The sequence below is a fragment of the Silene latifolia genome, chromosome 3, assembly GCF_048544455.1.
Source record: "Silene latifolia isolate original U9 population chromosome 3, ASM4854445v1, whole genome shotgun sequence".
In the NCBI taxonomy this organism is placed as follows: domain Eukaryota; kingdom Viridiplantae; phylum Streptophyta; class Magnoliopsida; order Caryophyllales; family Caryophyllaceae; genus Silene; species Silene latifolia.
In genome coordinates, this window is record NC_133528.1 from 26,851,059 (window position 1) to 26,923,147 (window position 72,089).

The 72,089-nt window shown below is 36.8% G+C and overlaps 3 protein-coding genes across 3 annotated transcripts; 2 read left to right on the forward strand and 1 right to left on the reverse strand.

Moving 5' to 3' along the window:
• Window positions 1-9,023: 9,023 nt before the first annotated feature.
• LOC141648871 (leucine-rich repeat protein 1-like) lies at window positions 9,024-12,393 on the reverse strand. Its single transcript, XM_074457580.1, has 6 exons — window positions 12,173-12,393; window positions 10,022-10,093; window positions 9,782-9,925; window positions 9,547-9,618; window positions 9,388-9,459; window positions 9,024-9,078 (listed from the first exon to the last, which is right to left on the reverse strand). Exons 1-6 carry the CDS (start codon window positions 12,391-12,393, stop codon window positions 9,024-9,026), a joined length of 636 nt encoding a protein of 211 aa, XP_074313681.1.
• Window positions 12,394-17,284: 4,891 nt separating this feature from the next.
• Window positions 17,285-17,980, forward strand: LOC141648872 (uncharacterized). The gene is made up of 4 exons (XM_074457581.1): window positions 17,285-17,353; window positions 17,443-17,713; window positions 17,792-17,888; window positions 17,950-17,980. The coding sequence occupies exons 1-4, from the start codon at window positions 17,285-17,287 to the stop codon at window positions 17,978-17,980; spliced, it is 468 nt and encodes a 155-aa protein (XP_074313682.1).
• Window positions 17,981-21,270: 3,290 nt separating this feature from the next.
• LOC141648873 (uncharacterized) lies at window positions 21,271-27,152 on the forward strand. The gene is made up of 5 exons (XM_074457582.1): window positions 21,271-21,303; window positions 21,345-22,382; window positions 22,760-24,071; window positions 24,174-25,926; window positions 26,021-27,152. The coding sequence occupies exons 1-5, from the start codon at window positions 21,271-21,273 to the stop codon at window positions 27,150-27,152; spliced, it is 5,268 nt and encodes a 1,755-aa protein (XP_074313683.1).
• The last annotated feature ends 44,937 nt before the right edge of the window (window positions 27,153-72,089 follow it).

Here is a 72,089-nt window from a genome sequence, read left to right on the forward strand (position 1 = left end):
GGAGTCGTGGAAGATGGTGGGATCACCATGGGTCAAGGGTGACCACGGTGGTGGCCTTGGTTGTCGAGAGGAGGTGCAAGGTGGTGAATGGGGTTAGGAGTTTAGTTGTGTCGTGTTCCGTGGGGATGTTTAGGGCGTGTTGTTTAGGGTTGTAGGAGGTGGATTAGGAGGTGGCTACTGGTGGTTGAGTTGCGTCGTGGTGTAGGGTAGTGGTTTCTAGGATTGGGTGGTGTTGGAGGTGGTTGATGGAGTCGGGTTTGGTGGTTCAAGGGAGGTGTGTATACGGTTGTAAAACCGTGTATATGGGGGTGTTGATGAGTGTTGTTTTGTGTCGGGTTTTTAGTTGGGTGACTTGGGTTTTTGTTATAATTGGGTTTTAATATCGTAATCCTTTAAAAATAATAAATAATTAAATAATAAAGAATAATAGAATGTAATAATTAACAATTAATGAAGTAGTTAAAATATGTGTGTTAGGTGACGATTTGTGAAGGAAGTATAATTGGATTCGGTTGATTAATTATTTGCATCGCTTTAAGCTGCTTAATTATTTGGATCGCTTTAAGCTGCTTAATTAGATTTGCTTGCCATGTAGGTTAACTACGTAACTATACTATATTGGTAATTGGAGAATTGTTGAAAGATGGTGTATTGCTGTGATTGTTATCCTGAGCATGTCGTCGTAATTGTTGTCTTGAGCATATTGATATCATTGTTGTCTTATGATCATATTATTATCTTGTTGGTTGGTTCTTTGTTGTTGGTTGGTTTTGTGAAAGAGATTGGCATTTCTACTGAGATTAATTGGTCAGTTAGGTACGGGGATGTGGAAGTGCCGTGGTCCTGTACGAATTGTAGTTGGCGAGGCACGGTGGTGTTGGGAGTGGTCGTGGACCTGAGTAGAGCATCGTGTGGTGTCAATTGAGTCGCGTTGGTTGTGACAAGTGGGTGGCATACGATTGAGCCATGTGAAGCGTGACGGATTTGATCATGTTCTTTTGTTATAACTTGTTACTGTTGTTTAGTTATCCTACTCAACCTCGCGGTTGACAGTGTATTCGTGAACACCTGTGATGAACCATAAATGGGGAGCAGATTTTGCAGGTCTTAAAGATTAGCTGACTTAGGGAGCTCGTAGGAATGCGTGAGGAATGGCCAGCCTACCTAGAAGTCTAAATTACTTAGATTGTCTAATCACTTTATTTTACTTCTGTTGCGAGATGTATTAAATTTATATTGAGTTTCTAGTTGGTTAATTTGTAATAACTATGTAATGGCTAAAGTTTTATTTTAAAGTACCTTGGTTTGTCGAACTTTGTTATTCACTACCTCGGAAAACCGACATGGTAATAGTCCTATTTGTCTAGGAATATCTAGCTAAAGGCTCTTAGATAAATGGGGGTGTTACACTTGATGTGAAGAACGGCCTGTTTCGACCTCGTGAAGAAAATGAGAAAATCCTTGGTCATGAAGTAACATACTTGAGTGCTATTGGAGCTTTGATGTATCTTGCTAGTCATACTCGACCCGACATATCATTTTCAGTAAATCTCTTAGCAAGATATAATTCTTCTCCAACCCAAAGGTATTGAAGTGGAGTCAAAAATTTACTTCGTTATCTTCGAGGTACGTCTGATATGGGTTTATATTATTCTAATAAATGCAAAACAGAGTTAATTGGTTTTGCAGATGCAGGTTATATTTCTGACTCACATAATGGTTGCTCGCAAACTGGTTATGTGTTTACATGTGGTAATACTCCTATCTCATGGCATTCTGTTAAGCAAACTATAGCCGCCACTTCAAATCATGTCGAGTTGTTAGCAATTCTTGAAGCTAGTCGAGAATGTGTATGGTTGAGATCAGTTATTCATCATATTGAAGGATCATGCGATCTATGTTCAAGAAATAAGTCACCAACTATTTTACATGAAGATAATACTGTGTGCATCGCTCAACTCAAGGCAGGATTCATAAAGGGTGATAGAACGAAGCACATTTTGCCGAAATTGTTTTTTACTCATGATCTTCAAAAAGATGGTGTCATTAGTGTTCAATAAATCCGCTCTAGTGAAAATCTCGCAGATGTTTTTACCATGGCACTTCTGAGCAAGACAATTTAGAAGCTAATCAATCAACTTGGGCTACGTCGTCTCTGATAGGTCCATTTTATATACATTTTAACCTCCTATTTTAGCTCTATTTTACATGTCATTTGCACTAATGTTAGTGTTTGTGAACTAATTCCGTGTTCTAGTTGTGTTTGCTTGTTTTGCATTGTGTTTTGTAGGAAATTAAGCTTTTAGTAGCTTTTTCCCGTCAAAGTAGCAAGTACAAGAGTTCACGAGGCTAATGAGAGCAAGTCTTGATCATGCAAAGGTGTTTTGGGAAGAATAGAGGCATTTTGGGAAGAAATTTGGAAACCTGAGGAAGAAGAAACCAATCTTAGTTGGTGGATATGTAAAGAAATGAAATACAAGTAAAAGCCCAAGCCATATGCAAGCATTGGATGCCAAATGATGCTTAGGATGCCTTAGACGGACGCATTAAGAAACAAGCATCGGATTCCGCATCAACAATAAGTACAAAGTTAAGACGAATTTAAGAGAAAAATGAGAAAAGTCACGGCCCCGATAGAGGTTGGTGGCCCCGATCGGGGTTACCCCCCTGTAGCTTATTTTCGTTACTCCCTTCACTCCTATAAATAGAAGCTTTGGTCGACACTTCTTACATACTTTCTACACCACTTTTATACTCTCATTTTAGTTCTTAGTTTAGGTTAGATTAGATTTCCTTTTAGCATTTCCATTTTGTTATAAACAATTTTAATTCAAGTTATATACAATTTACATATCAAGTTATTTATATTTGCATTGTTCTTCAATTCCATTTTCATTTCCATTTCATTTCAAGGTAATTCTATTCTTATTTTCATTATGTTTATCATTTCAATTGTCATTAGTTTAGTTTACATTTACATTATGCTAGAGTAGTCTACCTTGTCTAGGGAATGAAGGGAGCCATGCATAAAAAGTATTTGTAACATGATAAACTAGGATGTTATAATATTGTTTCAATGTTTCTATCACATATTTGTATCGTCATGTTTAATCTTTATTTAAAGGCCTTATTCATTGATTAAGTTTGTTAATTCATTCTATAAGCCGAGAGGCATGAAATCGGATTAGACTAAGCATGGGTAGTAGAACGACCTAGTCATAAACGAGAGTTTCTCTAGGACCCAGTCTATGGTTGACACTAATATCGTGAGGTGGGTGTCTCTAAGCCTAAACAATGATTCATCAACTCTTATGTTCAATTTAAGCATTTACATAATTTGCATGTGTAACCCGACTTTCCTAGACTCTTTTTATCATATAGTTTACATCCTAATATTTGCTAATCATCAAACCAACCAACAAACCAATTCAAACGTAATCGACCTTGATAAAATTCACCCCATAACAACTAATTTATAACTCCCGTCTCTTTGTGGATTCGACCCCTACGTACTACATTAATTTGTGTCTAGGGTATTTATTTGTGTATAGGTGTGCGATAGCCTATCAAATTTTGGCGCCGTTGCCGGGAATCACGGTTTTGTTTGCTAATTAGTTCTTGAATTTTTTATTGTTTTATTTTGTCTCGGGGAACACTTGTTCCTTGAGATCTTCTCACAGTTTCTTTGTAGTTTTAGTGCCTATTTTGTAGGTGATAAAGCTTGGCCTTTCATAATGAGTTACGAATTCGTCCCACAACTCCAAGATGAGCCTTTTCCTAACTATCTTGACCGATTCTACTACTTTTGCGATAGTCTCATCTCCCTTGGACATGTCCTTGATGGGGATTACTTGGATCATTTCGTGCTTGGTGGCATGGATTCTGAGACCCGTGGATTGACTCTAAAGTTGAGTAATGGGAATCTCTACAACATGATTGGCCCGGAACTTTGGAATTTCTTAGATTTCATGGCTTCCGAATGTCGGGAATTAGCACGCCAATTCCATTATTGGCGCATCGAAGAGGAGCTCAAAGTGCTTCAAGCTCGTTTGGAACAATCTTCTCAAAAGGAAGAAAGCCAATATGAGATTATTTCCTCTCCTCATGCTCTCTCAACCTCCCAATGTGAGTCTTTTGACCCTAACCATTTTTATTTATTGGATGACGATGACGATGAACCAACTTTCATTATTGAAATGCCCCATATTGTCTTTCCAATTTACCATTTCGTGGAGGAGGTAGTTGAAACACATACCACGGATAAGCTTGAGCCCGACCATAGTGAAATAGATGAGGTTTTACCCGAGACATGTGAAACCTTTAAAAATCCTTCCACATGGAATGTAGTTGACCAATTCGAAATTGAAGGAGGACTTAGTGATGCTAACATAGAAGTTAATTGGGATGAACCCCCCATTTTTTATGAGTCCTACCACTTAGAGTTTTCATACCACCAATTTGAGACCGTTCATGATTATAATTTGTGCACTAACGGTTATTTTTATGGTCTTAATTAAGCATGGTGCTCCTTCTCTTGCTGGCGAGGGGAGTATGGTGGTTCTATTTGAAATCTCTCATGGGCAATTTGATAAAATTAATCCATTTTTGCCTTTGATCTTTTATGCTTATATCTTATCAATTGCTTACATATGCTTGTGTATTGCTCATGCGCAGAAATATGATCAACTTCTAAGAGCGTTGACATGCTTTTTAAAGGACGATGGATGTTCATTTAAGAAAAATTGTTTTACTTATGCTTTTTATGACAATCATTTGTAATTTCATTTTGGTTTTGATGTAATAATTAAGACAATAAGAAATTTAGCTTGCTTTCGTATGTAGTAGCTTGTCTTTCGCAGGTACGTTGCTACTTAGATTGGACTTTACCCCGTTTTCAAGCTAGCTTGGGGGAGCTTCTACGCGGTTGTATGTTTTCTTTCCTTTCTTTATTTCCGCATGTGTCGTCTCATCTCCCCTTGTTGGTTGTCCTTCTTTATTTTACACATTGAGGACAATGTGTTGTTCTAGCTTGGGGGAGGGATTTAGTGAGTCTAGTTATGGGAAATCCACTAAACTAAAAATTTGAAAAAAATTGAAAAAAGTTGGTTGTTGTGTCCACCCTTTTCTCTTACGCGTAATGTCTTTCCTCTTTGCATTTTCCATATTGTAGCTTTTTAAAGCTAATGAGTTGTGCTTTTGACGGGCTTTTCATAGATGGGGATGTCTTGACATAGTAGGTGGAAGATGAAATTTTAGCCGAATATGCTTGATCTTGACTTTTGGCAACCCACAAGATGGTAAGGTAGAGCCTCCTTGGACCGGTTCATCCATTTTCGGTCTCACTTAGGTGAGTGTAGGTATCCTTATGGTGTGTGTTATATCAATAACGCATAAGTATGGTTTTTATTTCATCTTTTATGAGCATTACTTTCATTACATGCTTGCATTTGAAGCCATTCACATAGACATTATTGCCCATTTCTAGCCCCTTCTTACACATGTTTTACATCTTATTTAGCTACATCATACTTGCCTACCTTGTTAAGCTAGTAGCTATGTCATTGGTGTTAGGGTGCTTATTAGGGATTTGCTTAATTTTTGGTCTTTGTGAGCTTGGTTATGCCGGATTTGCTAGTTTCCGGAATTGGTTAATTAAAGAAAAAAAAAGTGAAAAAAGAGGTGTGAAAAAGAAAAGAAGAGAAAAATGAAGAAAGAAAAAAAATGAAAAAATCACATGAATGAAAAAGAAGAAAAAGAAGCATAAATTGAATTGAAAAAGAAGAAGAAGTGGAAATTAAGAAAATTCTCATGTTTTATTATCATCTTTTGGAGAATGTTCTTATGACTTGTATTGAAATACTGAGTTTAGTTTTGGGATTGAGCATCCTTTCACTTGGTTGTTGCTAGCTTGACTTAGCTCCACAAACCATAATTTATATGTTCCCCTTTCTTACCCATTACATATTGCCTTCTTCTACCCAATGGCTTCTTTTATATGCTTGCCTTTTGATTGTTTTTGACTTGTAATTTGAAATGACTACCATATTAGATAGCGGGCACACTCTCATGAGTCGAGGATAGGTGAGTGTTACTCATATAAATATCCTTTCACTTATAAAAGAGCTTGAGTGTACCGTGAGAGTCCAAAGTCAAAAGATCATGCAAGGGCCGAAAAGTTCATTTGAAGTCGTTCATGCTACGCCGTCATATAAATCTCATTCATGTTATTGCATTTTCCCTATGCCCATGCTGTTTTGGGATTTGATTCATTGTGCTCTAAAGTTACTTGACAGGAATTGCATTTGGAAGAGATGATTGTTGCTCGTACCCTTGTTCTTATCATATATTGTATTGTGTGCTTGCTTGAGGACAAGCAAGGGTTTAGCTTGGGGGAGTTTGATAGGTCCATTTTATATACATTTTAACTCTCTATTTTAGCTCTATTTTACATGTCATTTGCACTAATGTTAGTGTTTGTGAGCTAATTCCGTGTTCTAGTTGTGTTTGCTTGTTTTGCATTGTGTTTTGTAGGAAATTAAGCTTTTAGTAACTTTTTCCCGTCAAAGTAGCAAGTACAAGAGTTCACGAGGCTAATGAGAGCAAGTCTTGATCATGCAAAGGAGTTTCGGGAAGCATAGGGGTATTTTGGGAAGAAATTTGGAAACCCGAGCAAGAAGAAACCAATCTTAGTTGGTGGATATGTAAAGAAATGAAATACAAGTAAAAGCCCAAGCCATATGCAAGCATTGGATGCCAAATGATGCTTAGGATGCCTTAGACGGACGCATTAAGAAACAAGCATCGGATTCCGCATCAACAATAAGTACAAAGTTAAAACGAATCTAAGAGAAAAATGAGAAAATTCACGGCCCCGATCGGGGTTACCCCCCTGTAGCTTATTTTCGTTACTCCCTTCACTCCTATAAATAGAAGCTTTGGTCGACACTTCTTAAATACTTTCTACACCACTTTTATACTCTCATTTTAGTTCTTTGTTTAGGTTAGATTAGATTTCCTTTTAGCATTTCCATTTTGTTATAAACAATTTTAATTCAAGTTATATACAATTTACATATCAAGTTATTTATATTTACATTATTCTTCAAATCCATTTCCATTTCCATTTCCATTTCCATTTCAAGGTAATTCTATTCTTATTTTCATTATGTTCATCATTTCAATTGTCATTAGTTTAGTTTATATTTACATTATGTTAGAGTAGTCTACCTTATCTAGGGAATGAAGGGAGCCATGCATAAAAAGTATTTGTAACATGATAAACTAGGATGTTATAGTATGGTTTCATTGTTTCTATCACATGTTTGTATCATCACGTTTAATCTTTGTTTAAAGGCCTTACTCATTGATTAAGTTTTTTAATTCGTTCTATAAGTCGAGAGGCACAGAATCGGATTAGACTAAGCATGTGTAATAGGACGACCTAGTCATAAATGAGAGTTTCTCTAGGACCCGGTCTATTGTTGACACTAATATCGTGAGGTGGATGTCTCTAAGCCTAAACAACGATTCATCAACTCCTATGTTCAATTTAAGCATTTACATAATTTGCATGTGTGACCCGACTTCCCTAGACTCCTTTTATCATATAGTTTACATCTTAATATTTGACCAACCAACAAACCAATTCAAACGTAATCGACCTTGATAAAATTCACCCCATAACAACTAATTTATAACTCCCGTCTCTCTGTGGATTCGACCCCTACGTACTACATTAATTTGTGTCTAGGGTATTTATTTTTGCATAGGTATGCGATAGCTTATCAGTCTCAAGGATGTCAAGCAATGTTTTAACGAGGGGAAGTAAATACGCGTTGCACTCTTTTTCCCATAGCCATGGTTTTTTCCCACCGGGTTTTCCAGGGAAGGTTTTTAATGAGGCAATACCTAGTGCGTATTACGGAGATTGTTGTACTCTTTTCCTTTATTAGATTTTTTTTTTGTCCCGTAGGGTTTTTTCTAGTAGAGGTTTTTAACGAGGCATTATCTCCGATGATGGACATCCAAGGGGGAGTGTTACGAAATATCTTTTGATATTATATGGATGTCCATATATACCATATATTTAGGAGTTATTCTATTACCATATTACGATGTAATCTTTTACTATATATACCCCTTCATATGAATAAAGCTGACAACTCTTCTTGGTCTCTATATTCTCTCTATAACTCTCGATTATTTATAACAAAATGATCATTTTAGTTGTGATAATTATTATCTCAATTTGACCTTTTGAATTTGAATTTAATATTAAAATGTGTACTAATTAATTAACTTATGGGAATAAATAATTTGGCCAATATAATACGATGTTACCTAATTAAAGGCGTCCTACTCTAGCTAATACATTGTTGTGATTGCGACGTCATATGTACTTGTAATATGAACTGCCATATCATCGGTTGCTTAGAGGATTAATATATAGTCTGATACCATATTTGAATTCATATACCATATCAAAATATTTCTCAAATAAAAAAACATAAACAAAAAATCTTATACGTATGTATGAATTCTAAATAAGTTGGCATAAATAGCAATTCGATGTTTCTAATGAAAAACACTGCCTGCCAACATGAATGTTGTATAATCATTTCCATCATGCCCCATCGAATATATGGTCATTATCCAGATTATGAGGTCGGTTGGAGCATGGTCGGCTGGAGCACAGGTTGACCTGTGTAACGTCGGATGGAGTGGTTGTCGGAGGGAGGTGAAGGGAAGGGAGATGAAAAGAAATCAATTGGGTGAGGGAGGAAAAATGACAAGGATAAAATTGTAAAACACGTATGTGAATGAGTAAAATGTGTATCCGAAAAAGCACATTCCAATATATTATTATTATTTGTGTTTGAACTAGAATGCAGTTGGAATACTTTTGGTCGAATTTCATTTACAGTACATAACTCACTCTTGTATAACCTTAATGTACTCCTCAATCACCACAACTATCCTGGTGTCAGCCAGTGTTCAGAAGTTTGTATCATACGCAACAAGCCCTACACAGCAAGCCCAAGCAACTGTGGACCTTCGAGCCCTGGGTTATTTTTAAAGCTGCCCATCGAAAAGATATTAGCTCTAGTGAATATATACAACAATGACAGGGTCCCCAAATGAATTGATGTTGGCTAACAAAAAACACTTATTTGAGAAAGAAAGAAAAAGGAAAATGCAGGCAATAAAACCGAAACGGTAAAAATAATCAACCAAAATGATTGTCAAATCGATTTATTAAATAGGTCGTTCATTGTGAAACTCTCAATCACGCAAGTGGATCTTCGGAAATGGAGGTCTATTTATCTGATGATCCACACAAATTTTCAGAAAAAAGAACAACGAATGAAGTGTATAATAATAACTTACTTCTCCCGAGGAATATGCACGAAGGGACCCGTCGTTGGAATAATTCCACTCAAATTGTTATTAGAAACATTCCTAGAAACATAATTATAAAGAATTAATAAGCAGGACAAACGAAAAAAAAAATGAAATCAGCAAAGAATGTTCCCCCCTGAAACTTACAAAACTTTCAAGTTAGAGAGATTAGCCAGTTCCCTCGGAATGGGACCGCTTAGGTGGTTGTCATTCAATCGCCTACCAAAGTGTGTAATACAAGCAGGTTAATGTATTTGAAGAATTAAAACATTGAATTTGGAATTGAAGGAGTGCAGTAATGTTTGTACATGAAAAAATTTCCAGACTCACTAAAATGATAATGGTCTCCTATAGGCTACAGAGTAATATATCACACACTTACAGAAAGAGCAGAGACTTTAACTTTCCGAGCTCCGGAGGAATGATTCCTGATATGTTGTTCTTATATAAATCCAAGCTAATGAGGTTCTCCAGATTACCAAGCTCAGGTGGGATGGACCCCTGAATATTGTTGCCGTACAACTCTCTATATCGACAATTAGAAAAGCCTACATTATTAGAAGTTCTCATATCATGATGCACCACAATCGGCAAACCAAAAAAATTGGAAAGTAACACTTACAAATATTGTAGATGTTCAAGGTTTCCAAGATCAGGTATCAAATGTCCAGACAAGTTCGAGCGGAACAGATCTCTGCACCAATAAACCACAGTGGGGTTAACTAAAACATACACTAATAGTCTTGTTATGTTTTACCAGATATTAAAAAAAACAACCCACAGTCATACAATAGGCTAAACGTTAAGGAATAAATATCGTAACACTGGACATAAGGTTCTAATAAAATATATTTGCATGCAAGAAACTACCAGATCAAATTTCTACTCTATAGGAGGACAAAGCATAACATGCTATATTACTGCGAGTCCACCACAAGTGTACCGCGTAATATGGTGTTGGAGTGTCAGACAATATCTTTTGTTAAATGTTTCTTGTTTTTAGCATAAAATTAAGTGTTATGTCAGAATGTGAAAATGTTAGACACGTGAAAAAAGGCCGTGTTCGACACATGATACAAAGCCGGAGTGAAGTGTCTAAGACCCTGAATAACATTTACTTAAGGGTTTGAATTAGAGCGCATAAGCAAAGAGAAATTACTTAAATATCAAACATGCAAGCATGCATATTGGTGAATGTTCACAAAGTGTCTTTACAAAAGATTATTAGTTATGCAAAATTGGCAGAAATTTGTTGCCAAAATCTTCCTAGGGTTAAATTAAATGTGACATTTTTCAAATCAAAATGTTTCCTCCCATTTGTAAATTTGTCAGAAACTCTTAAGTACAAATGAACAATACCAAAATCAAGTCGTTGAAGCCATGAAAGAGAACCAAATAACCTAAAATATAGACTATTCTACCATCCAACAAATTGACATCAAAATCAAAGCCCTGAATCTGAGTCGCGGCAAGCATACTGCGAACTAGTCTGCGACCACTCTAAAAAGATCTAAAGCGTAACAATCACAGTTTGAGGTGGCATCGATCTATTAAAGCTAGGTTACAACAACCTATTTTCGGATAATGTCTTAAGCAGATTCTAAGACCATGCTTACCAGGGACCACAAAATATACTTAAGAAAATTATGAAGAATCTCAAAGACCAGAGTTCAATGGATCAACTAAACAATCTTATATTTGTAATTTAAAATAATATTTGAACGTTTTACGTAAAAATAAAGCTAATGCAAGGAGGACACTATAGTATGCAATAAACATAAAATTGCTCATCTAAAACAGCAACAAATCATGCAGTGAACACAAACAACTACATGCAAATAGCAAATAGGATCTACTTAAAACTCAAATTTCCTGATCAAGTAGTCAAACTAAATTTTACATAATCGCTCATCTAATGAATTCCCCACTCAAACCTTTACAACTTGCTATGTGGAAGTATAATAAGATTAATCAAGTTGGCTAAAATTGGCGCAAAATATTCATACACCATAAAATAATCAACCTAAACATAATACTCAAAATGACTAGATTTAATCCACAATAAGTCTAGCAAGAAAACAAAACAATTCCTAAGCATAAATATGCTCAAACTGGTTATTACAACAACAAATTATTTCAAATTTTATCAATTATACCTGAAGCATACTCCCTTCATCCCGGTCATTTTTTTACCTTGCTTTTGGCACAATGATTAAGGGAAGGGGATGAGACCATTTGAGGGTAGTGTTATTAAATGACAAGTGGACAATAATGAAAGTGGATCATACAATAACTCGCATGCCTATTATAGAAAAGTAAACAAATGAATGAGACACCCTAAAATCGAAATGGGTAAACAAATGATTTCCAGCCTTTTCAGTAACTAGGGTAGTTATTTATGCAAAATACTTGAAAACAATAGTAATTCTAAACAAACATTACCAAATCAGCAAGTTAAAAAAATTAACTCTCAAAATCCATGAAAATATAAATTAGTCTGATTAAAAAATACGAGAGTAATAACTTGGCATAATTTGAGGATAATTTTCCAAATTAGCACTTGAAACTCCATAAGAGCGCCAACAAAATTTAAAATAGCACCTAACAATTCGCTTTATTTCTTAATCTCAATCGTTTGTTTAAGGGGTATTTTAACAAAAAGTAAACAAATGACGGAGACCGAGCGTGTATTTTTTTTATTGGCATTGAACTCCTAAAATAGTTCTAGCATTCATTAGAACTTTATAAAAAAAGAGAGAGAATGAGTAATTACAGTTTAATGACATGATTATCAGAATCACAGGTAACATGAAAGTAAGTGCAAGGATCAAGAAGATTAGGATCCCAACTGTCTAAAACTTGACTAGGATCTGTTAAGTTGTTCTTAAGAGCAATTAGTACATCTCCTTCAGAATTAGCAGATGCCCAATTCACTAAAACCAACATTATACAAACCCATTTCACCATCATCATCATCATCATCTTATTCCACATTTCTTCTCTTCTGTTTTGTTTTGAACTTGTAACGTAGTACTTATTCTTGTTGTTGGAACTTGGAATTTTGTTTTATATGGGTGGAATATGAGGAGAGTTTTTAGAAATATATACAGTATTATAATACGTCGTGATACTGATAGATTACGAGAATCAACATCATCATACATACCATATTTGAAATAATTATATACCATCTCAAAAGATTTCTCAAATTAAAAATATAAATTAAAAATCTTATGATATTTGTACTTATTTAGAAAAAGTAGGTTAATTTGATTCGATTTTGTTCATGTTAATAAAGTTTTGGCTATTATGGACAGATTCTGATAAAATAATACCTTATATGGAATATAATATTTTTTTTATTTGAGTCTATTTCACCTATACATGTTACTCATAATATAGAAACTAGTTTGGATTAGAGCCGGCAAATAGTAACCCGACCTGATAACACGACACGAACCCGACACGAAGTTAGCGGGTTCGAGTTGAGACATTATGACCCATTTAAGTAATTGGGTCGACACGAACACAACACGAAAGTTAAATGGGTCGGGTTAGGGTTGGGGTCTTATGACACAAACCCGACACGAATAACCTATTTAATCTAAATGAGTTAAAATGAAAGACTAAACCACCGCATCAAATTTAAAAAAAAGAAAGTAGTAGTTTTGTTTTCACACTTTGATTAAGTCATCTTAAATGTGAAAGGTTTGAACATGTCATTTAGGTTAACTAGGTCGTTTTGGGTTGAACGCGTAATATGGGTTAAATGGGTTGAGTAAGATAGATCTGAGCTGTTTAAAGATAAATGGGTTAAACAAGTTGGGTTGGGTTAGAAGAAAGTTAAATGGGTTGGGTTAGGGTTGAGGTGTATGACCCATTTAAGTAAATGGGTTGGGTTAGGGTTTAGTGGTAGATGACCCATTTATATGTGACATGAACATGAACTTGACAAGACACGACCTTTTTGTCAGGTCTAGTTTGGATGCCCGTGCGTTGCAACGGGGTAATTAACTTAGCAAAAAAAAAAATATCTAATCATTTATTTAGGGGTGATGATTTTCGCAGTTAGGTTGATAACTAAGTTCCAAGGACGCCTCATATTTATAATCATAAGACCACTATATCTTATGTTAATCTTTCGATGTGGGACAATTCTATTATTTTTATATAATCCTACATTATTTTTCAATATGGCACATATAACAACATACTAAGAAGTACACAATTTTATATATGTACAAATTATATGAAATCTACACGCTAATGATATCATTTTTACCACGAATCAAATTATATTATTTTCATAATTTTCTTAATGATATTTTTTTCCAAATGAAATGTAAAATTTTTTTATATAAAAATTAGAAACGTCACTTGAATATAAGGAAATTAATATTATAATAATTAAAAGATTCTCAATTTAATTTTTACATCAAAAATATTATTTATGATACTTTCCTAAATTAATTTTTAACATCACCCACCTTATGATAATTTTCTGATGCGGGACAATTCAACTATTTATATGTAGTATATTTACCACACCTACGTTATTTTTCAATGTGGGACAAATAACACACGAAAAAGTACACCATCTTTTTTTCACATATTTCGATATCCACCCCGATTTAATAATAAGAAAATATTATACTATCTATTTATATTCGTACGTTTTTTTCCATTTTTTGTCATATTAAAATATGTACAAATGATATGATTTAAATTAATTTTTTTTTTCTAACACGACTTTTAAGGTGTAATTGAGGGAGCAATCAAATGTATAAACAAATGCAAAATATTTTCTTTTTCTGGTGCGATTTTGATTATTGGTTAAAGATTATGATGTGTTTTAGTTACTCAAATGTAATGAGGCATAATAATTACCTATATTTGTAAGTTAAAAATATTTAATTCTACTATTTATCAAAGTAAAAAAGCTTGTTATTGATTTGTTTGTTGATTCAAGATCTTTTTATGCAACACTTGATTGTATTATAATTCATAAATTTTCTATTTTATTGCCGAGATTATTATTATATGACACATTAATAACCAATTTATGTATATTTAACATCCATTTTATTTTTTAATTATGAGTTTGTCTTAAATAAAGTTATTATACTATCGATTGTCTTAAAATAAACATTATAATATCACTAATATAGTAATATATAATCGCTTTTATAAATATCTACGTGATTAATATCTGTATAGTATTGTTGTACCTAAGGTTTGCCGATAATACAAACTCTTATAAGAAATCTCTAATATAATTTTCAAGCGATTCAAAAGATTTTTGGTTGATACTCCTAAGTTTTAAATATGACTCATATTTATAATCATGTGATACGTCACCTCATGATAATCTTCTTATGTAGGTCAATTCAACTATTTATATGTAGTATATTTACCACACTTACATTATTTTTCAATGTAGGATAAACAATATACTTAGAAATACACTATCTTTTTCGCACTTAATTCGACATCTAACCCAGTTTAATAATAATAATAAGAAGAAGAAAATACTATACTATTTATTAATATTCGTATAGTACATTTTTTTAACTTCCTATCGTAATTAAAATATGTGCAAATAATATGATACTATATTATAATGCTAGCATTTATTTAACACGAATCTAATTATATAATTTTTCAAAAAAAAAATTATGTTACTTTAATTTGTTAAATGAGATGTATAAGTTTTTATACAAAAATTGTAAACATTACTTGGACATAATATAAAAAAAATATATATATCATATCGTGGAGATAATAATATAAACTCTTAAGAACTCTCCAAGACAATGCTTAAGATACTCAGAAGGTTCTAGGTTGGTATTTAGGTTCTAAGGATTTCTTCTATTTATAATCATATGATCACCCACCTTATGCTAAACTTTCGATGTGGGACAATTCTATTATTTATACGTAATATATTCACCGCACCAACATATTTTTCAATGTGGGACAAATAACATACTTAGAAATACACCATCTTTTTCACACATAATTCGACATCTAATTTGGGTTAATAATAATGAGCAAATACTATACTCCCTCGATTCAAGACCAAATACAACATTCCTTTTTTTACACTAACGAATAAAGTCTTTATGACTCCTTGCAATACGTAAGACAAAATATGGTCATGTGGGATCTTATTTGCTTCACCTATAAAGTACAATGAGAATATCAAATTTTAAAATTTTTTATAATGTAAACTTAAAGATATTTACGTTGTAATTTGTGTCTTGGCAAGTGTGTAAATGAAAATGTTGTATTTGTGTCTTGGCAAGTTTTTGTATAAAGATTATAAACATCATTTGAATATAATACATAATATAGAAAAATATTAATATATCATACTGTGAAGATAATGATATAAACTCTTAAGAGCTCTCCAAAACAATACTGAAGAGACTAAAAAGGTTTTTGGTTGTTATATAAGTTCCAATGATGACTCCTATTTATAATCATAGGATCGCACAACTTATGTTAATCTTTCGATGTGGGACAATTCTATAGTTTATACGTATTATAATCACCACACTAACATTGTTTTTCAATGTGGGACATATAACATATTAAAAGAAATACACCATCTTTAATACCCGTATGTGCAAATCATATGAAATTTATAGTCTAATGAAAGCATTTTTTACCACGAATCTAATTATATTATCTTCATAATTTTTATAACATTTTTTTGCCAAATGAAAGGTCAAAGTTTTTATATAAAAATTAAAAACTTCTCATGAATATAAAATAGGAAATATAGATATTATGATAATTAAAAGATTCTTTACTTTATTTTTATGTGGAAAATATTATTTATAAAACTTTCCTAAATTAATTTTTGATGATGTGGACGCTCTAGAATCGCTCGAAAAAACTCTCTTATATATATATATATATATATATATATATATATATATATATATATATATTTATATATATATATATTTGTATATCAATACTATATATTAATTCCAGAAACCAAGGGACTTCCATGTAATTAAAGACAGTTATACAAATTAATTATACTATATAGTTTTAAATCACTAGCACCGTGTGATGGACCCGATTAAGGGACTTCAATGTAAATATTATATTATTTTGGTTTAAAGATTAATAATATAAGTGTGCTTTGATACATATTTAAGGAAACCCCACATAGAAATCATTAAAGTATATAATACAATATAAAATTAATTTACAATTCTTGGTAATTTTCCTAAATATTTAGAGAAGAAGAGAATACGGTTAATTACCATAAAATAAATTAATACAATATAAAATTAATTTACAATTCTTGGTAGTTTCCTAAATATTTAGAGAAGAAGAGAATATGGTTAATTATCATAAAATAAATTAATACATTGTAGAACCATAGAGAACTACTATACGTTTAATTATAATTGAAATCTCTCCTCAAGTAAACTTTCCTAAAAAGTTCTGTTATAGAATTAGAAAATAGGAAATCTAATAACACTATATAAGAAACTAAACATCATTGAGACTCTTCATTCAAACAGATCTTCATAGAACGTCAATATACTCTTCTCCATCTTTGATCAAATCCCCATCCCCATTCACGTTTTAAAACCGTAACACCTGCATACTCAACATATTGAAGATGTCAGCTAATCTTGGAAAGCATATGACCAACACAAACAAGAAAAGGTATCTTATAATAATTAAATTAGACTATTCGTTCTTTCCATGTGATATAGGCAGTTCAATTAAAGCATAAATTTGTTCTCTTTTTTTATACTAAACAGGCCAAGGGAATCGCTAGATGTATCAACATATGACCTTATAGGAGATTTAGCAAAAAAACAAGCAAGATTGGAAATTAAAAGTAAGGGTGGTTAGAATGTGGGACAATATAACTTGGTTAAAGAAGTTTTTCATGGGAATTGACGTTATACTTGCGGATGAAACGGTAAGTAACCTATCAACATTTATTATTCTATAAAACTACCATATCAACTATATATGATACAAAAAAACTGACAGCAAAGTGTGATACAGGGAAACGCTATTCAAGCTTCAATCAATAGGGATGATGCCCCACATTATAAAGAGAAGCTGAAAGAAGGCCACATGTATTTAATCAAGAACTTTGAAGTGAAAGATAATAAACCAACATATAGATGTGTCGCAAACAATCTCATAATAAATTTTATATTTGCAACGTTTGTCCAACCTTTAGAAGAAGATGTAAGGGTCCCACAACAAGTTTTTGACCTGGCTCCCTACGACACAATCAAGCTTCGTGCTGATAAGGAAATTCAACTAACAGGTATCGTTATCGACATTTGACCGTGCTATCTATTATATAATAAACTTCGTTTTTGCTAAAGATTACTTTGTGCGGTAGATGTTATTGGAAGATTGAAGAAACCGGGAAAATTGGAAGAAATATGGGGGAGAAAGGGGAAGGTTCTCAGAAGGGTCATTGACATCGAACTTAACAGGTAAGTTTTACAATTTAAAATAATACATTGTGACAAACAAATTAGTTGTTGTAACTTACAGATATAAATTTTGTGCAGTGGAGATGCATTGAACATAACTCTCTGGTCCAATGTTGCCAAATCTTCAGTGATCACCTTGACTCTGACACTACAAAAACGAATGTGGTCATACTAACGTGTCTCACAACGAAGACTTTTAACGGTATTACAAAGTTTTGTTATTTATAGCTCTCTTATTTTCAAGACAAAATAGGCACACAAATTGAATAATATGTCTACTGCAGGAAATATTACAATGGGTTCAACAGATCAAACTAGAATATATGGAGATATAAACCTGCCTCAGATAAAAGAGTATATTGAAGGGTAACTAATATTCTCTTTAGCACACTTTTAAACTACGTACTGAAAAATAAATCCCTAACTATTATCTTACGCATACAGGATTGATAATGCCAATTTGAATTTGGAGTTAGACACCTATGGTTCTTCTGAGGACACGGAAAATCCACTCACATTGACAATAAAAGAACTTACCGAGTTGATATATGCTAGCAATGTTGCTGATGGGACAAAGGTCATATGCAAATCGATTATCACAAGAATCAATACAACAAAGCCTTGGTACTTCACTTCTTGCCCAAGCTGTCGCAAGAAGTTAATATATGAAGACGGAGACAAAATATGCCGATTTTGTAAAAGTCCAGCAGATATCCCGATCACAAGGTAAGAAACATGTTCTTCCTATTAATTAAAGTAAAGCTTAACATACGAATATATGATACATCTATTTATCATCAAATATATAGGTACAAAGTGGAATTTGAGGTCGAAGATCACACGGGCAATAGCACATTTGTGTTGTTAGACAGATTGGCAGAGAGTCTTATACAAGTACCAGTTACTACACTTTTGAGCGACAACAGTGAGGTATATAACAAACACTCTTTAAAATTTTGAAATACCTAAATGTTTAAATAAATGAAATTACTAATTAATCATACATTAAACTATTATCAGGACGGAATACCTGAATTACTCCCGGAGCCCATTGGGAAATTGGTCGGAGAAACCCATGTCTTTGAAGTTAAGCTCAACAAGTACAACCTGATAGACAAAAAGGAAGGATTCACAGTCAACAAAATCAAAAGTCCAGACGTGTCTGGCTACCAAGACCTTGGAGATGTAATTTCTTTCACCTTAATTACATAATAACACTTAATTTAAGCTTTGGCTACTTACCTGACACCGGGATTCTGAACAGGAACCAACAACCTCATCTGCCGAAGGAAACACGATTAACTATACAAGAGTTCCAAGCTTTTCCCCTGCAGATGGAAAAACTATTAATGATACAGGAATTCTGAGCTTAGCATACGAGTGTGAGGCAGTACAAGAAGCTAATGTTCAAACACCAAAGAAAAAGAGGTGGTCAATCCTGAATAATTTATGAATAACAAATTATTAATATCAGAAACTAACAAATCTAATAAAATCATGTCTTACTGCAGCAAGAAAGGCAAAAGCTAAAGAATCACAGGACTAACGTAATCCTTACCGAAGGCACAGATGGAGACAGCAACATCAAGTCAATAAAACAAGTTTTTAAGTTTTATTTGATGCTTAGTAAGAATAATAAAAAATAGATTATCAAGTATACATGTATTAAGCCAGCAACAACAAATCAATGAGACAACAAGTTATTAATATTTTATTCTCAAAAGATATTTAAATTGTTTTTTTTATTGTGCGCTAAAAATATATTATAATTGTTAACATGAGTTATCTATAGTAGAAAAAGATTCCTATTTAATTAATTTTTGTTACAAGTTTCAAAGAGTCAGTGACTTACAAAGTAAGATAAATCGAGTGACACCACTTATACACGTGTGTTTCAAGATAACTGGTGTACTACAACCTGCATGAAACGGAATGGAAAACATGCATCAAACATTGAGGATCTTTTTCACCTTCAATGGCTTCACATACACCATATACAAGGTGATCACCCTAAAGCATATTGACAGCTCATTTACTTAAGTATCGAGACCAAAATGACTAAATTAAACAAGTATAACTTACACATTTCAAGCCCATGAGAACAACTTAGAAAGATAATTGTTTAGCTTCCTCAGTTTGATGGTTTTACCCTTTCTTCCTTTCATTCTGTACACTTTAAGCCCCAAGAGACACCTGTATTACATCTTTTGGCTTAATGTAAGCTTGACTTGGTTAAGAGGAGAAAGTTTTTCAGAAGAATGAATTCCTTAACTTGGTTCATATGAGGAAAATATGACACATATTTTCGTTTTGTAATAAAGAGAAAAAAAAAATATTCCACTAGAAAACATGAATAACCTATTTTCCCAACCATCTATTACCTTTGTCACCTTTTCTCCCTATAACGGAACATATCAGCTTACTCATAAAAAAAAAAGGACATACCAGGTTAGAAAAAGATTCTGGACAACGAACTAAAAGGCAGTCTAGAAGCTCAAAGCTAACCTGCAGGAATATATTAATAATCAGTTATCAGCTAAGACTAAATAAGACAGATATGATGGATGAAGATCATTAAAAAAATCAACAAGAATCCTCCGATAGAAGCTAACATTTACATGAGTTAAAGTTTGGGGTTCAGTACCTTCCTATCACGTTGTCCCAGAGATGATCTATAGCACTTTGACAGTCTTCTGTAGAAACTTTTAAATCTTTTGGTAAAAAATGCACAACATAAATGGGATGACTGGATACACATTCAATGATAGAAGGTCCCTGCAATCCTGTAGAAAAATACGTAAATTTTTAGGCAACTAACAAACAAACTATTAAGGAAAGTGATGTTGATTTAAGGAAACTCTCAGAAAACAAACACAAAACAGCTTAGCAATTATTTGCAGAATTAAGGAACTTATTGAACGCACATCAGTGCATATGCATAATCAAACGATTAAGGAAATTAAAGTGATGTTGATTTAAGGAAACTACAGGAACAAAAAACACACAAAAGAGCTTAGGAAAGTCCTACAGAATAAGGAACTTACTGAACAAATAACAGTGTATATATATATATATATATAATCAAACCAACAGTTTGACAAAACAAGAACAGGCACAGTTCAGAAGGAAAGCAGCAGAATGGATTTTACAGGAAAAGGAGTGAGCTTCGCTGACCTTAAGAGAGCTGCAAGATGTAGACGAGATACCCAACCGCTGAACCTAGAGAACAATGAAAGACATAACAATATAAATGATAATACCATAGGAAATCAGCATTCAGTAACTGCAGAGCAGTTGGAGGCTACAGATCAGCAAAGAAGAGTTATTAACCGCCGGAGAAACATAGGACAGAGGCAACATCCTTATAGAGGCTGGTATGGGAATGGGATTAGTAGAGGCTCTCTTGAGGAGCTTTGTCAGCTAGCTGGTATCCCTATTGGTACTCTCCCTTTCAAGTATTTGGGTGTTCCAATAATTTCTAAAAGATTAGCTGCATGTGACTGTGCAAAATTGGTGGAGAGAGTTGTGGAGAGGATAAGAGCAATTGGAGCGAGGAAATTGTCTTATGCAGGGAGGCTTGTTTTGATAAAGTCTGTGCTTAGTACACTCCACTGTTACTGGGCACGTATTTTTGTCCTTCCTGTGAGTGTTCTTACCAAAATTGAGGTTTTTTGCAGAAGTTTTTTGTGGCAAGGTAAGGATGTTACAGACTCCCCTGCTCTAGTTGCGTGGGATAAGTGTTGTGCACCTAAAGCTGAGGGTGGTTTGGGCATTAAAGATCTTAGAAGATGGAACACTGCAGCTCTAGGTAAGTATATTTGGTGGTTAGCACAGAAAGAAGACCACTTGTGGGTGAAGTGGATTCATGCAGTCTATATGAAAAGTGAGGACTGGCAGACATATACTCCTAAGGTTGGTGCTAGCTGGGCTTGGAAGAAGCTGTGTGGAATCAAAGAGAAGCTTAAAGAGGGTTATGCAGAGGAGTGGTGGCTAACGTCAGGGAATTGCTACACTGTTCAACAAGGTTACCAGTGGCTCAGAGGTCAAGGACCTAAGGTTGACTGGGTACCTTATGTTTGGAACAATGTCAGTTTGCCTAAACATTGTTTTCTTGGATGGCTTGTTGTTCATGGTAGGCTTCTCACTAGGGATAGACTGAAAAAGATGCAGATATGTGAAGATATGGGTTGTGTAATGTGTGGACGAGCTGATGAAGACCATAAGCATTTATTTTTTGAGTGTGAGTATAGCAAAAAATGCTTGGGACTGCTGAATGACATGCCAAAGGTTAGCATTCCAATGACTGAGTTTGTTCACTGGTGGATTAAGAAGCGTTTCAGAAGTTTGCTGAGGAAGAAAATGGTTGCAGCTGGGATGCAGGCTTTACTTTATCGAATTTGGGAACAAAGAAACAAATGCCGGCTTGAAGAGAGATTGGTAAGGCCTGAAGTATTACTCAGAATAGTGAAGGATGATATTTTGATACGAATGCAGGTGATACAACGACAGAGACCAACTAATGATAATTACAAGGAGTGGATTAATTAGTTTACTCGCTTTGTGGTTTTTGTTGTACTTTTTTTCTGAAGTTCAAAAACAGTTGATGTAATCTGTTGATGGTTCTTTTGGTATAATATTACTTACATTTTACCAAAAAAAAAAAAAAACATCCTTATAGAGCGAATCATACACCCGCCACCCCTATTGTCGGTAAGACAGCAGACCAATTTCAACTAAAATTTATATTCGCAAAATTTATGTATTAATATTAACCAACTAGCTAAATCTTTGCAGAAAGGCAAACTGATATACTAAACTTTGGAGAGCCAGACTGTGTTTGTAACTCTTGCGGTGCGTTATTTTGGTACCAGGAAAGGAAGCGGAAACAACGCCATACAGCAAACCCAGAGTTTACATTATGTTGTCAGGGTGGTCAAGTACACGCCCCATTACTTAAGAGTCCACCACCCTTACTGGAAGAGCTTTTAGACTCCAATGGGGGTCAAAGATGCAGAGAGTTTCGTGATAAGATTAGGATGTACAACACCATCTTTGCATTTACCTCAATGGGGGGCAAGATCGATAAGTCACTCAACAATGGCTCGGCTCCTTATGCTTTTCGAATAAGCGGGCAAAATTATCATCTGATGGGGTCATTGGTCCCGGCCGTGGGGAGAGCCCCAAAGTTTTTACAGTTATGTATTTACGATACGGATCACGAGGTTGAGAACAGGATGTCGGTCATTAACAACGGACAAGGCTCTACATCAGCAGGGTTAGATGAAGATTTAGTTAAGGAGTTACTAGAGATGCTAGATAAAAATAACGAGCTGGTGAAAGTGTTCCGCATGGCAAGAGACCGCTTCAAGGAAGATGAATTAATCCCTATTCGAGTGAAGCTGATCGGTAACAGAAGCCGTGATACAAGAGAGTTCAACACACCAACTGCTTCTGAGATTACAGCTCTCATTGTGGGTGATATAGAAGATACGATAGGTTACAGAGATATAATAGTGGACCACAAAAAGGACGGGACTCAACAGATTAACGAAACACACCCAAGTTTTATGTCGATGCAATACCCATTATTGTTTCCGTACGGTGAGGATGGATATGTAGAGAAAACCATGTACAGAGACAGCTCAACCAGACCGAACAAAAAGAGGAAGCATAGCACAATGTGTGAATACTACGCATTCAGAGTACAACAACGTCGTAGCGAAAGCTCGGCTCTGTTGCGTTCAGGACGTTTATTTCTACAATATTTAGTTGACGCATACACGTGCATAGAAGCCGAGAGACTGAGGTTCATACGTTATAACCAGAGTCAACTAAGGGTTGAACTATATGACAGTTTGGTAGACGCCATAGGTCGAGGTGATACAGATGCAACACAGCTCGGAAAGAGGTATATTCTTCCATCATCTTTTACCAGAGGAACTAGGTATAAGGTACAAAATTATCAGGACGCCATGGCCATATGTCGCGTTTACGGAAATCCGGACCTATTCATTACGTTCACAGCTAACACGAAGTGGGCTGAAATCCAATCAATGTTAACCGAGATACCTGGCCAGAAGGTGGAAGATCGACCTGATATCATCGTGCGAGTTTTCAAGATGAAACTGGATGCTCTTATGAAGGATCTAATAGAAGGACAACGGTTTGGAAAGGTTAATGCAGGTAAGGGATAAAACAATTTGATGACATGTGACTTCTTCATCTAATTATTTTATATAATACTTACTAATTTACTATTAATAATTATAATTGTTCACACTGCAGCTGTATACACAATAGAATTTCAAAAAAGAGGTCTTCCACACGCCCATATTTTACTATTCCTTCACCCAGACCACAAATACAAGACTGCCGCTGAAATAGACAACATCATCTCAGCTGAAATACCTGACGAGCAGCACGATCCTGAAGCATATGCTGCAGTAAAGCAATTTATGATTCACGGTCCCTGTGGCAGAGCAAAGCCAACAGCACCATGCACGGATAAAGGGGAATGCACAAAACACTACCCTAAAAAATACAATTGTCAAAGCACATTGGATGAAGAGGGTTTTCCAATTTACCAAAGACGAAACAATGGAAGAAAGATAATAAAGAACGGAGTACAGTTTGACAACAGAGATATAGTTCCTCACAACATTGGATTGATTGTCAGATACCAAGCTCACATAAACGTCGAATGGTGCAATAAATCAAGATCAATCAAATACCTATTTAAATATATAAATAAAGGTCCAGACAGAGGAACTTTCCTTATTGAACAAACCAGAGATGAAATTAAAGAGTACTTGAATTGTCATTATGTTTCAACGTGTGAGGCCGTGTGGAGGATATTTCAATTTGATATAAACTATCGCTGCCCATCAGTTCAACGACTAAGTTTCCATCTCCCGGATAAACAACCGGTTACCTATAGAGACCATCAGCAAGTAGAAACGGTACTCTCTAGAGATGACATAGAGAGGACAATGTTCACTGAATGGCTTAAAGCAAATGAGGAATATGAGGATGAGGGTGCTAAAGAGTTGACATATACAGAATTTCCAGAGAAGTTTGTGTGGCACGTTGATGCAAAGGAGTGGAGACCAAGAAAAAAAGGTAAGTCCATTGGTAGAGTAGTATACGCACACCCAACTTCAGGAGAGCACTTTTTCTTGCGTATGCTATTAAACATAGTGAGAGGTCCTACATCCTATGAAGAAATAAGACACTACAATGGCATCACCTATCCTACGTTCAAGGCAGCATGTTACGCAAGAGGGTTATTAGATGGCGATAAGGAGTGGCATGACGCAATACAGGAAGCCTCGCGATGGGCTACTGCAGCACAGTTACGCCAACTTTTTGTAACTATGATGCTTTTCTGCGAGGTTAGTGATCCATTAGAGTTGTGGAACGGTAATTGGCAACACCTGTCCGATGATGTCTTACATAGACAAAGATCTATCCTTAGATACCCAGAACTCCAAATGTCAGATGACCAATTAAAGAACTATGCCTTATTCGAAATTGAAAAATTACTATTAAAAAGTAGGAGGTCACTGAAGGATTTTCCACCCATGCCTTTACCGGACAAGACGCTGCTCCAGACCATAAACAACACGTTGATAAGGGATGAAATTCGAATAAATAGAGAAGAGGTTCTCCATGAACATAATCGACTTCATGCAGGCTTAAACACAGAACAAAAGATCATATACGAGAAGGTAATAGCAGCCACATCTACCGATAGGGGTGGGCTATTTTTCATCTACGGTCACGGAGGCACGGGGAAGACATATCTTTATAAGACAATAATATCCAAGTTACGTTCACAAGGTGAGATAGTTCTCGCTGTAGCATCATCAGGGATAGCGGCTTTGCTCCTACCCTTGGGGAGAACCGCGCACTCGCGGTTAGATATTCCTATGAAATTGACGGACACGTCAACATGCAACATAGCTCAGGGTACACCTCTAGCAGAGTTATTGAAAAAGACAAAACTCATAGTATGGGACGAAGCTCCAATGACCCACCGGTATGAGAACTAAAAAATGAATTCATTTAAGAAGTTTGCTAAATTTAATAAAAAATAATAATAACTAATAAACTTTGCACATGCAAAATGACAGGCATGCATTTGAGGCTGTCGACCGCACATTACGTGATATATTGCAGTTTACAAATGAAGACGCTGGAGGAGCTACTTTCGGAGGGAAGACGGTACTACAAGGTGGAGATTTTAGACAAATACTGCCTGTGGTAACAAAGGGAAGAAGAGAAGAAATCGTAAGGGCGTCAATTAGCAAATCAAAATTATGGGAACAATGTGAAGTCTTCACTCTCAGCCAGAAGATGAGATTGGCTCAAACGCAAGACCATGACAGGGAAAGTGTTGAGGAGTTTGCCAATTGGATCCTTTCTTTGGGAGATGGAACATTACCAGCAACAGCGAGTGGATCAGAGGACGAACCATCATGGATTGAAATTCCAGGGGATCTACTGATAGACCCCAAGGATGAGCTGCTAAAGGAAATTGTGTTTAATGCGTATCCGGAGATACAAACGCGATACACAGATCCCGTTTATCTTAGGGATAGGTGCATCCTGGCACCAAGGAATGAAACAGTAGATGATATAAATAACTACATAATGAATGCTCTTCCAGGCCAAACAAGGACATACAAAAGCTCTGATTCAATATGCAAATCATCAGGAGATGTACATGATCAAGATATTTTATACCCTGTTGAGTTCTTAAATAGCTTGAAATTCAATGGCATGCCAGACCATGAGCTACATTTGAAAATCGGGACTCCTATTATGCTACTAAGAAACATCAACCAGACACAAGGATTATGCAACGGAACAAGGCTTATTATCACTCACCTAGCGGAGTGGGTAATTGAGGCAGAAATAATGACTGGTATAAATATCGGCACAAAAGCCTTTATCCCGAGAATAATGATGACACCTACTGAATCAAAATGGCCTTTCACTTTTAAAAGAAGACAGTTTCTCGTCAAGACGTGTTATGCAATGACAATAAACAAAAGTCAGGGGCAAACACTTAATCATGTCGCATTATACTTACCGCAGACAGTTTTCAGCCATGGACAGCTTTATGTCGCGGTATCGAGAGTTACATCACGCCAGGGGCTTAAGATACTCATCGACAACGGAGGAACCATGCCATCCAACTTCACGAGAAACATTGTGTACAAAGAAATATTTAACGATCTACCTACAGGTAACCATAAATAACTATAAATATAAAAGAAAGTAGAACTTATACTCCACATAATTATAATACTTGACCATCTTTTTTCATGTAACAAATATGGTGACTCAAACGGGGCAGCAAGAACAAGGGGATGGAGAAGAAATCTATACAGATATCTAAATTTAGACAGCAGACGTTGAGGATGCACAAGCTTGAGCTTATTCTTATGTCAGAAAACATTAGTGATGTATGGTCTATGGAGTATTAGTTATCTTAACTATTTAATTATGCTAATAATGAAAAGTTTAATGTATGCTGAAATTTGGATTTGTGTGAATTTTGAGTTTTTCACTATTATGTCCGATGGAAACTACTTCTCATCCAAAAGATCACGGTCCCAGATTCAAGAAAAATAACCAAAGTTCTATAAATATATATTTTCGGGTGTAAAGAGAGCCGCTACATCCGTTTTAATGCTACTGGTTTCGAACTCAGTCATCATAAGGTACCACAGTACACTGATGGTACCGCTTAATCATGGATAAACAACACAAAATTGTTATTTTTTTGTCGTTCAAAAAACCAATAATGAAAATAACAAATTTATAATTTAACATGATTGATCAGAGAGTTAGCCTACATAGCAAAGTGTATAGAGATCTCTAAATTTAAAATCATACATTTAAGATCCTATATAGCAAAGTGTATACACAATTATTCTCGCCTATATATTGTATTGAAAAGCAATTTATGTCAGCGGATTTACAACAGTTTCACAATTTTACTCCTTCAACGGAACCTAATATCACAGGCTCTAACAACATGTACTTGACAAAACTCAATTCAAACACATAAAAGAGAAGATCAACTCAATTATTAAACATGATGAAGAAATGGGGAAGGAATCGACTTACCAATTGTTTTCATCAACTTGACATGCAATCTCGAACGCTCCCAGAAGATAATTCAATTGAACATTTGGGAAAAGCTAGACGACAATCAGGTAAATTATAGGGTAAACAGCGGGACCGTAATTGTTTTTCTTTACCCGATGACTATCTCCGTCACCTTCGATCAACAATTAAAAATGGAAATACAATAGAATAATTGGGGGACCAGATCTATGTGTAAAGACAAATTGAAAACAAAGCAAGAATTAAGAGGCGGAATGTTGATAACTATGCTGAGGAAAGGGACGATTGAAAAATGAGGGATGTTGATGACTATGGTGAGAGTAAGGAAAAGGGATAATTGCAATAAGGTCAACACGCAGGAGTTACTCCGTGTTATCATTTTCAGATTAATTTTTTTTTTTCCTTTTTTTGTTTATTTATTAGTTATTTGCCATCAGTGTAGTAAAGACGGTCTCTCTTACGACTTATCTAATTTAATTAGATTAGATAAAAACTTACACAATCACAATATACGGTGTTCATTTTCTACTGTGATTTTTTATGATTTCATTTGTACGGTTGTACCGCTTAGTTAACATTTAAAGTTTATTTTAATCTTTTTATTTTTAGTTAGTTCTAAGTTATTTATTGCCCGTTTCTCATTAATGAACTGAGCTAAACTGATAACCGTTATTAAGCTTATTTTTCTAACTCGAAGCCGACTTGAACCAAACCAAACTGACCTGACCAGACCCTGGACCTGATATTGATGACCCAATGGATGACAGACAATGACTTGACTTAATAATGGTTAAACAACAACAGATTGATATTTTCTAATCATTCAAAAAACAATTAATGAAAATAAAAAATTTATAGTGTGACTTAATTGATCAAAGAGCTAGCCCGGGCGTAGCCGGGCATCCAACCTAGTATATATAGATTGTGACATAGCATAAAATTAAATAACCCATAAATAAATTAATATTTTCTTATTTATATTGATTTTATGTCATTAATACACAACACATTTTGCTGAATACAAATAACTTTTATTCAGTAATACTCACTTTATTTTACTCAATCATTTTTTTTCTTTTATCAAATTTTTACTCACTTAAAATAGCAAATATAACTAATTTAGTGAAATGAAGGAAATAGTTTTTTGGAATAGTACGAAAGGATTTTCAACCATGATGTTTTCAAGTTAATATATAGTAGAAAAGTTTTTGAATATAAAAATAGTCAAGAAACTGCGTACATATTTTCAAACATAAATGGAATAATATGAATCTTTAATAATAATATCAAATTTTTTATATCAAAAAATTGGGTTGGTATGATTTTATTTTGTTCATGTTAATAAAGTTTTGAATATTATGGACATATTTTTTATAAAATAGTACCCTATACGGATATAATATTATTGTAATAGAAAATGTATCACCTATACATTATGTTGTGAAATAAAGATACGAGAGTTTTATAGAGAGAAGAAAAGAGAAACATAACCGTATATTATTCCATTATGAGGGGGTATATATACACATACAATCAGGGTAAAGTTTCCATAAGATAATATACTCTAAAATATTCTAAGAAATGGACATTCATATAATATTGTACTATAATATTTCATAACACTCCACCTTGTATGTCCATTACTGAAGAAAACGCCTCGTTAAAAACCTTCTTAGAAAAACTCCGTGGGAAAAATACTGGTGATGGAAAAGAGTACACTAATCTTCAAATACGCATAACAACATGCCTCAATAGAACCTTTCTATGGAAAACCCAGTAGGACAAAACCATGGCTAAGAAAAAGGAGTACAACGCGTGCTACTCCCCCTGATAAATCTTGAAATGGTCCATGATTTAACATAACTTCTTGGTCGTTGAAGTAGTACTACCCATTGTGGTTAATAGACTTGAATCTTCGGTCAATAGAAATCCATGACAGCTACGATATCACATTTCTTTGAGTTGGTCATTTTTTGTGAGTTACTCCTCTAAATCCAGACCATTGATCTCATCTAAGGTAGAGGGCTGAGATTAATCTTGCTTAAGCTATAAATAATCACTCTTCTCTCAATCTCCCTCATTATTAGAAAAATCATTCTCCGTCTCCTCCTTCTCCACTTAAAAAGTCAACAAAAAAAAGAACGATGACATCTTTCCAATTTGTCAAATTCATTCTTCATCAAATTCGTTCAAGTTGCAGGCTACAAACTCAATTTTCATCCTCAATCATCATCATCCTTATTCAAATTTGTCATCAATTAAGGAGATTTCGTCATATTTATTTCGTTGTTGCTTTCATTTCATCTCCGCATTTTTCTTCAATTCACCATAGGTAAGCACTAATTTTGTTTTTCTAGATATGATTTGTGCGTTTTCATTATCGTTCTTGTTTATTATCCGTTTCATTTTCGTTGATTTGTTACTTTCGTTTACCGTGTTAATATGTTAACAACGGTTATTGTAATACTTTGACCGAGTTATTGTATTATACAAACTCAGTTATTGTATTTGGCAGTTACTTTTTTGTTGTTGTTTTAATGTGTTAACAACAGTTATTGTATTACTTTAACCAAATTATTGTATTATTCAAACTTAGTTATTGTATTGTTTTAAAATAGTTATTTCAAATTTGAGTTGGTGCAAGATGACGTCTTCTTATATAATCTGTTTAAGTTGGTTATAGTAATATTACATCTCAATTATTGTATTGTTTTAACTTACTTATTTAAATATGTAATTATTGTTGTTGTCTTATATAATCTGCTTATAGTTGTATAGTTATTTATAACTTACTCCCATTTTGTTTTATTTTCTTTTAGCAAACTTTTGTTGTTTGTTGGTTCAGCCCACATCAATAGGCAAGACATGTTTCTCGTCAGGAAGAAATACTGGTGGAAGAAATGTGTAAACAACGGCAAGACACGGTTCTCGTAGGAAGAAATATTTTTAGACGTTCTAATGGAGATAAATATATGTAATATTTGTGGTGTTACTATTGTTAGGTGTATTATTTGAAATGCTTATTGATGATGATGCTTAGTTATAATTTGTTGGAGATATTTAAGTGTAATGTGTTGGAAACAAAATAATTATATAATGAAAGTAAGTGATTTTTTTAGCCTTGTTATATATGATTATTTCAGATTTCAGATTTTGCAATTGCATTAACCAATCTCAATGATTAATTGAGTGAAAATAACTAGTTATTCAATAAAAGAAAATGAAAACAAACACAAGATCGATATTTGAATATATTTGACTTTTATATCAATACAATAACACGATTTACTCATAACAATACTTTAGTTTCTACGTACAATAACTACAAATATCAGAGTTTTACATTACAATAACGGAGTTTCTAGATTACAATTACTGAGTTTACATTGGAATAACTACAAATACCAAAGTTTCTACATTACAATAACTGAGATTTTCTACATTACAATAATTAAGTTCTTACACTACAATAACCGAGCTATTCAATTAAACAAGATGAAAACTATCAACAAATGACCAAAGTATATACATCAATTTTTCCATTAAACGTCAATATCCGCGTCTATTTTGATTCAACCTACAAATCACCAAAAGGCAGACTATAATTTAACAGAACATCGTATAGAATGACTCGGTCAATATATTACAATAACTAGACTGTAAAATAACTATAATTGACTTTAAACAACTAACGAGTGAATAAATGAATCACATAAAGAATAACTGACTTTATTCATTACAATAATCGAGTTTCTACATTAAATAACTATAAATACCAGAGTTTTTGCATTACCATAACTGACTTTATACATTACAATAACTAGGTTTCTACACTACAATAACTGGGTTTCTACATTTGAATAACTATTAAATAACCATGTTTCTTCATTACAATAACTGAGTTTCTATATTCAACTAGACATTTTAACATACAGTTGTTGTGCTAAGTTAGATTACCAACAATTTTTGAGGATTATGATAATCAATCACCAATCAAATGCGAACGGTATGATAGACAAGCATATTAATGGAATAGAAATTGAAATAACTCGCAAAATAACATATATTCACTTACGTAATCTACACTTACCTTCGTTTTGTCGATTTGCGCTAGGGTTTCTGCAAATTTTGGGCAAAAATTATTAATTGATGCGTGTATCAATCAAATTGAATGAAGATAATGAATTAGTTTTTTGTTTTCGACTTGAATTACTCAAGTTTTGTGAAAATTTAATTGGATTATGCCATGAATTAAAAGAAAATAGGAAAAAAGAGGGGAAAATGACGAAGGGAGGGGGAAAAATAGTAAGCAAAGAAACGTTTAACAAGAATGTAGTGGAAGAGAGAAAGAAAAATTAAGTTTGTGTATTTTTGTGGGTTAAGCTCAACCCTTAATCTTGTTAGATCCAATGGTATATAAATACGGGGGTAACTCACGAAAAGTGGCAAACTCACAGGATCATCTCTCTCTCTCTCTCTCTCTCTCTCTCTCTCTCTCTCTCTCTCTCTCTCTCTCTATCTATATATATATATATATATATATATATATATATATATGTTGTGGACAGCGGGGGCCCACGGGGGCGCTTGGGAGGAAAAAGAAACAAGCGTTTGCATTTTTGTTGGAGTCGCCACCAATTTTTATGGGAAATTGGAACCGTTCGAATACCTCGTGGTATGTCAAGACAGAAAGTAGAGACATGAACACTAAGCAATCGTTACCCTTAGCATTCTATGTCTAGAATGACTCTCGTGGATGCCAATGAACACGGATGTTCACAGAGATCTGGAGTAAGGGGTGAGGGTACGTATTAGGAAGCTCTTTTGATCGAACACCTAATCCCGCCCGCCTCGATAGCGGCCTCTACTAATGATTAGGGAAGTTATTCGTACTTGATATATTGTCGGCTATATGCATGCAATGCAACATCCAAGTTTTAATCCTAACATGTGAAGATTAGACTAAGTCGGTGAACAATTAATTAGCATACAATTGGGTCGAAGTAGGATTTAATGCTCAATTACATGTGAAAACATACAAGCAATAAAAGAAATACAATAATTATGAATTACAATAATGAAAATTACAATAATTACATCGGGATAGGTGATTTATGTCGAAAATACCTTTAAAACGGATAATTTGAGAAAACGAATAAAAGAATAAATTAACGAATAAAACAGAAGGCGATAATACAGATGATAGTCAATTAATACGTAAGCTAATTAAACTAGGTCAAGACAAAAACGGAGTTCAGGGACAGAATTCAACCCGGAACAAAGCAGCAGCAAGAGTGCGTCCTTTGGAATAAGCGCGGCCCGATTCTTTGCGTCTTTCTGACCAATTCTGGCTGTGAAGCCGGAATTGCGTGTTGTTAATATTCATTGATGAATTTAATGATTGATTAAATTATTTACTCGGATGAAAGTGATTAATAGGTTATTTACATGTGATTAATGTCATAAAAACGATAAAACATGAATGAGACGGAATAAAGACGAATTAATATAAGATTAATGAGAATTATTAACAAACTAAATCAATTAATTAGGTTAAATACAATGGATTAATGACGAATATGCGATAAATACGACAAAAGACAGATGAAAACTATATCAAAGACGAATCCCAGAAACTCAATATGAACAAATCGAATTTCTACAACCCGGTTTGAATTTAATGACGAAAACCCGCAAATATTGAATTATTTGGGATTTAAGTCGGATTTATGACGAATTAAAACATGTTAAAGATGAATAATAAATAACATGTGAATTATTATGCTATCATATCAGAGGATTGAAGAACAAACGAAAATAAACAATTTGAACGAACGAATTACAGAGGACGAAGGAAGAAGAAATGAAGCAGGAACTGCGGCAGCCTTACGAAGAGGCGCAGCAGGAACTGCGCTCCTTCGAAGAGGCGCAGCAGTTGCTGCGTCCTTTGTCGATGGTCAGTCTTCTGGAAATCCGTAAAAAGAGGTTTTAAAGCACGGTTTAGAAATCGGTTTTAATGAGGTATTTTCGACATAAACCTTACAATTGTGATACAATGATTAAAATACAATAAACAAAAGATAGATTATACACCCTCAGACTTACATGTTGACGAAACGAGAAGGACTAAGATATCGATTAGTGATGCTCGACGCGAATGCAAAGAAAGTGCCCTCGTAAGAGGAAAACGATTAGATTAATTAAGTTGATTGATTGTGGAGTTGGTCAAATTGGTCGGTCATGCAAACGAGGCTGGTACTCAGAAGGATCTGAGCTTACATGGTCGAATGTTCAAGCACGTAGACGCCAAAAAGTAAGAACAAAGGTCTAGAATGCAAAGGGAGAAGAGAAGGGCGGACACTCGCGTGAGAAATATGAGGAGCGAAGGCTCTTATTTATACTAATCACGTGAAGGAATTAGGGTTTCAGAGACTCTTTGGAAGTGAATCTCGGAAAGATATGAAAAAGATACGAGAAATACGCAGAAAAGGGCCTGGAAAGAGGCGCAGCAGCCACTGCGTCTCTTGGAAGAGCGCAAAGACTGTTGCGTCTGTTCCCAAGGGGTTTCCTCCTGCGGAAGAAAGATTTCCGTATTTAAGTTATGGTAGGACGGAAATAATTTGGTTTTCCTTAATATCTTATGCGAATATTTCGGGAAATTATTTACCAAAAGATAAAGATTGTGAAATATGGAATAGAAATATCCGGAACATTCCAGAACATTCTGACTTGGGATTTAACGGTTATCAGAAAATGAAGACGGTTTTAGGCCCGGACTCCAAATGTACTCTAATTACTGTCAAAACGACCGTATCGGCACGTAGATGACAACTAAGAGGTAGATATTAATATTTGAGCAATCACTTGACGATAAACTTACGAACAGTCACAAATCGTTCCGTGTAGAGAACATGCGGCCTAATCATCACCGGGTGGTTTGCGGGAGGTGCAGAAATGAGGTATCTACAGAGCCTCCACTTTGACTGAGGCTTGGACAAGGCGAAAGTCAAAGTATAGCCATCAGGTCAATCGAAGATTACAACCTGACGACTATGGCGACGCGAGGCGGCTCAAGGGGTCTGAGCCAAGGACCTGTCGTCGGGAACATTTTAGAGTCCGTCGACTATCGGGGAGGGTCGTTTAAAGTCCATTAGACTACGTAAGGAGGCTCGCCAGCCATAAGAAGAGACCATACCTGAGACTTCTTCTCGAGATGATTCCGGAGGTACATGGGAGCTAAGGAGCGAAGATCAGGTGTAAAGGTTAAAATAAAGTGAGTAGCAGGACACAGACGGGAACTGCTGAAAGAAGAATGCTTGGGTAGTCTTCGAGAAGAAGGGTAAAGAGCAGGACACAGGCGGGAACGGCCGAGGAGAAATCTGCTTGGGTAGATGTTAATCTTCATGTCTTGAGAGGGACAGTACGTCCGCTTACTCTCGCTGGAGACGTGATTGGGAATTATTCTTCATGTCATGAGAGGGAAAGTGTATCCGCTTACTCTCGCTGGAGACACAATGAAGGCGTGTCGAATCCTGTGAAGGAATAAATGCTCGTTGTGATAAGCAAAAGGTCTTAGAAGAAATAAATAACATGCGACAGTCTGCTGCTAGCTTGGAAATGCGGGCCGGAATGAAAGAAAATCGCCAAACGGACCAAAAGAATAAAATAGCATCGGGGAAGAGGCGCACCAAAGATGGGCCCACAAATAACGAATTTATAACGAATTTTTGAAAATCCGTATGGAGGGAACACAAGGAAGAGGCACAGCAAAAGCTGCATCTCTTGGAAGAGGCGCAGCGCCTGCTGCGTCTATTCCCCAAAGTGTTATTTCTGCGTAAAAACGCGATAATCAGAGGCTTATGTTCATTATTTCGAAACACAAATTACACAATTTCTCTCTCAAATCTTCACCATTTCTGCCAAGGTTTGATCCAAAAGCTTGCATTAATTATGACTAATCGAGGTATGTGTCTTATTCTTGCATTAATCGTCTATATTTGCTCAATTTTGAGCCGAAAAAAATTAGGGTTTATGACCTAATTGATCGAAAATTTGGGGCTTTTCCCCCAAATGCATTTGCCTTGTCAAATTGACATTATAAATGGATAATAGGTAATATTAGCAACATAACCATGTATTTGTCTCGAATTTTCGTTGAGTTTTGAGCCTTTGAGTGAAATTTGAGACGGTTTCACAGCTAGACCGTAAATCGCTTCGAAAATAGCCTTAAGATTGCCCATTTGCGATGAAACTTGATATTTGGGATCCTTGAATGATGGGTAAACTTTCTACCATCTCGGAATTTTGGTTTGTGACAACTTTTTCAGGACACTTTTCTAGGGCATAATCGCTGTTATAACGAAACGCTGCCGAAATTTCGACTCGGACCCGGAACTAGGCTTCAAATTAGGCTTGACTTGACCCAGGTTACCACATGAGTGATCGGGTTGGTGGGAGTATGGCCAAGGATGGCAAGAAAAGAGCGACTTGAGGGCTTCCGAAGGCTCGAAAATCCCTTAACCGAGGCTTGTCGTCACGTGACGCGACCTAAATTTGCTTTAATGTTGCAGGTGATGTAGCTTCTACTTCTGGGAGAGCTCCCATGGAGATAGACGCTGCTACTGTCGAGGAGGCTTTGGAGCAGGCCTTCACCGCTGCGGTGATGGCTGCTGGGGACGAGGTCCACGAGGAGGAGGCTGTCGAGGAGGAGGAGGCCCGATACGGGCCAACGTTGGGCGAGGAGGTCGTCACCGAGAGGAGCTCTGCGTGGCCGAGACTTGGGAGAGCAGGCACTCTTTGTAGGTCTGCAGAGGGTCACCTGTCCTACAGGACGGTGAAGAGTTTGGTAAATAGGAATTCACTACTCATTACTCATCCTCTTTCATTCATTTGTTCAAATTTCTTTCAAATTTCATTCAAAACTAAAGATAGCTTTTGTTTCAAATCACAAATAGGAGGCCGGGAACATCAGGTCGTTCTCGGGCTACACGACAGCGATGGAGCACTACGAGCGGCTGTCGGCGGAGGAGCGGGCCATGATCGAGCGTGGAGCGTTCGATCCTTTGGTGCAGGTCTGGAGGGACATCGCGAAGAGGAAGTTGCGGGCTAACCTTAGCTTGGTCCGCGCTTTCTTGGACCGATTCTGGGATACGACTTCCACGTTTCACATGCCTTTCGGTGAGGTGGGAGTCACTCTGGAGGACTACGGCATGATTTCTGGTCTGCCGTGTGGGACCGAGGAGGTGGAGTGGCCAGAGACTGCCATGAGGGTGGACTGGGACGAGGCGAGGAGATTGATCGGCTGGAACTTGTCGCCGAAGGCTGTCACGGTGCCGGGTTTGATACCCAGCTCCTACGTTCGAGACTACTTTGCGGGAAAGATCCCGGCGCTGGTGACGATTGACGGGAGGGAGACGGCTCCTCCTCCTGTCTGGTGAGCGAGAGGGCTCGTTTGTGGCTCTGGTGGTTTCTGTCTTCGATTTACCTCGGAGACAAGGGCAAGAGGCTGTCGACGAAGCTTCTTCCCTTCCTTTCTGACCTGAGTTCCCTAGGGCGTTGGGACTAGGTCACTGCTGATTTTGCGGTCCTCATCCGCTTCATGAGGGCCATGGTTCGTCCGGAGTTGATGGAGAAGGGGACTTCTCCTGGTGCTGTCGGGCCTGGACTACTGCTGGAGGTATGAACCTTCCTTCAGACCAAAGTTAATTCCTTTCTTTATCAAATCACGAAAGATCGTTCTTAACTATATTGCTTTGCAGGCGTGGGTGTACTCCTACTTCCCGGGCCTCGCGCCCAAGAGGACGGAGCCGCCGGAGAAGGCCTATCCCGTGGTGAGGGATTGGGTGATGTGTAGGACGAAGAGCAAGCGTTCTTCTCACGGTGTCTACCGGCGGGACGTGAACGCTCTTCAGCTGGATAGCGTAAGTATCCTACTTATATTCACTTGCTTCTTATATTGTCTTTTAATTGATCACAGGAATGATCCTTGTTTATCTTGTCACAGTGGGTGCCCAGACCTTGGGTGGAGTACGCTGGAGCGCCTCCTTTCGTGGCTGAGGTCCTTCGACCAAGGAGCTCGAGCCGACTGCTGTTGAGGACGTCGATGGGTCCTGTGTAGTACTTGGGCGAGCGCTTTGCTCGTCAGTGCTCTCGGGACGTGTTGACGGTTCCCGTCGATCCTCCCAGGACGATGTTTAGGGAGCCTTCGAGGCCGAGAGGAGGCGGACTTGGCAGGTGCCAGTGGTGACGCCCTCCTTCTTCCTGGCGAGGACTACTCGGCGTTCCTTTACGGGAGGTTGGCGTACTGGCCGGTAGTGGTGAGCATCTTTTACTCTTCCTCTTGACTTGATTTTGAGAATTATGATGAAAGATCATCGATTAATGAGAACCATTTGTCTTTGCAGGAGGTCGAGGCGGCAGGCATCGAGCCCCTAGAGTACCCCGAGACCCTCGAGTACACTGACGCGACCGGGAGGACGACGATCTCCGAGCTGCGTGACTTTGATGTAGCTGTGACGGATGCTGGCCTGGACGACTGGCAGCATCTGATTCGGAGGGTAAACCCTCTAACTTGTATGACTTCTGTGTAAGAACACATTTGATTGAGTTTGTTCAATTGTTGAAAACTTCTTTTTGAAAATGCAGGTTGCGCCGTCTCGGTTTGTAGCGTTGTGGAGGGTGGCCAACCGGCTGCGAGCTACTGCCGTCGAGGCACTTGTCGGCGGTCGAGGTCGTCAGGTATGAACCTTATGCCTATTCCATTTTTGATTTTTGATTTTCCGATTTTGCTTGAAACGATTGACATGAGCCAATTTTGTTGTTTACAGGGTGACCGCGAGCTGGAGCGAGAGTTGACCCAGTCTCGAGAGGAGACAACTCGCTTGCTGAGGGAGCTCGAGGTTCGGGACGCCGAGATTGCCGTTCTTGCGGCAAGGGTTGCAGAGTTGGAGGGTGACAAGCAGTAGTTTTGTGTAGCTTTTTTTTGTTTGTTGGCTGTATTTTGCACAGTTGTACATTTGGACCATCATTTTGAACATTTTTGGACTTTGTTTGGGGCTCGAGCCCCCAGTTTGTTGTACATTTCCTTTGTTTGGTGTATATACGACGGCCCGAGTGCCTTTTTTCTTTGGGTTGTGTTGCTTGTATCCGAGTTAGTTTTGAACAGGTTTGGTAGATGACGGTTTACGCCGTCATGCTGCCGAAATTTACATAGAAAACACGCAAAGCATACATTTATATATACATATGGCCTTAATTAGCGCAAAACGAGTGACTCAAAAGAATGAAAAAATGCAAAAATTTTGCCGGAAATGACCGGACGGTAGGGAGGGTTACCCCCTAAAAAAAAGAAAAAACAGAAATCTATAAGTTAGAAATTCAGAAATGAAATTAAGAAATTAAAATTAATACATAAATGTTGAAATTCGGTGAATTGCGAATTATTTTCTAAAATAAATGAATTAAATGAGAAATGTAAAACGAAAATTATTCCCTAAAATGATGAATTAAAATGAAAATTATTTCCTAAAATGAAAATGTACAAGTGTGATAAAATGACAAAATGTCGATGTCGCCTCGAAGTGCGGGCCCTCGAAATTAGGAAACCTGAAACATGATAATCTTCTCGTATTTACCAAAATAATAACCCGTAGGAATAGGAAATTATTCGTCATGGAATTAGGAAAGATCCAACGCGGAAAATCACAGAAGTGAAGCTGAGGAAGAGGCGCAACATGAGCTGCGTCCCTTTGAAGAGGCGCAGCAGGTGCTGCGCCTGTTCCCAAGGTGTTCTCGCTCGACGGATTTTTGGAAACAGAAATTAGTATTAATAGAAACGTCGATGGAGCTTTTATTCACACAAATCTTCCGTCTCTTCTTCGTCTAATTACATAAAATTCTCAAAATAAATTTTTTCATCATGAATACTTTGGAGATTCGTTTGAAGGAATGGACCAACGAATTTTCGAACATGGAGAAACATGATATGGGTGCTTATAATTTTGGGGCATTGTTGAGTTTAAAACTCATCAAGGTTGTTAAACCGTTCTTGGATGCTTGTCTTGACTATTGGGACCCGAATTACCATGTTTTTGCGTTCCCTGGAGGTGATATTTGCCCATTTCCTGAAGAAATTGCCGCTATTGGTGGGTGGGATCCCGAACACTTGCCTGCCATTCCTTATACTTCGCAAGGGTACAAGAGCAAATTTAGAGACTTGCTTGGATTCACTAGACTTGAGGTGGACCGTCTAGTGACCTCGAAGGGCGTGAGAATGCTGGACTTCATAGATCGATTCATCAACAGGGCCGACCCCACCGTTTCTCATGTTGCTAGGCGGAGGGCATTTGGCTTTTGCTTGTTGCATGTGTATGTCTTCCAAGGGCATGTTGATGAAGACTTGAGAGGTGACCCCCGTCTTTTGGGCCTTGTTGAGCAAATGGAGCTGCGCAGGAGCCCAGCTTGCTTATGCTTAGGAGAGATTCTTTTGGGCTTGGATAATAGGAAATCCAACCGTGATCTACCGTATTTGGGAAGTCCCGTCATTCTGCAGGTAAAAGACATGTTTTTTTTTTCGTTTTTTTTTTGTGTTTTTTTTTTTTGTTGTCTAATACCCGCTTTTGGTAGGTTTGGCTTATGGAACAGCTCCGATTGATCGAGCCCCCAGTTCATGTGCTTTCCTATCATGCTCGTTCGATTGCGATGAGGACGAGGTTGTATATGATGGACTTCACTCGGGTCTGTGATTACTGGAAGAACAAACTGAGGAGTGATGATGGCCCGTTGATTAGGTGGGTCGTACCGTGGTGGCACCTCAAATATGTCACTGGAGTGTCTTCTTTGGATCCCACTAGGTCCGTGCGCATTCCTGGATTGGAGTTTATGGTGTGCATCTTCCCGGAAAGGCTGATGAGACAAGTTGGGCTAAAACAGACGATCCCGAAGCTTGATACCGTCCCGCAGACTGCTATGGTGCTTACTACGGAGAGCCGAAGAGAGTGGGCCATTAAATGGGCCCAAAGAAACATGTGGTTCTTGAATTTCTCTGCCAATGCCTTGTGGGTGTCGGATTCTTATCTGCGATGGAGAAAGGCTACTACTCCGGAAGAGCGCGAGAGATTGAGGAAGCGCGAGCCCGTTGACTACAAGGTACGCGAGGTAGAGAAAGAGAAAGAGAAGCATCTGACAGAGGGAGAAGAAGAAGCCGGGTTTCAAGTTGTTCATCCTTCGAAGAAACCAAAGACTACTCCTGTCGCGGAAATGGTGATTGGCAAGAATGGAAAGTCTAGGCCTCGAGAAGGACCGTTGGTGATTAGGTCTGAAGTGGCGCAAGAGCGTCCGGCTCGAGGTCGTGACAAGAAATATGACAAGAATGACAAGGGCAAGGGGAAGATGGAGGAATAGCCCGAGTCTTTATTTATTATTTGATTATTATTATTATTATTTATTGTTGTAATAAAAAAGGTGGGGTTTTTAGAATCCTAGCCTATTCTATTTTTATTATGTAGCGTACTATTATTATTAGAAAATGGATGAAATAAAAAAGGTTAAATGGTTATGAAACCGTTGTGATTTTCTATTTATTATTCTTGTCGAATTCCAAATGCAATGCAAATGTCCTTCTATTTACATTTTAGATATAATGGGTTGAATCCTGTGAAGGATTGCCTACGTATTCACTTTAAAAAATGAAATCAAACCCTTACGCGTAGTTCGAGTAAATGTAAAAGAATAATTGTTCTAAGCAAGAGCTTGTAATGAACTTAGAAAATAAGCATGAGCTTTTGCTTACTCTGAAGGTGCAAATTTAGTTTATTTGATGATACGGGGATGACAAATTTGTCAAAATGCAAGAGCACAGTGACATTAGCTTATTTCAGCTTGGCCAGGGGCCGTTTATTTAGTGCCACAAGAGCGACACGTGGGGTTACGTGAGGCGCGTTTTTGTTCCTATTCTAGGCATAGTACCGTTTTACTTGGTCAAGGTTTGTTGGGTTGGAAAATTCATTCCCGTCTAGGTCTGTTATTCTAACTGCACCCCCTGAAAGTATGGATTTGACTAGAAATGGTCCGGCCCAATTAGGTTTGAATTTTCCCTGTGGGTCAACAGGTAAAAGAGCTCTAACCGATTTAAGTACTAAGTCTCCTTCTTTGATGTTTCTTGGTCTAACCCTTTTATTGAAAGCTGGTTTGATACGGGCCTGATATGTTTGGACATTATGCAAGGCGCGTAGCCTACGTTCATCCAGGAGGATGAGTTCTTCATATCTATCCCTCTTCCAATCGGCTTCCGGGATTTGGCTTTCGAGTAAAATACACAAGGATGGTATTTCTAGCTCGACTGGTTGTACAGCTTCCATGTCGTAGGTCAAATAGAAAGGGGTAGCCCAGTGGGCGTCCTAACAGATGTACGATATCCCCACAAAGCAAAGGGTATCTTGCTTGGCCAATCTCTATAGTTGTCAATCATTTTCTTGAGAATCGTGACAACATTCTTGTTTGCCGCCTCTACCGCGCCGTTAGTCTGTGGTCTATAGGGCGAAGAGTGGTGATGCTTAATCTTTTATTTGGCTAGCAATTGCTCGGTCTCAGCTTGGAAATATGATCCGTTATCGCTAATGGTCTCATGTGGGCAACCATATCGACAGATGATGTTGTTTTGTATGAACTTTGCCACATTTTTAGCTGTAAGACTAGTGTAGGAAGCTGCTTCTACCCATTTGGTGAAATAGTCGATCGCCACTAGGATAAAACAGTGACCTCCTGTTCCGGCTGGGGTTATCTTCCCGATTATATCAATTCCCCATGCAGAAAATGGCCAAGGGGATGTCATTGTATAGAGCAATGAAGGAGGGACATGTTGTACATTCCCGAAGATTTGGCAATTGTGGCAATGTCTTACATATTTGATGCAATCGGACTCCATTGTGGTCCAATAATACCCCAAACGTGTGATTTTCTTCGCCATCATGGGCCCACTCATGTGAGGACCGCATTCTCCATCGTGGACTTCTTCCATCACCTTTCGTGCCTGTGAATGATCAAGGCAACGTAGGACTACACCAAGAGGTGTTCTTTAGTATAACTCTCCTTGCATGAGAACGTATTGGGAAGCGAGTAGGCGTATAGCACGTTGTCCCCTTTTGTCCATATCCGGTGGATAGGTACCATTAAGCTTAAAATTCAGGATTGCTTGGAACCAGGGTTCCTACACGACTTCCTCTTCATTGGTGATTTGGTTGACATAAGCCGGTTCTGACCGTCAATCGATGCACAAAGGCATTTCCACCATGTGATCTGGCATATTAATCAAAGATGCAAGTTTCGCAAGAGCGTCTGCAAATTGATTTTCTTCCCGAGGTAGGTGTAGGTAGGTTAAGTGATCAAAGAATTGAGCGACTTGGTCTATTCTAGCCTGATAAGGTGCGAGGCTTTCGCTTCGAATTTTCCAAGATCCTGTAACTTGGTTGATGATCAGTGATGAATTCCCATGTACTCAGAGGTTTTTAATGCCTAAGCTCACTGCCGCTTGTAGTCCAATGAGACAAGCTTCGTATTCTGCAGCATTGTTTGTCACCTCGAAGTCGAGTTTGACAGCAATTGGTGTATGCTCGCCTTCAGGAGAAATGAGCAACACTCTTATTCCAAATCCTCTTAAGTTTGATGCTCCATCAAAGTAAAGGTCCCAGGAGTCTACATCAGTTTGGAGTATATCCTCGTCTGGAAATGACCCAGTATCTTTGTTTGTGCGTCATTGATGGGATTTTCTGCGAAAAACTCGGCGACGGCGCGCCCTTTAATAACTTTCAGTGGCACGTATTTGAGGTCGAATTCTGAGAGGATCAGGGTCCTTCTTGCTAGGCGTCCGTTGAGGACGGGTTTCTCGAAGAAGTATTTGACTGGATCCATTTTGGAGTATATTTTGACGGAGTAGCTAAAAATGTAATGGCGTAGCTTCTTCGTTACCCACACAAGAGCGAGGCATGTCTTTTCAAGTTGTGAGTATTTGCACTCGTACTCCAAGAACTTCTTACTAAGGTAGTAGATAGCTCTTTCTTCACTTCCTACAGTTTGAGCCAACATGGCACCCATGGTCTGTTTTGATTCTTGTGAGATATAAACCAAGAGGTTGATCTCGTTGTGGTGGCATGAGCACTGGTGGTTTAGCCAATATCTCCTTGATTCGGTCGAATGCCTTTTGAAAATCATCATCCCACATGGTGTGGTCTGTTTTCTTGAGCTTCTTGAAGATAGGCTCATAAATCATCTTGAGTTTCGATATGAATCGACTTATATACTGCACTTTTCCCAGGAATCCCCTGACTTCTTTTTCTGTTTGAGGTTGTGGCATTTCGATCAGAGCTTTGATTTTGGAAGGATCTATTTCTATACCTCTTTGACTAACGACGTATCCCAGGAGTTTGCCGGATGTTACCCCGAATGTGCATTTCTGAGGATTGAGCCTCATGTTGTACTTTCGCAGCCTTGCGAAGAACTTGTGAAGGTTCGCAATATGCCCCTCTCTTTCCTTGGACTTGACAATCATGTCATCTACGTATACCTCAACTTCTTTGTGCATCATGTCATGTAAGAATGTAGTTGTGGTGCGTTGATATGTAGCTCCGGCGTTGATCAATCCAAACGGCATTAACGTATAGCAATAGGTTCCCCATTGGGTGACAAAGGCGGTCTTATGCATATCTTCCATGGCCATTTTGATTTGATTATAACCCGCATACCCATCCATGAAGGATAGTAATGCGTGGTCGGCAGTATTGTCCACTAATATGTCGATATGAGGTAGAGGGAAGTCATCTTTTGGACTTGCTTTGTTCAAGTCCCTAAAGTCAACACAAACACGGATTCTCCCATCCTTTTTGGGTACGGGTACTATGTTAGCTACCCAGTCAGAATACTCGGAAACTTTGATGAACCCGGCTTTGAATTGTTTGTCAACTTCTTCCTTAATCTTGAGGGCCCATTCTGTCCTCATTCGTAAGCTTCGCTTTTTCTGGTTTGAAACCTGGCTTAATCGGAATCCTATGTTCAGCGATATCCCTGTCGATCCCTGGCATGTCTTTGTAGGACCAAGCGAAAACGTCTTTGAATTCATTTACTAGGTCTATGAAATCGGCCCTTTCGGTAGAGCTCAAGGTAGTCCCTATCCTAAGTTCTTGGGGTTCTAGTTCGGTTCCTACATTGATGGGTCCGGTGTCTTCTATTACTGGTCCCCCTTCCCCTTCCTGTAGTATTTCTTTGGCTATGTAGGGAGGTATTTCGATCGAGTCTGGGTCTTGGTCATCCTTAGTATCATCGTAAACAGAATTGCACTCAAGATAACGCAAAGAGTAAGCAGAACCTGATTTATTCATATTAAGATTTGAGTAAAGTTGAAACAAAGAAGCCAACTGATCCATGGTCAGTGGCGGCAAAGGGACAGTGGTTGGGGCATTTCCCGAACTACTGTGACTACTCGAGGCTAAGCTAGGAGAAACAAAGGGAGTGGGGATGACGACAAGAGTAGACTCTCTAATGACTTCTCTAGACTCCGACTCTGACTCCGACTCCGATTCGAACTCATCATCTTCTGGTTCTCCTTTGAACATCTCTCCTTCTCCAGTGGTGAGCTTGAAGAGTCTTCCTTGATTGTTGGTCCACTTGATTGATTTTCTCCATCCTTTCTGCTGTTTTGGGTTGGTTTCTGTGATTAGTGCAGTGGGGTTGAAGCGATCGTCTTGAAGTATCATGGTAATGATTTCATCTTGTGCGGCCCTAACAAGTCGATCTTCTCCGAACAACAGGCTAACGGCTTGTTCGTCTAAGCAAGGTGCTTGACGGGTTTTGACGGTAGGAACCATTTCTGGAGGGATAAAGTAGCAATCGTGAAAGATCTCGATTCTGGCTAGCTTCCTCTCGAGATAATGTCAAGGCTCGGGAAATCCGTGAAAGAGTTCTAGACTTCCTTCTTGAACGAAGTACCCATTTAAAGTAGGGAGATAGGGTCGCATTTGGACTCCTACGTGCTTACGGTTTTGGACTTGGGCAAGCATTTAGAGAACCTCTTCTTTTGTGGGTTTGTACCCTAATCCAAGTGGTATCCTCTTTGAGTTGCCTTCCTTGTATGGTGAGAAGGTGTTTCTTTGAGTAGGGTTCAAAGGCATTCCAGGGAAGTATCCCTGGGTTTTGAGCATGTGGTTGACCACCAAGTTGGAGTAGGGATCATAGTATAAGGGTGCCAACTCACTTTCTATGACACTTACACTTTGGAAGCCCCCAAGTTCGTATACGGGATCTGCAAGGACTTGATTATTCGACTGTTTTTCGATTATTGCCTTGATGGGTGACGAAGTGATCGTCACTACTTTGCCATTTAGTAGGATTTTAATCTTTTGATGAAGGGTGGATGTTACCGCTTTTGAAGCGTGAATCCACGGCCTTCCCAGAAGTATGTTGAAGGAAGCTTCGATGTCCACTATTTGGAAGTTAACCTTTCGTTCAATTGGCCCTGTGGCTATGGTTAGGTTAACAAGTCCTACCACCTTTCGTCGTTTACCGTCATATGCACGCACACCTTGATTGGTAGGGGTCCAATCCGACTCTTTCATGCCTAGCTTGTATGCCGTTTTGAGGGGTATGACGTTGACTGCAGAGCCATCATCTACCAAGGTCATTGGCACATTCTTCTTTAGACAAATGACAGTGATGTATAGAGCAAGGTTGTGACTAGCGCCAAAAGGTGGCAAATCTTCGTCCGAGAAAGTAATAGGATTACTTAGCTTCGGTGATTATTGGAAGACCAAGTTGACTACATTTTCGGGTGTCGAGTTATGTGCTACATTTAGTTTGGCCAAAGCTTGCAGTAAAGCTTGGCGATGTGGGAATGAGCTTGCTACCAGTTGCCAGACTGAAAGATCAGCCTTCGTCTTCTGTAATTGCTTGAGCAAATGGTCAGTGGAGTCCTCTTCGTTATCGTTTGGTATGACAACGTTGGTTGGACCATTTTGAGTAGTGCTTTGATATGGACGACCCGAACGAGTTAGGTGGTCTACATCTTGGTCTTCACCATTTTGGACTATTTCTTTGACTAGGGAGTTTTCAATGAGATACTCGTCCTCATCATCGTCGGCCCAAACCTCATTGATTGCAGTTAGCTCTCTCATTCTCATGATATCAACTTCTAGTCGTATGATTTGGTCGACTAGTTTATCAACTACGGTGACTACTTCTTGCATAGTAGCATTTTGAGAGAATATTAGTGGCACTTGTTCTTTGGGTGTTGCGTTGGGATCGCGTAAAGTTGTCACCACATTCTCTAATTCCCAAACTTGTCTATCCACACTCCTTGCCCATGTGATGAAGTCGGAAATGGTAGGGGAGATAGTAGAGTAGAGTCCTTCATTCTCGATTGCATAAATTTCATTTTCGATTGGAGAAATGAGGTGTGAGCAATCTAAGGTAGATTCATCACTTGTGATCACTAGAACTCCAAGAGGATTCTGAGTGTTGTTGGGTTTACCTCCCGGTGGTATTGGCAATCGTCCATCTTCAATCATATTTTGAAGCACGTTTTTCAACTTGTAGCATTTTTCTGTGTCGTGCCCTTTGCCCCTATAGTATTCACAGTACGAATTCTCGTCCCAAAATTTGGATTTCCTTTCGGGTTCGGGAGTAGGTCCAATGGGTTGGAGTTTACCTTGCTTCATTAACCTCTTTAGAGTGTTGGAGTAAGTGTCCCCAAGATTTGTGAATTTCCTTGGTGGGGTACTTTTCTTGGATGGCTCGAGAAGGTTAACTTCGTCGGTCTTGCTAGTAGAGCCGTATGAACGACTTGTTGAACCTTGATATCCTCGACCTACCGTTTTGGACAGGAGTCCTTTACGGATGTCATCTTCAATTCTTGTCCCTAGTACGGTTAAGTCCTTAAATGTTTTAATGTTTTGCTACCTCAAATGATTGGCATAGATGGGTTTGAGATTATCCACAAACTTCTCCACAAGGGTAGCTTCATCCGGGCGTTCAACTAGTTGGGTGCTAGTCTTCCTCCACCTACTTAGGAAGTCGGTGAATCCTTCTTTGTCATTTTGGGTAAGAACCTCTAGAGTGCGCATGTTGACTTGGATCTCGGAATTATCCGCATATTGTTTAGAAAACTCGATTGCAGCATCTTCCCAAGTAGCGACCTTCTTGTGATCTAAGGAGTAGAACCATTGCTTCGGGATAGTGTCAAGAGATGAAGGAAAGCTCCTTAAGAACATCTCGGGTTTGCTGCCTTTGATAGACATGTAATCCTTGAAGGCACGGATGTGGTTCAAAGGGTTCTCGTGTCCCTTGAATTTAGGGATATCCGTCATATTGAAGTTAGTTGGCAATTTGGAATTGACGGCCTCATACTTGCGATTGTTCTCCCTATAAATGTCATCCCCCTTAAGGTACATCAATTGCTCCTCTAAGTATTGGAGTCTTTTCTCAGCTCCAGTCATCCCGTGAGAGAATTTTCATCCTTAGATTCATTATCAGAGTCACCTAGTATTTCATTTTCATGAGGAGGCAACCTTCCCTCTACGGCATAGATACGGCCCTCGATGAGCTCAAGGCGGTCATAGACTTGGTCTTGGGTAACTTGCATTTGGGCTAGCGCGGCTAGGATTCGATCATTACCATCTTGAAGTTGGTGGAGGTTTGTTTCACTGGATCCAGGCATCTTGAAAACTGGATAAGAGATCGGCGACGAATCAAAACACGATCGACCATTCTAACACACTTGCTAAAAGAAGAAATGTTTTGACTCGTGAAGTGGGTGTGTGCCACTTGTGTTGAGTGAGTTTTGAAGAAAGACAAGGTTTTTGAAAATGTGTGTCCTAGTCAACTATAGTGTAGTTGTAGGAGTGGACTCAAAGTGAGGTTTTGAAATGGGCTTGTGGCCCGAATTTTGACACGACAAACGGACAGAGTTTTAACCGGATTTTGCGCTAATTGAAGGCCTATTTCGAAATTTTGATTAAGAAAGGGTTTTGATTTTTTTTTGAAAAATCGTCATGGTTTTGTTTAGAAATGGTGATCACGTAAGGTACAAACATTTATACAAGCATTATAACGGGATGCTGAGTGCATTTAAAAGGGTTTTGGTTTAAAGGGTGGGTTGCCATACCGAACCATCAAACCAGAAGTCTGTGGAGAGGCTCGTACCAAACAAGAGTAAGGCCGATTCCTAGTCCATTTCCTCAAGTAGTGAAGGCCCTTGATACAAACAAGAGTAAGCATCATGGTATGGATGACGTCAATCGCTATCCATCTTTAGGCCCAAATAAGAATTAGGACCGTTTAGACGGGATGATTGGTCGAATAGGTTGGGTTGGGCCTAGGAAGGCCGAATAAAACGGTCTAGGAAGACCGAGTTATGAAAACCGACAATTGTCTTGTACAAACTATTCCCTAACCTTGTTCAAGTTTCACCCTTGCTACACGTAAGTGTATTATCCCCCAGCGGAGTCGCCAAACTGTGGACAGCGGGGGCCCACGGGGGTGCTTGGGAGGAAAGAGAAACAAGCGTTTACATTTTTGTTGGAGTCGCCACCAATTTTTATGGGAAATTGGAACCGTTCGAATACCTCGTGTCATGTCAAGACACAAAGTAGAGACATGAACACTAAGCAATCGTTACCCTTAGCATTCTATGTCTAGAATGACTCTCGTGGATGCCAATGAACACGGATGTTCACAGAGATCTGGAGTAAGGGGTGAGGGTACGTATTAGGAAGCTCTTTTGATCGAACACCTAATGCCGCCCGCCTCGATAGCGGCCTCTACTAATGATTAGGGAAGTTATTCGTACTTGATATATCATCGGCTATATGCATGCAATGCAACATCCAAGTTTTAATCCTAACATGTGAAGATTAGACTAAGTCGGTGAACAATTAATTAGCATACAATTGGGTCGAAGTAGGATTTAATGCTCAATTACATGTGAAAACATACAAGCAATAAAAGAAATACAATAATTATGAATTACAATAATGAAAATTACAATAATTACATCGGGATAGGTGATTTATGTCGAAAATACCTTTAAAATGGATAATTTGAGAAAACGAATAAAAGAATAAATTAACGAATAAAACAGAAGGCGATAATACGGATGATAGTCAATTAATACGTAAGCTAATTAAACTAGGTCAAGGCAAAAACGGAGTTCAGGGACAGAATTCAACCCGGAACAGGCGCAGCAGAGCTGCGTCCTTTGGAATAGGCGCAGCAGTTGCTGCGTCTGTTCCTGACCTGAATTATGGTTGTGAAGCCGGAATTGCGTTTTGTTAATATTCATTGATGAATTTAATGATTGATTAAATTATTTACTCGGATGAAAGTGATTAATAGGTTATTTACATGTGATTAATGTCATAAAAACGATAAAACATGAATGAGACGGAATAAAGACGAATTAATATAAGATTAATGAGAATTATTAACAAATTAACAAACTAAATCAATTAATTAGGTTAAATACATTGGATTAATGACGAATATGCGATAAATACGACAAAAGACAGATGAAAACTATATCAAAGACGAATCCCAGAAACTCAATATGAACAAATCGAATTCCTACAACCCGGTTTGAATTTAATGACGAAAACCCGCAAATATTGAATTATTTGGGATTTAAGTCGGATTTATGACGAATTAAAACATGTTAAAGATGAATAATAAATATACATGTGAATTATTATGCTATCATATCAGAGGATTGAAGAACAAACGAAAATAAACAATTTGAACGAACGAATTACACAGGACGAAGGAAGAAGAAAGGAAGCAGGAACTGCGGCAGCCTTACGAAGAGGCGCAGCAGGAACTGCACTCCTTCGAAGAGGCGCAGCAGTTGCTGCGTCCTTTCTCGACGGTCAGTCTTCTGGAAATCCGTAAAAAAAGGTTTTAAAGCACGGTTTAGAAATCGGTTTTAATGAGGTATTTTCGACATAAACCTTACAATTGTGATACAATGATTAAAATACAATAAACAAAAGATAGATTATACACCCTCAGACTTACATGTTGACGAAACGAGAAGGACTAAGATATCGATTAGTGATGCTCGACGCGAATGCAAAGAAAGTGCCCTCGTAAGAGGAAAACGATTAGATTAATTAAGTTGATTGATTGTGGAGTTGGTCAAATTGGTCGGTCATGCAAACGAGGCTGGTACTCAGAAGGATCCGAGCTTACGTGGTCGAATGTTCAAGCACGTAGACGCCAAAAAGTAAGAACAAAGGTCTAGAATGCAAAGGGAGAAGAGAAGGGCGGACACTCGCGTGAGAAATATGAGGAGCGAAGGCTCCTATTTATACTAATCACGTGAAGGAATTAGGGTTTCAGAGACTCTTTGGAAGTGAATCTCGGAAAGATATGAAAAAGATACGAGAAATACGCGAGAAAGGGCCTGGGAAGAGGCGCAGGAGCCACTGCGTCTCTTGGAAGAGGCGCAGCACCTGCTGCGTCTGTTCCCAAGGGGTTTCCTCCTGCGGAAGAAAGATTTCCGTGTTTAAGTTATGGTAGGACGGAAATAATTTGGTTTTCCTTAATATCTTATGCGAATATTTCGGGAAATTGTTTACCAAAAGATAAAGATTGTGAAATATGGAATAGAAATATCCGGAACATTCCAGAACATTCTGACTCCGGATTTAACGGTTATCAGAAAATGAAGACGGTTTTAGGCCCGGACTCCAAATGTACTCTAATTACTGTCAAAACGACCGTATCGGCACGTAGATGACAACTAAGAGGTAGATATTAATATTTGAGCAATCACTTAACGATAAACTTACGAACTGTCACAAATCGTTCCGCGTAGCGAACATGCGGCCCAATCATCACCGAGTGATTTGCGGGAGGTTCAGAAATGAGGTATCTACATATATATATAGGCCGGATCCGGTGAGGCTGCTAATTATGGCGAGGCGGCCGGCCTCACCATATTCCTTCATGGACTGATTTTCAATGTTCATTGGGCTGGAAACTTAGGGTCATTCCTAACTTTTCTTTTTGCCCAAATATTTTCTCACACACAAAAGCCCAAATACTTTACTCTATGTCTCTAAAGTATAACAAACAAAATTCTTAAACTACAGCTTGTGAGGCTGCTTGATTTATCTAAGCTTGGACCTGATTTTGTGAACCCTATGCATGTTTTTGTGAATCTTTGACCTTATTTTATGAATTTAAGACTTGAATAGGTGACTTCAGACATACATTGGCAATGATAATTATATAATAATCGTATATTTATATTTATTCATCTACGTGGGTCTCGAACCCACACCTTGCACAATAGCACAATGCTCTACCTTTTGAGCTAATAGATGATATTGTACCAAAATTAAATTATGCATCAACAAGTAACAAAGACATGAAAACATTAGTAACTTTATGTACATGTGAAACATGACACAATGACTTATACAAGTATTTCTTATTATGAAATTGACCAATTCAAGTCCTACCTTCACAAAATCTGGTCCAGGTTTCACAAAAACAAGTTTCACAAAATTAGGTCTAAAGTTCACATAATCATGTCTAGGTTTCACAAAATAAGATCCAGGTTTCACAAAATAAAATCCAGGTTTCACAAAATGAAGTTTCACAAAATCAAGTTGAGATTTCACATAATAAGGTACAAAGTTCAGAAATCAGGTCCGGGTTTCACATAAACAAGTTTCACAAAATTAGGTCTAGAGTTCACATAATCATGTCCAGGTTTCATAAAATCAGATCTAGGTTTCACAAAATGAAATCCAGGTTTCACAAAATCATTCTTCACAAATCAAGTCGAGAATTCACATTATCAGGTACTAAGTTCACAAAACTAGCTTCAAGGTTCACAATACTAGCTCCAATATTCACAAAATCTTAACCTATGGTCGTTACAATTATTTCTTACTATGAAACTAACCAATTTAAGTCCTAACTTCACAAAATTATGTCCGGGTTTCACAAAAACAATTTTCATAAAATTAGGTCTAGAGTTCACATAATCATGTCTAGGTTTCACAAAATCAGATCTAGGTTTCACAAACAAGAAGCTCAGAAGTTAAGAACTAGATAGAAAAACTATAATAATGTCCTTCGATTGTTTATCATAACCAAGTTTTAAATTAAAAGTAGCGAGGTGCATCAAAGCAACAACAATTAGTGGCTAGCAGGTGCAAGGACACACTTCATTAACAGGATTTTCGGCACTGGATGTTTCGCATTCCTGCACAGCCGCCTCTTTTGAAGCAACACTGCTAGTTGATGCTGCACTTTCCTTTTGTTTAGGCTTAGGATCAGCCCATGGGTTTTCCGAAATCTTCAGCCTGTCATCCATTTTCCGATTCTTTTTTAGCTGGATATATGCCATGAGTGTTATGTGGTCTGATGGCCACACTTCTGAGGGTAGCTCCTCGACATCATCAATTAGCTCCAAAATTTCTCCACCGTGAAATCTTCCTCTGAAAGACAACATGTTAAGTTGTAATTATTTTCTTGTATATACATAGAGCTCACTTCAATGACCGAGTTGCTATTCTATAACTATTCCATGCTTGTATAAAAGATGTAGTTAATAGTGTTTTGAAATTGTCAGAGACTGTTGTGAATATAGGCTCCATGGTTTCACCGTTCATTCTTTTGCATTCCTTTACCACTTGGTGACTCCCTAACTTTAAACTTGTCGAATATGCGCTTTCCTGAATCAGTCAGAAATATGTAACTTTTAGTCATTAACCAAATTCAGACTTCTTTTCTGCATAAATTCCCATAGCTTAAGGATAGATACAATCACATACCAATGAGGCTGTCATGGGTACGTCCAAAAGCAACCAAATATTTACGGCCTTTTCACAGTTTGGTTTCTTATCTGTCGCTAGACTCGCCACTATCTCATCTGTCGTTGCTGTCACATCTGTTGTCACTGTCTCATCTGTCGCTGCTGTCTCATCTTTCACTGTTGTCTCATATTTTGGCGATGTCTGATCTTTTGTCGCTGTATTATCTTTCGCTGATTTAGGCATATGCCCATACATGATCATCATATATGGTTCACTGCAAAATTGAATACCCTAGTTATGTTTAGCTTCTTCTAATAATTTTTCTGTTCAAATCCGTTGTGATCGTTATGTTTGGTTTGTTAGAGGAGCCATAACTCAAAAAGTAACATTTTATGCGAACGTTTTCAAATCCAGGTCATGATTACGCCTCCAAAATTGACTGTGAATGCTATAACTGATAGGATGAACATATAACATACCTCTTCGGAAGAATGTTGAAATCTTCTGCATAGGGATTTTGGCTCTCTCAATGACTGACAATCCCTTAAGCAGTAGATAGGCCTGAAGCGATTTGACATCAGCCAAATCCTTGTTTGCTGAAAGATGCACATTCACTATTCAAACCATTAGCTTCCTTTTTTCGGGTAGAAACTCCAGCACACAGCCAACCCTAACTTTCTCCTGCAAAACCGAAAGTAGTTTTCAGCTTTCCAAATAATCGAAACCTATCTCAGGAAAAAAAATTAGAAATTTCTTCTATTACCAATGCTTCTTTATGTTTATCCAGGTCACGTTCTTTCAGAAACCGTTCTGCAGCGTCACGAAAATCTATCTGAATTTTTATATGGAATAAATGTCGGTCAATAGTACAGTAATAATGACATCAGTACCTCAAAGACTCTGCATATGAAGGAAATGTTCAAGATTACGATTGCAGCAATTTGCGACCAAAGACGGTATATTGCAGAAACATCACATGAATGATCAAGAGGACAAGAACCAATCAAGCACAGCAGATAAAAACTCAAATCAATTAAAATGACAGTAAGCTGAGCGAAACATATTTTCGGCATCTTCATAAATTTGTACAGTCAAATTGTCATAAATTCTAAGTAACGTATCCCCACTTATATCAGCATTTGTACAAAAACTATCCAAGAAAACGAAAAAATCATCCAAGAAATCAAAACAGATCACTTAAAATCTAAACCTAACAATTATCACAGCTTTGAGTTTGTCATCTTAAAGTTCAGGATGAACACAGCTGAACATCTAAACGTAACAATTTTCGTGAACACTCGAGAACCGCATCTCAATTACTCGTAATCCGGAATTCTCAAGAATATCATAAATTAGTTTAACACACATTCACTCTTTCTCCTACTTTTGTATTCATAATTCATTTCCTTCGCAATCAAAAAATATGAATAACATATATCATCAATAAAATCATGCGATTGTAATTTATAAGACGTCATAACCTAAAAACTTAATTAGAAGCAAATTAAATCAACAACAAATACGTAACTAACTTAACATTGATGAAATGAAATGAACTGAACATAACCGAAATCGAATTGCATAAACTATCAATCAGCTACGTCAATGCATCATCATAGTAGATTTCTGGAAAATCAACAATATGCAAATTCACTAGAACATCAAAAACTATGCTCATAGTGCATAAAAGAAGAAATCGAGAAGTGAAATTATGTACCGTATTGAGAAACATTGAGGTTGAATTCATCGAAATTAGAATGAATCGAAATTACCTGGATCGGAAAATAATTAGGATGATCGAAATTAGAATGAATTGAAATTGTCTAGATCAGAAAATAAATTAGATTGACGAGCTGAAGAACCGAGTTAAAGAACTGAGTTGAAGAAGGAGAGTAAAGAGAGAGAAAGAGAGACTGCGAGTGATTGTGTATCTAGTGAATGAGTGAAATTGAAAGTGGGAAATGTGTGTTTGTTGGGATTTTGTATGGGGACACGTGGCATCATCTAGTGCATCTGTAATTTTTAAATCTGACGATTTAAGATTGGTACAGCTACCTCACCCTAAGAAGGGTGCCTCACATGATTCAATTTATATATATATATATATATATATATATATATATATATATATATATATATATATATATAGAGAGAGAGAGAGAGAGAGAGAGAGAGAAGGGTTCTCATAAGTCCCTTGCATCTTATGAGGCCCTAAGTCCTTATAAGGACCATAGGATGGAGGGGATGGAAGGTTGAGATTAGATCTCAATGGATGTTCAGAAATTCATCTCCTTTAATTAGCTCCTCATTGCAATTAAATTCCTCACTAATCCATTCTTCTCTCATTATCAATAACTCCTTCCTCACTAAACATTCATCCCTCATTATCACAAACTTCTCATATCTCTCTACATTCTCTCTCATTTTTCTCTCAATAAACAAAATCAAAACAAAAACAAATCAAACAAAAACAAATCTGAGAAAAAAAACTCCTTCGTCACCACCCTTACTGACCACAACCCACGACACTATCACCACAACCACGCCACTGCCCACAACCTATCCGCCACCACTATCACCAGTGCCACCACCCGACGTCGCCTCTCTCCTTCCACCATCAACACTGATACACTCCTACCCACCATTCTCACAACCCCATACACTAACCGATATCACCACCTTCCTCCTAACCGTCTTCGCCTGCCTAGCCTGAAATCCAACCACTACCACCACCGCCGACCGTACCACCACGTCTCCCTCTAAAACCGACACCCTCTACCCGACGCCACCAGCACTTCTACAACCACCACGACTTACCTGCCACCGCCTGACAACATCATCACCACCACGGCCACCCCACCCCCGCCACCACGCACAACCCCCACCGAAACCATGACCGACAACCAGCAAAGCTCCTACCGCCCCGACGTATCAGATCTGCTTGTTCTCCTCTTCTTCAAACCGCCACCACCCACAACAACTTAAACCGACGCCACCACCCACGCCTTCCCTTTCCCTTTCTCCTTCCTCTATCCTTTTCGTTTTCATATATGTTTTTCCATTTTTTTTTAAAAAAAAATTGGTGGGGATGATGATTTTCTCATTTTTTTTTCATTTTTAAAAAACAAACGTTTTCGCCCTGACGTACCATATATGCTTTTCTCATTTTTTTTTTTAAATTAGGTGGTGATAATGGTAGTGCTAATGTTGATGTTGGTGTTGTTGGTGTTTTCGGATCTCTTATTTTTTCAGATTTCATTTTTTTCAATTTTCAGATTTTTGCTTTTGTTATTGTTATTGACGGAAACATTTGTTTATTGTTATTGTTTTTTTTGAAATCTCCCTGTTTGTTTGTTTTTGTTATTTTACAGATCTCGTTTTTTTAGTTGAATTGTTTTATGCTTTTTTTGTTCCTTGTTTTGTTGTTGTATTTTTTAGTTAAGTTACACTATTTACGACTAAAGTTATACCTTGAAACATTTAAGTTACACTATTTACGACCAAAGTTATACCCTTAAAACATTCAAGTTGTCCAATTTACGACTAAAGTTATACCCTTGACACATTAAAGTTATACTTCTTGTCATTTCGGTTTTTGTATTTATGATTAAAGTTATACGCTTTTTTCATTTTTCATATTTACATTAGGAATTTATAGTTTTTTTTGTTTTTTTGTATGGGTGTTTTGTGTTATAAATCTGAAAATTAGACAAAAAAATGAACTTTTTTTATATTTTTATATTTCAAATATCGTCTTATTTTATATTTTTCTTTAGATCTATTGGTTTATTTTAGTTTATATATATATTTTTAATTATTTCATATTTTATATCAATTTTGTATGTTGTTGGTGGTGGTTTTTTAGATCTATTAATTTTTCAGATCTAAATTCGTCCTATTATTTATTTTTAAATTTTTTAGATCTATTTTGTTTTTTTAGATTTTGTTTTATTGGTTAATTTTTGTTCACAAATTACGTTTTTTAAAGTTCTGTTTTTTGTTATTGTTGGTAATTCTTTTCAAATTTGTTATTTTTTTGTTTTTTTAGTTATTCTATGGGATGATTTTATTTGTTAATTTAATCTTAGATCCATAATACGAAGTATGCAAAAAATGGACTATAAGACTAAAGTTACACTATTTATGACAGAAGTTATACTATTTACGACTAAAGTTATACTCTTGTAACATTAAAGTTACGTACACTTTAATGTTAATTTTTAAAAGTTTTAGATCTATTTTGTCTTAAAAAAAATTTAATTACTTGTATTTCTTTGTTATTTGCGTGTCGGTGTTGTTGTGAGACGGTTTTTTGTACTTTTTAATTTTTGTTGACAATTTACATTTGTTAATTTTTTTTAATATTGAATTTTTCAGATCTACTTTTGAATTTGTAGTCACAAATTATATTTTAATTTTTATATCTATTTTTTGGTGTTTGTTTGATCTAATATTATTTTGGGCATTATGTTCAACTTTATTACACATTTTGTATAACTTTAATCACATTATGTGCAACTTCAATGCTCATTATGCGTAACTTCAGAGACAGTAATTGAAACTTCAATCTCGTCTTGTTATTGTGTTCGTTTCAAATTTGAATTTAAATTTGGACTAAAGTTACCCAATGTTGGACCAAAGTTACACAGTTTTGGACTAAAGTTATACAAAAAAGGATTAGACTTACACGATTTTGGACTAAAGTTATACAAAAAGGACTAAAGTTACAGTAGAATAAATTATATACACTTATCATAAAATTAAATAGAAACTAATTAATTTTGTACTAAAGTTACACAAAATTGGACTAAAGTTACATAATTTTGAACTAAAGTTATACAAACAGTACTTATATAAATTCAAATTTATAGTGTTGGTTTTTATTTGTTATTTTTTGTTGGTATACTTATATTTTTTTTCATTTGTCAACAAAGAGAAATGAGAAAACAAAAGTTATACTTTCATTAAAGTTACACACATTCCCAATGGAGTTATACATTCATTGAGTAGAAGTTGATCATATCGTAACTAGAGTTATACATTCATTGAGTAGAAATTTAACACATTCCTAATGTAGTTATACATTCATTGAGTAGAAGTTACACATATCCGCGCTGGAGTTATACATTCATTGAGTTATACTTATATTTTTTGTTGTTATACTTAATATTTCATTTGTCAACAAAGAGCAATGAGAAAACAAAAGTTATACTTTCATTGAAGTTACACACATTCCTACTGGAGTTATACATTCATTGAGTAGAAGTCACTCATATCGTTACTAGATTTATACATTCATTGAGTAGAAGTTCAACACATTCCTAATGTAGTTATACACTCATTGGGTAGAAGTTACACATATCTGCGCTGGAGTTATACATTCATTGAGTAGAAGTTACACATATCCTTACTGCAGTCCTATTGTAACTTTAGTCCATGACGGTGTAACTTTAGTTCATAACAGTATAACTTTTGTCCATAACTGTGTAACTTTAGTCATTTTATATCATTTTTTATATAAAAATGTGAAATATAAGATTAAAATCAACAAATTATAAGAATTTTTATATAGCTAAGATTAAAACAACAAATTTTATGAAAAATATTTTAGTAGATATTAGATGAAAAAAAAAATATCTCACAAAAAAAAAAACGAGATTTAAAAACCCGAAATCTTTTAAAAAAATGTATAACAAGAAGAGATTTGAAAATAATAAACAACAACAAAAACCAACAAAAACCCAACAAAAATTAACAAATAAAATAAACCGACGGCAAACAACAAATTTAATGCAAAATTTGAAAAAAAAAAGTGACGGAAATAATGAGGCGCAAAATCTGAAAAAAAAAAAAATGAATTTATGTAAGTTACCGGCAGCAGCGCTGGTGGTGGCGGTGGGGGTGGGTGGCGGTGGGGGGTCGGGTGTGGTAGTGGTGGGTGGTGGTGAATGAAGAAGAAATGAATGAATGATTTATTTGGGTTTTGTATTTTTTTGGGTTTTGATTTTTTTTGGGTTTTTTAGAGAGGAAGAAGAAGTGAGATGTACACAGAGGAGGAGTTGTGATAATGAGATGATGAATGATTAGTGAGGTAGGTTAATTGAATTGATAAGCTAATTAGAGAAAAGGTGGAGGGATTAATTTGTAGCCACATATTGACATCTAATCCTAGCTTTCCATTCCCTTCATCCAAAGGCCCTTAGAAAGACTTATAGACTCAAATACATATGATGGACTTACATGATCTTTTCTATATATATATATATATATATATATATATATATATATATATATATATATATATATATATATATATATATATATATATATATATATATATAGAAAGGATCAAGTGAGTCCACCTTAAGTCATTAAGTCCATAAGTCTCATTTAGAGCCCTTAGATTGTGAGGATGAATGGCTAAGATTACACCAAAAAACAACTTACAACATTATAATAATATGTAGAGTATTTACCTCTCTCCTTAGGGTGATAGACTCACTGTTCAAATTATGCATGTTTGTTCCTCCATCAGTCATACGCACATTATTCAACTTCCCTCCACTATCTCATACAACTCCTCTAATAATTTCAAAAAACCGTCCTTACTAATTCCTGTCTTTCATCTCACATTTCTTCCATTTTCTTTTCTACATATCCTCTTCCTTACCAAATACAACAAATCCATTTTCTTCTCTATATTTTATCCCATTCAAATGCTCGTAGTTCCTATCTTTGTTTCTTTACCTCAATTTGAAGGTAATTCATTGATCATCCTTTATTCTTTTCTTTGTTGTAATTTTTTAAATTTGTAAATTATCCTTGAGTCGTAATTGTTATATTGGGGTTATTTCATTTTTGTATTTTGTTATTTATGAGTTTATGATTTTATTGCATGCTTAAATTTATGTGATTTTTATTATATTTGATTATCCATAAACATTTTGATTCATTAGCATGTTTGAATTTAATTCTAAGTGGGTAGTGTAAATATTATAATCTTTGAATTGCTAATTAAATTGATAGTGTAAATCTGAACTGATGGGTAGTGTGAATGTATTTGTTAGGGTTTCAATCGAGCCTGTTTTTGGGGATTGTAAATGTGATGTAATTGGGACTGTGAATGTGAGGACAACCCAAGTGTAAATGTGAACCAAAAAAAAGTGTAAATGTGAACAAATAGAAAGTGTAAATGTGAATATAGGAGAAGTGTAAATGTGAACAAATAAAGTGTAAATCTGACTAAATTGGAAGTGTAAATGTGAAGATACTGAAAGTGTAAATGTGAGGATAGAGTAAGTGTAAATGTGAACACTTAAAGTGTAAATCTGACTAAATTGGAAGTGTAAATGTGAAGATACTGGAAGTGTAAATGTGAGGATAGAGTAAGTGTAAATGTGAACACTTAAACTGTAAATCTGACTAAATCGGAAGTGTAAACGTGAAGATAATGGAAGTGTAAATGTGAGGGTAGGAGAATTGTAAATGTAAACAAATAAAGGGTAAATCTGACTAAATTGGAAGTGTAAATGTGAAGATACTGGAAGTGTAAATGTGAGGGTAGGAGAATTGTAAATGTGAACAAATAAAGGGTAAATTTGACTAAATTGGAAGTGTAAATGTGAAGATACTGGAAGTGTAAATGTGAGGATAGGAGAAGTGTAAATGTGAACAAATAAAGTGTAAATCTGACTAAATTGGATGTGTAAATGTGAAGATACTGGAAGTGTAAATGTGAGGATAGAGTAAGTGTAAATGTAAATGTGTAGACTGTTATAGGTTGACTGATATTGTGCATTTCTTATGTACTTTTTTTTTCTTGATTCAAATGGTATCTAATGGAGAACTACCTGAAAACGAAGAACAACCACAAGTTACCCCTACTGTTTCCGTTAAGTGTCGCCCCAACAAGCTTCACAAGCTTATTAGTAAGCTTAACATTGCTCAACAAGCCGCTGTACAGAGGATTGGATTTGGAGGGCTGTTTCATCTTAAACTCATAACTTTCCCGCTTTCACATGTTCCTGAATTTCTCGAGGCTTTCAGCGATGGTTCTTATGTTTTCAGGGCATCGGAGTTGAAGGAGTTTATGGTTACTAAGTATGATGCTATGACTGTTTCATGTTACCTGTTGGTGAGAGAGAGATGGAAATAGTACCTACTGGACATATGCCTGGTGCTAAAGATGAAAAATATGTGCGCATAAAACAACTGTGGCGCAAAAAGTTCAAAGTGAAATCAAATTCTGATTCTATTTCTTTAGGAGACGTCTTCAATTATATTGAGTCAGAGCAATTCAAAGATGGAAGGGATGAATTCTGCCGCCTGTTTGTGCTGCTTAGCATTTCATCATTCTTTGCGCCGACATTGAACAACGGCATTGAAATGAAACTTTTGAAAGTGGTTGAAGATGTGAGTGCCATACCGGAGTATGACTGGTGCTTGTATGTATTAGAATGTTTAGCTAATGCTGCAGCTGAGGCTCGTAGCGTGCAGTTACATCTGCTTGGTTGTATCCCTTTCCTTATGATTACTTATTTTCAGAGGTATGATTACCGTGGTATGAGTTGCCCAGACGGCCTTCTATTTATTCAGCATTGGGATCTGAAAACTCTATTGAAGAGGTTAAAGGATGAGCTGGACGTGGGTCCGTTGGGTCGACTAACTTTGTCGAAGGTGAAGTACCCCCGATGTCAAAACAAGACCCCTGATGAGAAGGACACTGGTAATACGAGAACGCGCTGCAAGGTTTGACAGATATTGGTGATGGTGGTGGTGAAGCGGCAGAGGGTTGCGTACAGAGAGGCGAGGATGAATTTGTGCAGGGTATGGATATGGAGCTGGCTCAAGAACAGGGGCCTGTTACTGGTGAAGGGGAAGTGTCTTATTCAAAAGTAAAGAACAAGGTGGATGCGAATGTGGTAGTCCCGTCAATTGAAGATGGTTCATCTTCATTTCAGTTGAAATTTATAGCGACATCTGATATTGATAACGCGCTGAATAAGTTGTCAGACAGCGGTGACAGTGAAGTGGCACAGGGTGGTGCACCGAGAGAACGGGGACGAGGTCGTGCGGGGCATGGATATGGAGCCGCCTCAAGATCGGGGCCCTGCCGTGGGCCCGAATCACTGGTGGTTGGACTAGTGCCTGGCGAGGATGTGGATGTTAGCGGTGCACCGAGAGACCAGGACGAGGCTGTGCAGGGCATGGACATGAAGCCGCCTCAAGATCAGGGGCTCTGCCGTGGGCCCGAACCACTGGTGGTTGGACTAGTGCCTGGTGAGGCTGTGGATGTTAGCGGTGCACCGGGAGTGGAATAGCCCGTTGACCGACCCCAATTTAGTGGTACGAAAGTACCGGATGCTGAGCCGGGCGTTGTTTCGACCACAGACCGTGAAGATGCATCTCAAGAAGGGTTAGAGAGTGGTAGTGGCATGGTCAACGAGCAAGGTGAACGCCCTACTGCACAACCCGCTTGTCCTGGTTCATTTCAGAATGATGACAAGCCCATGGATGTTGTAGAGGGAGCAGATAAGGTGGTTGTTGAAGCACCCTCCTCCGAGTTTAAGTTGCCGGAATTTTAGTGTACGTTTATATCTACTGCAGAGCTAGCTGAGGCATTTAAGGGGGTTCCAGGTGATGAGTTTGGAACGGTTCATGCGGCAGGCCCTTCTGAACTAGCCGTTTCTGCGGATGGTCGGGAAATTTATGTCCCCCGGAGTAACCTGGATCACCACCCTTTCCTACTTCATTCAACTGAGCCCTTACAGTGCATGGAAGTGGTCCCTGAGAATCTGACTTGCACCATGGATTGTGGGGAACCCATGCCTGAGCAGGGCTTTGTTCTTTCAGAGACTGCAAATTTGAATAAGAAATTATTTAGGAATGTTTTTAAGGAAAGGAAATACGTCTTGGACTACGTATTTAACAAATCAAAAGCTTGGTTGAAAGGGTGAGTCGATTAATTTCTATGTCAAACATATTAATACTTATATGTTGTCGTAATCATGTTCGCCTTATATAATTTTTTCTTTTTTTGTAGGGAAGAATTGGCAGTATTTTCAGACTTTTTCTTCGTGTCACGGGAAGACATGTTAACCCTTGAACTTGGACATGAAGTTATGTCTTCTGTAATCGATTGTTGGTGCCCACTAATCAATAAGATGATGTATGACCAAACTGCACCAGTTGCATCCTCTCGTTGTTTCTTCGGGCTTAGTCACACCGTATTTGTCCTATCCTCACTCAATGCAATTTATATAGTTCCAATTTAATTGTAACGTAAGTGTCTAAATTTAATAGCGTTGCCCTTCGTTTGAACAGAGTGCTGCGCTGGATATTTGGAAAGCCAAGAAGAAAGGAATTGTTCTTGACAAAAAGGACGAAATCTGGGCTGGGTGGGATGCTTGGATTCAATCCTGTTTGTCTCCATTTTAACTTGGATCTGATATGGTAAGTGTAAATGTGACCTATTGTGAAGTGTAAATGTAATCACACAGAAAGTGTAAATGTCATCACACAGAAAGTGTATATGTGATTTACACAGAAAGTGTAAATGTCTGGATGTGATTAAGAAGAAAGTGTAAATGTCATGACATCTGAAGTGTAAACGTGAGACATAGTGAACTGTAAATGTCGTGAGATATTGTGAAGTGTAAATGTCATGACATATAAAGTGTAGATGTGATTAAGAAGAAAGTGTAAATGTCATGACATATGAAGTGTAAATGTGAGACATAGTGAAGTGTAAATGTCATGATGTATAGTGTAAATGTGATTATATAGAAAGTGTAAATGTGATGACATAGGGAGTGTAAAGGTAACTAAATAGGAAGTGTAAATGTCATGACATATAAAGTGTAAATGTGAATATATGGAAAGTGTAAATGTCATGACATAGGGAGTGTAAATGTGAGACATAGTGAAGTGTAAATCTCATGATGTATAGTGTAAATGTGATTATATAGAAGTGTAAATGTGATGACATAGGGAGTGTAAAGGTGACTAAATAGGAAGTGTAAATGTCATGACATATAAAGTGTAAATGTGAATATATGTGAAGTGTAAATGTCATGATGTATAGTGTAAATGTGATTATATAGAAAGTGTAAATGTGATGACATAGGGAGTGTAAAGGTGACTAAATAGGAAGTGTAAATGTCATGACATATAAAGTGTAAATGTGAATATATGGAAAGTGTAAATGTCATGACATAGGGAGTGTAAATGTGAGACATAATGAAGTGTAAATGTCATGATGTATAGTGTAAATGTGATTATATAGAAAGTGTAAATGTGATGACATAGAGAGTGTAAAGGTGACTAAATAGGAAGTGTAAATGTCATGACATATAAAGTGTAAATGTGAATATATGGAAAGTGTAAATGTCATGACACAGGGAGTATAAATGTGACGAATTATTGAAAGTGTAAATGTGAAATTTTAGTGAGTGTAACTGTTATGTCTTTGTTGTCACATCCGCCAGGTTTTCATCCCGGTCTTATCTGGCAATAATGATCATTACAGCTGTGCATGCATAAACTTCGTATCTGAGCAGATAGAGTATTTGGACAATCGTCGCTACGACGATGATTTTGAGAAGCTTCCATATTTTGGAATTTCGCGTATTGCGGTAATAATTATAAATAGCATACCTTAATTTGTTCTTTAGTGTATATGTATGCTGGAATTGTAAACACTGTTTTTAAATTGACTATTTTTTTGAAATACCTTTTACAGTGTGATTTAATGGGCGAGTATCTGAAGTCTAAAGGGTTTGTCAGAGGTTCAAAGGTCGCCGGGTTTAAATTTGTCAATGTCGAATTTAAATGGCAAGGTAGGGGGTATTCTGCGTTTGATTGCGGGGTGTACATGATGATACACATGCTGCTTTTCAATGGGAAGCTTTTTGACTGCGCCTTAGGTGATATGGACGTTATCAACCTCATCCGCTCGTGATTGTGACCCTCGTGGAACCGGTCAATTAATAAAAGACCATTCTTCATATATAGTCGTATCCTCGCTTTACACTCCACTCTAGTGACCCTGAATATCCTCTGTGACTTCTCCCCAACCAGTCTGTCATCCCGATCTTTACTGGGCGTCTTGTGAGCGAAACCTTCTCGATTGCAGACGACGAGCTTTGACTTGATCTCACCGCCACGCCATTTTTGTTGTTGTGTACCTACGTACATCAAACCCACAAGCAATGGCGTATATTTTATAAAAAGTCACCGCGTCCTCAACCCCCCCCCCAAACTCCTGCCCGATGTACGGTGTAAACCTCTTCTCGACCTCCCTACACAGCTCCTGCCTATCAGGTTGAACTCCATTCTATTTTAGCAAGTTTGTAAATGTGCATAGAGTGTAAGTGTAAATGTAAATGTCATCAGATATGAAGTGTAAGTGTAAATGTCCATAGAGTTTAAGTGTAAATGTCATCAGATATGAAGTGTAAGTGTAGACGTAAGTCGAAGTAAAGTGTAAATGTAAAGGGAATGTTCCATAAATGTAAATATTCCAAAAGTGTAAATGTCCAAATTATGATGTCCCAAAAGTGTAAGTGTAAATGTAAACATCCAAAAGTGTAAGTGTAAATGTCAGCAGAAACGAAGTGTAAATGTGCTGTTCTGAAAGTATAAATGTCAGCAAAAGTGTAAATGTTGTCAGAATGCTAACTCACATAAAAATATAACAATAAAAATGCAAAGGTGACTATAACAATTAAAAAGTGTAAATGTAAAACTACACCAAAAGTGTAAATGTCAGCAGAAATGCAGTGTAAATGTGATGGTGTAAAAGTAGAAATGTCAGCAAAAGTGTAAATGTTGTCAGAATGCTAACTCAAATTAAAACTATAGTAATAACAATTAAAAGGTGACTATAACAATTAAAAAGTGTAAATGTAAAACTATAGCAAAAGTAAACATCCAAAAGTATAAGTGTAAATGTCAGCAGAAATGCAGTGTAAATGTGATGTTTTAAAAGTGTAAATGTCAACAAAAGTGTAAATGTTGTCAGAATGCTAACTCAAATTAAAACTATAATAATAACAATTAAAAGGTGACTATAACAATTAAAAAGTGTAAATGTAAAACTATAGCAAAAGTAAACATCCAAAAGTGTAAGTGTAAATGTCAGCAGAAATGCAGTGTAAATGTGATGGTTTAAAAGTGTAAACGTCAGCAAAAGTGTAAATGTTGTCATAATGCTAACTCAAATTAAAGCTATAATAATAACAATTAAAAGGTGACTATAACAATTAAAAAGTGTAAATGTAAAACTATAGCAAAAGTGTTCATGTAAATGTTGTCAGAATGCGTTGATACTACTCAAAACTCAAATTAATGAAAACCCAGCATGAAGATTTACTTCTAACAATCTTCATTTCAAACCCAGTAACAAATAATAATAACAAGAATGAACAAATTCGATGACATGCAAATTTTATCATGAAAATAATGAATAAAATGAAGAAACACCATTGATGCCATCTATTATTTGCATGTTTACGCTGATTTGCAAGATTTAGAGAGAACTTTAGCTGAAAAGTTCGTTTTCAAAAGGAAGAACCCAGTTTTAGAGAGAAGAAAGAAAGAATCCAGTTGAAAATAAGTGTGTTAAGGAAGGAAGAATGTGGGAGTGTAAACATAGTACAAAGAATATATCCTTTTGTCCGCCAGTTTTGATCATTGGGAAGGACAACTTGCAGGAAATGTTGTCCTCTTTCCTACCAAGCTTTTCCCTTTTTTTTGGCCTATATTTTGTAAAAAATCTCCACCTTAGATGTTGTCCATCTAAGGGTCCTTATAAGGACTTAAGGACTCAAATGAGGTAAATGACTCATTAGATCTCCCCCTCTCTCTCTCTCTCTCTCTCTCTCTCTCTCTCTCTCTCTCTCTCTCTCTCTCTCTCTATATATATATATATATATATATATATATATATATATATATAGAGAGAGAGAGAGAGAGATTGAATCATGTGAGGCACCCTTCTTAGGGTGAGGCGGCTGGACACCTTCTAAACCGTCAGATCTAATAACTAAAGATACTCCAGATGCTGCCACGTGTCCCTATTTAATCATACACTCAAAGCAAATGCCAGCCAATTCTCTCATTTACGACATTTTACTCTCTCTCTCTCTCTCTCTTCTCTTGAAGGAAATGTAGATCTTTATACATACTAACATACTCATATATGTTTAATTAATTTGTCATAAAATTAAAGTTGGATTTTATGCATGCAAACTAAAATAAAAGAAGATAAGAAAACATTTTCTCACCATATGAAATTCGGTCATATTGGGCACCAACAAGATCTCCTTCTTGTTAGTTCTTGAGCTTTCCATTAATGGATGAACATACTTGACTTCAAATTAGAAGCCCTCCAATTAGTAGCACCCAAAACTATCCCTTAATCCCACAAACTAACATGTACTAGATGTTTGTAGTGTAGTTTACCTTAAAATCTATTACTAATACTCATATACTACTTCTAGTAATCTTAGTAATCTTTTGAACAAATTTGGATTAAAATCTCACCTTTTTGATGAAGATTAAAGAGAGAGAAGAGAGAAAAGCATGAACCATTTTGCATGTTTTTGTAAGAATGAATTATATCATCATATGAATGTGTGTAAGGAAAATAAAATAACCAACAACCCACAAAAGGAGGGAGTGTCACGGTTGGAATCACCAACATTGGCATCATTTCTTTTCCTTTTACTCTTCTCAAAAATAGTAGGTGTGTAAGAGGTGTAAGACTAGTAGTAGGTAGGCATCATAATGTTTGTTTTATCAAATAAAATAAAACAACCAAAACCCACTAACACACCCTCCATTTTCGGTCCATATACTTAAAATGGACTACCATTTTATTTTGTCAATTTTTCATTTGTCACACAATATGTTATATGTAGCATGATACATGTTATTAATTAATTTAATGCATATTTATCACATAAATATCATTTTATGAATTAATTAAATTTCATACAACAAATTGACTAGTGATACTTGATCACATAAATAAAATGGGTCATATAGTTATAATTCACAACTTCTTGTAATTATAATTAACCATTCATTCTTATCTTTTATTGTTTCTCAAACAATAAATAATTTTAGTAACAAAGCATTTTATTACTAAAATAAATCTTATTTAATCCCATTACAATAAGATATCAATATTCTCTCTCACAAATCGAATTGTTCAATTTTAAGGAATTAATTAATCTGTATCGGTATACAACTAATTAACCTTTTCAATTAAGGGAATCGTCCTTTAGGTGTGACCTCAAGGGATCAACTGATCACCACCGTCGCACGACAGTAATGTCAAACTCTAGCCAGCCAATCATTACCGATATGTTTGGACCAGTTGACTATATATGTAATGTATCATCCCTTTCGTATTCTTGTAATGAGATTTAATAATGATATTTAAATCATGTGATCGCACTATTGTTGAGGACACATTTCCCAACAATCTCCCACTTGTCCTCGACAAGTGTGCGTCACCAATTCTCTTGTCCTATTACTATCTCCCACTCAATGCAAGGTGTCTTTCGGGTCGTACTTGCAAGTGATCATATCGAGAGTGGTTTCCTCGATCTGGAGAATAATCGATTTGACCGGAATTTATCTACCATAGATACCTTCCGAGCGTGGCCACGCATTTCCAGTTAATTACTCCTCGAGTGGCCCTGAGATATTGTTTTAACCCTGACAAGGGGGTGGACAATTCCTATCGCACTTATTCCCTTCGACTAGCCACAGCCATCATAACCCAAAATATGCCCATTTGACCCCATTTACGAAGGTCGTAGTAACACAAATCAAAGTTAATCAAATCGTGCCATCTTAGGTGAACAGTCTTTAGTCAAAAGAATCGACTCATTAGAATACTATAGTAGCTCTCGCCACGACCAGGCTATATAAATTTGCCAGAACTCTATAAGCGGTCACTTCCCGACAAAGTGTTCCTAACGATGCCTATGTGATCGACTAGTCATCTCACATGACTCTATGGCACTTGAACTTGCCATCAATCGCATCACACTCTAGTCACTTCGAGACGTCACCTCATACAAGTGACTATGGGCGAATACAATGCTAATCCGTGTTCACTTTAACGGGGTTCAATTGTCTCTACAACCCGTTTGGATGTAACAAAGTATAATAAAAGAGTTTTAAAGTAAAACTCGAACGACAAATGCGATTATCACATATGAATAGTCAATGCCTGATTACTATTTCATGTTCTATAATCTAATTTGATCTTGTACATAGTTGTTCATTTCAATTCAATTGAAATGACATGACTCATCATGTTTAGCCTTTGAGAAGGCTTTGGTTAGTAGGTTTTATCAATTTCTTGTACCTTACTCAACCTCACTACATACTCGTTTTCCTTTGTAATGTATACATTTGCATTACAAAACTTTCTGAGTACGTGTCGAGATCCAATCAAGACATAGGCCCTCTAGCCTAAGAATAGCTCCCACTGTTTTCACAGTGTGCGGGACTCATCCTTCTTGAACATCTCATGATCGCAAGTGTACTCAATTTCCGTTATAAATATCTCTCATTGTTCTTTATTGCCTAGAACGATTCTAGAAAATCTACTTCTTAATTAACATTGCCACAATGGTATCTTAACCATCCTAGTGTGTTTTGATTATGGTTTTGTCGGAAACCATGCGCAATCTCAATTGTCAATTGTCACTTGTGTAACGCCCTTACACAATATTGCATCATAAACACTTTGCTTTACTTCCTCAATGCTTCTGCAAGCACTTAAGGGTAATCTTTACAGCTTACTTGGTAACGATTACTTAAATTCGATTTTTGAAAACAACTCATCATGCTCAAGGCATATGAAGTGTTATACATCATTTCTTTTTAATTGATTCGGCAGCGGAAGCAAATGAAACCAATCAAATATGTTCAATTTAATTGAACTAGTCATGAATCTTATCAACATAAGACTCCTTACTGGCGGCGCTAATATCATGTGGATTTATTTTCATAAATCCGGATATTCAAGATGTATTATAATACTCCAAAAGTCTTAAATCATTCTCAATGATCAATATGTCATCCACATATCGGACTAATTAAAAATTCCGTAACTCCCACTAAACTCCATGTATAAACACAACTTCTCGACTTATCGAGAAAAGTTTTATCACATGATCAAAATGTTGACTCCAACTCATTGATGTCCTACTTAAGATTCTCTCTTAAGTTTCACATTATCTTAGGGTTGCAAGAATCTATAAAACTCATGACATGTATTGAATACATTCCTTCTATTGAAGAAGTGGGTTTTAGATTCACTTGCTGTATGCATATCCTCATAATGAAACGCAATCCCTAAGAAGATCCAAATAGACTTAATCATTTCAATTAGCGCAAAACCCTTTGCAACCAATCTTGCTTGAAATATCTCTTTATTAGTGCAAAACCCTTTGTCACTAATCAAGCCCTTTCGTTTCGGATTTTCATGGCTCTAAGCCTTGTATTGAGTTGTGACTTAAACACTCTTATGTAAGTCATATGTTCATTACTTTCTAGAAGTAATCAACTTGAATCAAACAATTTCTTTTGTAAGTTATAAGCTCTTTACTTTCTTAAAAGTAGCATGAATTCATCATTTTTAACAAGTGACGAATTTAACCTCCTAGGTTTTCACAAAACAATGTATAATGTCTTACACAAAACGTCTCATGTAGCCAAGAAAGACCAGTTTCTTGCGACATAACATTCTCTGTGGCATTCTTTGTGGCTCTTGAATAATTTCTCCCACTCTGTCTTCTAAAATAAACTCGTATTTTAGAAAGACAGCTTCATGAGCCGCAAACCCGTCGTGCTCGTGATAATTGCAAGGGAAAAATGAGCATTTGTTTCTTGTGAAAAACTTACAACCATGGTACCCTTACCATTTCATATCTCATATGATTCGATTTAGTGAAAAAATAATTTAGACAAAATGATAAAATCCCCAAAAGGATCAAGTAACTCAAAGTAACTTGATCGAAGTCCAAACCATATCGAATAGCATTTGAATTCTTATCCAATCATACATTATCCCATAATGCGTGCTAAGAGAGATTAATTTGTGATACTATATCACAATTCATTTGGCTTATATCAAAGTCTTCACTTTGATAATCCCATCACGACTAAATCGTGATTTCTTGAACTCTTTGAAATTCTTCAAAGATTTCTCTATTTACCTTATTAAGTGAACATA

Coding starts and splice junctions, on each gene's coding strand:
- LOC141648871 (XM_074457580.1), bottom strand. CDS start 12,393: ATGTGGAATAAGATGATGATGATGATGATGGTGAAATGGGTTTGTATA. Junction 9,619..9,781: donor TTAAAGTCTCTGCTCTTTCT/GTAAGTGTGTGA, acceptor ACACTTTGGTAG/GCGATTGAATGACAACCACC. Junction 9,460..9,546: donor CTCTCTAACTTGAAAGTTTT/GTAAGTTTCAGG, acceptor TTATGTTTCTAG/GAATGTTTCTAATAACAATT.
- LOC141648872 (XM_074457581.1), top strand. CDS start 17,285: ATGTGGGACAATATAACTTGGTTAAAGAAGTTTTTCATGGGAATTGAC. Junction 17,354..17,442: donor TTATACTTGCGGATGAAACG/GTAAGTAACCTA, acceptor AGTGTGATACAG/GGAAACGCTATTCAAGCTTC. Junction 17,714..17,791: donor TAAGGAAATTCAACTAACAG/GTATCGTTATCG, acceptor TTTGTGCGGTAG/ATGTTATTGGAAGATTGAAG.
- LOC141648873 (XM_074457582.1), top strand. CDS start 21,271: ATGGGATTAGTAGAGGCTCTCTTGAGGAGCTTT. Junction 21,304..21,344: donor AGGCTCTCTTGAGGAGCTTT/GTCAGCTAGCTG, acceptor CTCCCTTTCAAG/TATTTGGGTGTTCCAATAAT. Junction 25,927..26,020: donor GAAGCTCCAATGACCCACCG/GTATGAGAACTA, acceptor GCAAAATGACAG/GCATGCATTTGAGGCTGTCG.